Source organism: Dermacentor variabilis, chromosome 1, assembly GCF_050947875.1.
Source record: "Dermacentor variabilis isolate Ectoservices chromosome 1, ASM5094787v1, whole genome shotgun sequence".
Classification (NCBI taxonomy): Eukaryota; Metazoa; Arthropoda; class Arachnida; order Ixodida; family Ixodidae; genus Dermacentor; species Dermacentor variabilis.
The window spans coordinates 23938671-24010759 of NC_134568.1; the positions used below are offsets into that span (position 1 = coordinate 23938671).

The 72089-nt window shown below is 46.0% G+C and overlaps 3 protein-coding genes across 4 annotated transcripts; all 3 read right to left on the reverse strand.

The window, feature by feature from the left end:
* Positions 1-10280: 10280 nt before the first annotated feature.
* On the reverse strand, positions 10281-38277 carry LOC142570377 (uncharacterized). Of its 2 annotated transcripts, none has more exons than XM_075678768.1 (3): positions 37689-38277; positions 34468-34710; positions 10281-10805 (listed from the first exon to the last, which is right to left on the reverse strand). In XM_075678768.1, the coding sequence occupies exons 1-3, from the start codon at positions 38108-38110 to the stop codon at positions 10652-10654; spliced, it is 819 nt and encodes a 272-aa protein (XP_075534883.1). In that variant the 5' UTR covers positions 38111-38277; the 3' UTR covers positions 10281-10651. The 2 variants fall into 2 exon arrangements, with proteins under 2 accessions (XP_075534883.1, XP_075534890.1); XM_075678775.1 differs by lacking the exon at positions 10281-10805 and adding an exon at positions 29907-30431 and having other exon boundaries at positions 37689-38254.
* A 7059-nt stretch (positions 38278-45336) lies between these two features.
* Positions 45337-57284, reverse strand: LOC142564982 (uncharacterized). The gene is made up of 3 exons (XM_075676264.1): positions 57134-57284; positions 49928-50469; positions 45337-45351 (listed from the first exon to the last, which is right to left on the reverse strand). The coding sequence occupies exons 1-3, from the start codon at positions 57282-57284 to the stop codon at positions 45337-45339; spliced, it is 708 nt and encodes a 235-aa protein (XP_075532379.1).
* Positions 57041-65583, reverse strand: LOC142575849 (uncharacterized). The gene is made up of 3 exons (XM_075685552.1): positions 64859-65583; positions 61599-61841; positions 57041-57555 (listed from the first exon to the last, which is right to left on the reverse strand). Exons 1-3 carry the CDS (start codon positions 65278-65280, stop codon positions 57402-57404), a joined length of 819 nt encoding a protein of 272 aa, XP_075541667.1. The 5' UTR covers positions 65281-65583; the 3' UTR covers positions 57041-57401.
* Positions 65584-72089: the final 6506 nt, after the last annotated feature.

Below are 72089 nucleotides of genomic sequence, written 5' to 3' on the forward strand. Positions count from 1 at the left end.
CAACATATTATTCAAGACCGTTCGGGTCAGTCCTGATTATAAAAGATTTTGAATACTCTTCCTGTACTGCAGAGAAGGAATGATATGATCTTCTGGTATTTAGAGCGTATCCACATAGAGCACAGACGATTATCCTAAATGAATGCGGAACACACGCACCTAGCATTTTGCGTGATGCTTTCCCCGATTATAGGGAATACAACACTTCTTAGGCATGCCGATGGTAATATAACGTCATTAATAAAATGCGGACCTCTTTCAAACCATATGGGAGGATGGGCAATGACGCGATTTTGGAGAGCACGAGAAATTGCAAACTTCATCCAAGAAACGAATCGATTACACTGACGCGGGAAGGCGGCTACACACACATTTCAACGCGCACACCATTTAAAAGTATAGATACACGATTGCGATGGCAAGCAAACACAATGTTCCCGTGCTCGGGCGCACGATTTGACAAGCGTGACGGCCAAGGTGAGGTTCGTTATTTGGATCGGCTCCATTCGATGACGTAGAGCCGCAGACACCAGGCAGTGAGTGCTTCGACGTTAACTTCATCCAGGTGGTATTGGTAAAACCGATGCAGTCGTGAAACGGGTGAATGACAGCTTTGACACTTTTCACTCGCGGTACCCCTATAAATATATATATATATATATATATATATAATTTATGTAATGTGTGAGGGGCTGGAGAGGGACAAGGCGAAGTGAGAAGTCGAGGAAGCGCTACTACTACACACGACAACAGTTGCGGGCAAACTGGTAAGTTTACGTTCAAGGTCCGGTACGGTTTCTCCAATTTGTGAAAAATAAATACCATGCAAATATGTCGAGCGGACAAATAATACACGGCATACTGAGTGTGAGTGAGTGAGTGAGTGAGTGAGTGAGTGAGTGAGTGAGTGAGTGAGTGAGTGAGTGAGTGAGTGAGTGAGTGAGTGAGTGAGTGAGTGAGTGAGTGAGTGAGTGAGTGAGAGTGAGTGAGTGAGTGAGTGAGTGAGTGAGTGAGTGAGTGAGTGAGTGAGTGAGTGAGTGAGTGAGTGAGTGAGTGAGTGAGTGAGTGAGTGAGTGAGTGAGTGAGTGAGTGAGTGAGTGAGTGAGCGAGCGAGTGAGCGAGTGGGTGAGTGAGTGAGTGAATAAAGTTTTGTCCAGCAAAGCGCGGTAAAACGCGCACCCAGCTAATCCCACGACGGGACTGACAGATCTAGTCTGCCGGCCCGATCGAGGGCGCGCTGGAGGGCCAGGATTTGGTCCTCAAAGACGGGATTTCGCACGGCATACTGACACAAAAGCCGTAATGAAGTACTCTGGCGTCAGTGCGAAACTACGGAAACGGTCGCACGCGAAATCAACACTTCTGTGCCCGCCTCCTCAGTTGTGCGCCTATGGCATTCAGCAACATCGCGGGTTCCATTCCGACCGCGGCATCCGCAGTTCCACGCAGGTGCTATACAAATACGCTCGCACACCAGTGTTTAAGGGCATATTAAAGATTCTAGGGGTTCAGAATTACTTCATAGTTTGCCACTAATCTGATCATGCATGGCAAACTCAAAATTATCCGAATATGGTTTTGGCACGTACACAGCTCTCTAATTCAAACACAGTTTAATACTTCAGCCACGATGCTTTTCTGTGTGAGCAATGACAAGGCTAACCTTCTCGGAGCTTATGAAGAATGGCGCACAACAGCGGCTCAAGCAAACTACTCTCCATGCGTGTTATGTGAACTACGCAGACAAACAGCATTGGTCCCGCAAGGTAACGTTTAACATCAACTCATCCATCTCGTGTTAGACTAAACGTCGAAGAAATTACGCTTAACCGTAAACATTACCGCTAATTATCGTCAATCAAAGCATCCAGCACAGAAAGCTGGATTCGCTTACATCGATTCCCACAGTGCGTGCGAACTGCACAATTTTTTAAACTTGTGTTTGAAAATGTGCCAGCAGGTGTGCTCGATATCGTATCTTCCCTTTACCTAACCCTGTGCTTAGCTCGGAGCATGCGTACATGATTTATTTCAGTCGTAATTCATGACATGCAAGGGTACACAAGAACGCGCTATAGTTTCAGGCACACACTTTTGGGTATGCTCCTCATTTCGATAAGGAGGGCTCTTAATCCACCTATAAATGTCTTGCACTTGCGCTTATTGCTCTCGCGTAAGTGCGGCTTATTCTGCATTCACGTCGTCGTGGCGCTGGTGGGAGGGGAGGGGGGGCTGAAATCTACTGTTTTTTTTTCTTTTTTGAAGGAAAGGCGCAGAGGGATAGAAGGGGGAGGCTGCTACGCATGGTAGTCTCTCGCAGCCTTCTCAACGAGCCCACGATGTCGCGCCTGGAGCATCGCAAGGCAGCCTCCTCCTGCTCTTCGCTGCCTATTAATTTACGGAGGAACAAGGGTTGGAGGTTCTTCGGGTATCCCGACATGATGTGATTAAAATTGGCTTTGGTTGTCGAGCAAAATTTACAGCTGGATCAGGGGTAGAGAGAGGAGTCGATGAGCTGAAGGAGAGGGCAAAGTGTGAGCGGCGCTGTCGCCAGAGCACCTCGCACCTGCGCGAGGATTTGTTTATTAGCTGCGGGAAGATTAAATGTTCTAGGCGGTAGCAGCTACAGATGTCGTGAAAAGCTGGAAGGCGATACCGCGCAGTCTGACTCATCTAATGCCTGCGCCCGGACCGTAAATCATCGGGCGCAGGGGTGAAGTACTTCGTTTCTGGCAAGACCAGCGTGCGCGGCTGTCCATATTGTTATATTCGCATTCACAGTAACGAAGTGCGGGAATGCAGCCGTATACACTGTAATCTGTGTGATCGGACTGGTTGGAGTGATGATAAAGCAATTGGAAAGTTTGTCACGTCAAGGGAACTTGTCATTTTGTTCGTCATGTAAAATATCACAAATTCACTGCATCGAAGGGAAGGTAACCAACGCCCTCACAGTAGCTTAACGAAGGGCTCAGCATAAATTATTGATCAACAAAGACATCACTGCACTTTTCGTAGTATCAACTGTCTCTCTTTTATCATCGAAGCCTGCTGCCTTTTGTGCGCATTAGTATCGCCTACGGGACATTTGTACAACGGGTGAAAATTTTCAGTATTGCAGCTTTTTTCACAAACTTAACAACTTCAAGTATCTCTTCCATAAGAAAACTTGGGATAAAACGATGTAGCAGAACATCAACGGCAAATAAACACGTGCGATGCTTTGAGGAATTCCAGATCAAGCTACAGAACAGGTATTCAGCTTTAACTCAGGAAGGGGACGTTAGTGTTGAAGCAATGAACGACAATCTTGTGGGCATCATTAAGGAGTGTGCAATGGAAGTCGGTGGTAACTCCGTTAGGCAGGATACCAGCAAACTATCGCAGGAGACGAAAGATATGATCAAGAAACGCCAATGTATGAAAGCATCTAACCCTACAGCTAGAATAGAACTGGCAGAACTTTCGAAGTTAATCAACAAGCGTAAGACAGCTGACATAAGGAAGTATAATATGGATAGAATTGAACATGCTCTCAGGAGCGGAGGAAGCCTAAAAACAGTGAAGAAGAAACTAGGTATTGGCAAGAATCAGATGTATGCGTTAAGAGACAAAGCCGGCAATATCATTACTAATATGGATGAGATAGTTCAAGTGGCTGAGGAGTTCTATAGAGATTTATACAGTACCAGTGGCACCCACGACGATAATGGAAGAGAAAATAGTCTAGAGGAATTCGAAATCCCGAAGGTAACGCCGGAAGAAGTAAAGAAAGCCTTAGGAGATATGCAAAGGGGGAAGGCAGCTGGGGAGGATCAGGTAACAGCAGATTTGTTGAAGGATGGTGGACAGATTGTTCTAGAGAAACTGGCCACCCTGTATACGCGATGCCTCATGACCTCGAGCGTACCGGAATCTTGGAAGAACGCTAACATAATCCTAATCCATAAGAAAGGGGACGCCAAAGACTTGAAAAATTATAGACCGATCAGCTTACTGTCCGTTGCCTACAAAGTATTTACTAAGGTAATTGCAAATAGAATCAGGAACACCTTAGACTTCTGTCAACCAAAGGACCAGGCAGGATTCCGTAAAGGCTACTCAACAATAGACCATATTCACACTATCAATCAAGTGATAGAGAAATGTGCAGAATATAACCAACCCTTATACATAGCTTTCATTGATTACGAGAAAGCGTTTGATTCAGTCGAAACCTCAGCAGTCATGGAGGCATTACGGAATCAGGGTGTAGATGAGCCATATGTAAAAATACTGGAAGATATCTATAGCGGCTCCACAGCCACCGTAGTCCTCCATAAAGCAAGCAACAAAATCTCAATAAAGAAAGGCGTCAGGCAGGGAGATACGATATCTCCAATGCTATTCACAGCGTGTTTACAGGAGGTATTCAGAGACCTGGATTGGGAAGAATTGGGGATAAAAGTTAATGGAGAATACCTTAGTAACTTGCGATTCGCTGATGATATTGCCTTGCTTAGTAACTCAGGGAACCAATTGCAATGCATGCTCACTGACCTGGAGAGGCAAAGCAGAAGAGTGGGTCTAAAAATTAATATGCAGAAAACTAAAGTAATGCTTAACAGTCTCGGGACAGAACAGCAATTTACAATAGGCAGCGAGGCACTTGAAGTCGTAAGGGAATACATCTACTTAGGGCAGGTAGTGACGGCGGATCCGGATCATGAGACGGAAATAATCAGAAGAATAAGAATGGGCTGGAGTGCGTTTGGCAGGCATTCCCAAATCAAGAACAGCAGGTTGCCGTTATCCCTCAAGAGAAAAGTATATAATAGCTGTGTCTTACCAGTACTCACCTACGGGGCAGAAACCTGGAGGCTTACGAAAAGGGTTCTACTCAAATTGAGGACGACACAAAGAGCTATGGAAAGAAGAATGATAGGTGTAACGTTAAGGGATAAGAAAAGAGCAGATTGGGTGAGGGAACAAACGCGAGTTAATGACATCTTAGTTGAAATCAAGAAAAAGAAATGGGCATGGGCAGGACATGTAATGAGGAGGGAAGATAACCGATGGTCATTAAGGGTTACGGACTGGATCCCAAGGGAAGGGAAGCGTAGCAGGGGGCGGCAGAAAGTTAGGTGGGCGGATGAGATTAAGAAGTTTGCAGGGACGGCATGGCCACAATTAGTACATGACCGGGGTTGTTGGAGAAGTATGGGAGAGGCCTTTGCCCTGCAGTGGGCGTAACCAGGCTGATGATGATGATGATGATGATGCTTTGAGCATCGGGTCATATAAGCAGCATGGGATATTTTGGTATGGAATATTTTTCTACCTCAAGCAAATTTCTTCAAGTGTCCAAAATAAAGAGAATTGTGGCGTAGTGAAAGGGAGGCACAGCGCGATTTCTTTTATGTCCAGCATTTATACCTTGTGGTCATTTTCTGCCCCCCAGCTCATGCATCCTGCCATTCTGCAGCTTGGACCTCGCCAATATTGAAGCTACAGCGTTAAATGCCTTCTTTTTTCTACAGCGCTGCCAGCGTACCTGTTTTGCGCAATAAACCGGTTACATTCTACCTTGTGATTTATTTACCATTGTAGTTTAGGTCAGCAAAATTCAGCCCATCCCACCACTTAATGTTGCACTGAAGCTATTGAAAGAATTTCCAGCAGCGTTTTCATGTGCCGATGGGGAAAGGTGACGGAGTCCGGGGGCGTGCTGTGTACCAAATGTCAAATACGAAATGAAACAATTTACGATAACGCAAAGGGAAGGTCATTACTTTTCGGGGCGTGATCAGGATGCCTTAGAACACACACCTATAAAGCGAGATATAAGAAGGAACAATTAGCGTGTGCTTGGCTGCTGTAAAGCTAGGGAAATGATCGGGCTTGTTTTATTAGAATGTGAAAAAGTTTGCCCAGAGGTGGATTTAGGCACCACTGGCCTCCTTGAAGCCCTAGGGTTCAGCGAGAGCAGGGGCAAAGTAAACATGTTCACAATAAAGATTGGTAAGGGGCGATAGGAAGATTGGTGGAAGAAACGTAGGGAAACGACAAAAAACGGAGACGTACAAAAACAAAGTTCGCAATAGGGGGTCAGAAAATAAGGTTGTGGAAGTTCAAAGAGTTTTTTTTTCTTTTTTTTCTTCTTTAAGTTGATTAGGATATTAGGCAGTATAATTGCAAGAGCTGGGTGGCGCAAGCCACCGCCCCGTTCCAAAGTGGACGCTCATAACATCCATCCACATCCATCCATCCGTCCATCCATCCATCCATCCATCCATCCATCCATCCATCCATCCATCGTCCATCAAAGAACCCTCAGCGGCGCAACATGCGTCGTAGTCAAGGCTTTTTTCTTTGCAACGTTATCGTCATCAGTGATTATATAATAGGAACGAGCTTTCCTCTGTGGAGTAAAAAAAAAAGAACTTCGTTGAGCGGCCTTTTTAGCCAGTAATGCGTGATCTCGCTTCTTAGGTGGCGTATCCCAGACCTCACGTTGGAAGCATTTATTCCCGCGTTCAGGATCTTTCACACAAGAGAAGACCGACCCGCCGTGGTTGCTTAGTGGCTATGGTGTTGGTGTGCTAAGCACGAGGTCGCAGTATCGAATCACGGCCACGGCGGCCACGGCGGCCACGGCAACCAAAGCCAATTTTAATCACATAATGTCGGTATACCCGAAGAAGCCCCAACCCTTGTTCCTCCATAAATTAATAGGCAGCGAAGAGCAGGAGGACGCTGCCTTGCGATGCTCCAGGCGCGACATCGTGGGCTCGTTGAGAAGGCTGCGAGAGACTACCATGCGTAGCAGCCTCCCCTTCTATCACTCTGCGCCTTTCCTTCAAAAAAGAAACAAAGTATCTTTCACCCCCCCCTCCCATCCCTCCACCGCCACAAGTACGTGAATGCAGAATAAGCAGCACTTACGCGAGAGCAATAAGCGCGAGTGCAAGACATTTATAGGTGGATTAAGAGCCCTCCTTATCGAAATGAGGAGCATACCCAAAAGTGTGTGCCTGAAACTATAGCGCGTTCTTGTGTTCCCTTGCATGTCATGAATTACGACTGAAAGAAATCATGGATGCATGCTCCGACCTAAGCACAGGGTTAGGTAAGGGGAAGATACGATATCGAGCACACCTGCCGCCAAAGTTTAAACACAAGTTTAAAAAATTGTGCAGGTCGCACGCACTGTGGGAATCGATGTAAGCGAATCCAGCTTTCTGTGCTGGATGCTTTGATTGACGATAATTAGCGGTAATCTATACGGTTAAGCGTGATTTCTTCGACGTTTAGTCTAACACGAGATGGATCAGTTGATGTTAAACGTTACCTTGCGGGACCAATGCTGTTTGTCTGCGTAGTTCACATAACACGCATGGAGAGTAGTTTGCTTGAGCCGTTGTTGTGCGCCATTCTTCATAAGCTCCGAGAAGGTTAGCCTTGTCATTGCTCACACAGAAAAGCATCGTGGCTGAAGTATTAAACTGTGTTTGAATTAGAGAGCTGTGTACGTGCCAAAAGCATATTCGGATAATTTTGAGTTTGCCATGATCGGATTAGTGGCAAACTATGAAGTAATTCTGAACCCTTAGAATCTTTAATGTGCCCTTAAACACTGGTGTGCGAGCGTATTTGTATAGCACCTACGTGGAACTGCGGATGCCGCGGTCGGAATGGAACCCGCGATGTTGCTGAATGCCATAGGCGCACAACTGAGGAGGCGGGCACAGAAGTGTTGATTTCGCGTGCGACCGTTTCCGTAGTTTCGCACTGACGCCAGAGTACTTCATTACGGCTTTTGTGTCAGTATGCCGTGCGAAATCCCGTCTTTGAGGTCCAAATCCTGGCCCTCCAGCGCGCCCGCGATCGGGCCGACAGACTAGATCTGTCAGTCCCGTCTTGGGATTAGCTGGGTGCGCGTTTTACCGCGCTTTGCTGGACAAAACTTTATTCACTCACTCACTCACCCACTCGCTCACTCGCTCACTCACTCACTCACTCACTCACTCACTCACTCACTCACTCACTCACTCACTCACTCACTCACTCACTCTCACTCACTCACTCACACTCACACTCAGTATGCCGTGTATTATTTGTCCGCTCGACATATTTGCATGGTATTTATTTTTCACAAATTGGAGAAACCGTACCGGACCTTGAACGTAAACTTACCAGTTTGCCCGCAACTGTTGTCGTGTGTAGTAGTAGCGCTTCGTCTTCTCAGTTCGCCTTTTCCCTCACCCGCCCCTCACACATTATATATATATATATATATATATATATATATATATATATATATATATATATATATATATATATATATATATATATATATATATATATATATATATATTTATAGGGGTACCGCGAGTGAAGAGTGGCAAGGCTGTCATTCACCCGTTTCACGACTGCATCGGTTCTACCAATACCACCTGGATGAAGTTAACGTCGAAGCACTCACTGCCTGGTGTCTGCGGCTCTACGTCATCGAATGGAGCCGATCCAAGTAAAGCACCTCACCTTGGCCGTCACGCTTGTCAAACCGTGCGCCCTGGCACGGGAACATTGTGTTTGCTTGCCATCGCAATCGTGTATCTATATTTTTAAATGGTGTGCGCGTTGAAATGTGTGTGTAGCCGCCTTCCCGCGTCAGTGTAATCGATTCGTTTCTTGGATGAAGTCTGCAATTTCTCGTGCTCTCCAAAATCGCGTCATTGCCCATCCTCCCATATGATTTGAAAGAGGTCCGCATTTTATTAATGACGTTATATTACCATCCGCATGCCTAAGAAGTGTTGTATTCCCTATAATCGGAGAAAGCATTACGCAAAATGCTAGGTGCGTGCGTTCCGCATTCATTTAGGATAATCGTCTGTGCTCTATGTGGATACGCTCTAAATACCAGAAGATCATATCATTCCTTCTCTGCAGTACAGGAAGAGTATTCAAAATCTTTTATATTCAGGACTGACCCGAACGGTCTTGAATAATATGTTGTTCGCAGAGTATTTATCCGGTACCAAAGAATGACGCATAGCGAAAGTATTATCGTGTGTCGAGCAGAAATATGTTACTTACATCCAGGTAACATCCTTTACACAGGCACCCACGGTACCACAGTGAGAATGAAGGTTACTTGATGTATATAGAAGAACATTTAGACCAAATACAGAAAAGACATGTTTTGCAAAGGCACCAGCAGTGTTCGAGACATCGCCATTTTCCTCATCAATACTTACATCTTGGGCGCTCTTTTTTAACAGAGAGAGCGCAGAAATATTTTGATTTCCCTCTCTTGCGGCATTGAACGCGTTCGATGTCGATTAAATTGCAAAGGTAATGAAAGCGCCTAAATTCAAGTTTCTAGATATCTAGGCTTGTTTGCCGCGCTTTTCTGTGTGCGCGGTCTTTTAGATTTATTGTCGTTTTTAGTACTTTACAAAGCCAGTCAGGAATTTTGAGCCGTTTTGTAGGTACGAATATGCGCAAGGCAACTATCGTAACCTTCGTAATCCAATTGAATCAACGTCAGCTGTCACATCTACGTACGACCAATAAATGTTTTCAAGATAGTGTACAAGCCTTCGTATAGTCGCCGACGGAAAAGTTCACGCTGCGCTTCGTATTGTATTCGGAACGGATACTGCGTTTGTGATCAACCAGAGTTAAAGGAACACTTAAGCAAGGCTCGAACTTGCAATAATAATAATAATAATAATAATAATAATAATAATAATAATAATAATAATAATAATAATAATAATAATAATAATAATAATAATAATAATAATAACAATAATAACAATAATAATAATAATCCGGGTAACCATTTCCTTGAGCTTCTACTTCGTCCTCATAACCATTAAGGCGTCCGAATTTAGTCCGAAAGTCCCTCTTAGATGTGAGTGATGCGAACACATTATTGCATATTTGACTGCTCGAATTTGCAGCTGTCTCCCTAACAATCGTTAAAATGAAGGATGAATCCTCGCAGCTTTACAAGGACTTGATTTCGAGCAACGCGGTGTCCAATTCCAGCAAGCCCTATTCCGTTAATTAGATTACATTGCAGGATACTACAGCAGAGCACACGAACAGAATCATTTGTCCGGGCTGTCCACATTGTCGCGAGACATGGTTGTCGAGATGACGTCGTAGCTTTTGAACGGCATGCTTATAAATAAAAAAAAAACAGAATTGCAGTGCAGAGCTCCTTCAATTTCGCCCATTACCATCACCCCCAAATAACATGCTCAAGGAATCAACATAGCAACATATTTCGATCGCGAAAAACTGTATTTTAAACACATATTACAACACTACTTTCGCAGAAATACACTGAAAGAAATATAAAACGTTACAAAAGAAAAGTGCACCCACTCCTGGCAAGCGGTGCCACAGTTTTGTTGCACCATCGTCGCGGGATAGCCACATGGCGACTAGCTCGCAGCGGTTGCTGAGGGCGTCCTCGCCAAGTCTTGCGCAAGGTGGCCATCCCGTGAACGCGGTGCAGCCGGCGGTGCGCTGCCATACGCCTAGTGTGGCCATCGCGCCAGCGAACCGAGTGCACTTTGATGTCGCTGGTCACGTGGTCAGCAGAGAACGCACGGCCAGCGACTCAGCTTGGATAAGCACAGCTGACGTGGCGCTAAGGCCGCCTGCAGAGCTTGGGGCTGTTGTGCCGCTGCAGCTGTGACGAGGTGCAGCCGAGCAGACGGCAGCCACACGTGCGGAGACGCACGAGACGACGGGCGACTCCTGTCGTGATTGTCGAACTGCCGTCTGCTCTGTTCTGGGCGAACCTGATGGAATAAGGAAAAAGATACAATTGTGTGTCACTCTGCCACGAGGAGAGTCAATGTCCTCTTAGCAAACGAAAAATTTAAAGAGTTGCTACAGCACGTGAACGAATACTCTATCGAGGTAAACAACATTTTGATAGTTTGAGCTTGTGGGAAGCTGCTAATGATGTGTTCTGCGCAATTAATCGAATATACTTCAAGGAAGCTACAATCCTTTCATTGTCTTCAGAACGAGCAAAGGACAGATTTACCTTTTACACATCTAAAAAAGAAGGTTTGTTTGTATGAAGGAGCTCTGCCAAAGGAATAGGTATGTGCTGAAGAAGCTTTATAGAGCGTAACTGTAGAAGACGAGACAGGGTTTGCAAAGCACAACAGCAGCATACGCGAACATGGATGAGTACCTATACTATTCGAATTACTTCAACCACTCTGTCCCCTAACCGTAAACGGTGAAATCAAAAGCTATGTCTATTGCTTTCTGAGATATGTATAACGTATTTGCTGTGGAAGTGAAATAGGCGTTGTAGAGCTTTGCGGACATGGAAACTCATTTGTCGGAAGCACGCAAGGTGGAGGAAGGCTCATGAAGGAGAAAATTGTCATCCAGCCGAAAATCTTGTTTTTACGGTTTCTTTGAAGGTCAACTGTAGTATGACGCTTTAAAGGAGACCCTTCACCGTTTTTCAAAAACAAAACTTCTCAGCTTATGAAAAAATCGCCCTCCTCTTGAGAGATCGATCTCGTGAACAACACCTTTCATTGACGGTCTTTGTACCACCTAAGTTAACCAGGAAGTTAGCAGATCGCAGCAGGAAGGTGAATTAATCGACATCTCCAAGCACGTGGTCACTGAACATCGGAAATCAGTTCTACTGAAGCGCGCAAGGTGGAGGAAGGTTCAGAAAAGGGAAAAGTGTCATCCACCCGAACATATGTGTTTCGATTTGTCGATGGATTAGCCTTCATGGTGCGTGCTTTTAAACTGGACTCCTGGTTATCTCAGATGGTGGCAAGACCACAACGGAAAGGCGTCGGTACTGGCGTTAATCCGCGAACCTGGACCAATTTTTCTTGAATTGCGAAACTTTCTTTTATAGGCAGCACATCTGGTCACGTAACAGCTAGCGTCCCAAGCAGCCGCTGGGCGAAGCTTGCGCGTTTTCGTTAGAACGAGCAGGTTTTTCATGGATACCTGAAGGTACAGGGTGAATATTGGAAAAAGGAGGTGACAGGGACGTTCTACAAAACAAGCCAAATGAGACAAATGCAGTGATTTGCCTGTGGAAAGCTGGAATTTTGTTCCCACAGGGGTTACAGACCCAACTTTGGAAGCATATGGAAATGACGAAATGTTCGGCTCGACTTTCTAGGCAAAAACTGTCACTGTAATAAAACTAGGGCAGCAGTCGATATAGTCGGGAAATTGTCATCATCATCATCATCATAATCGCTATCATTTTCATCATCAGCCTTTTTATATTCACTGCAAGACGAAAGCCTCTCCCTGCGATCTCCATTACCCCTTTCCTGCGCCAACCGATTCCAATTAGCGCCGGCGAATTTCCCAATTTCACACATTTGACCAATAGCGGTCGGCTGATGGTGAAAAAGGCCCAGAATCTGATATGGGTATTTTTCTTTTGTTCAGTCTAATCAATCATAATACGTCATATGGGTTGACAAGCGAAGGGGGGGGGGGGGTGGCCCGAAAAAATTCTGACCAAACGTGGAGGCCTCATTACTGAAATTGAATAGAACAATTTGGAATAGTTATGCGTTATTGCGCATCCGCATGTTTCGGCAGGTCAAGGCCAAATGAAACAAAGGCAAGCAAAATGTAAAAAAATAACAAATTAGTGCTAGGCATTCTTTTCACAGAAGGATTAATCGGATTTGTAAGAAAGATCCCTGCCTCTTAGACGAACTATACAATATTGTACTTTAACGACCTAATAATCTGCCATTTCATTCGAAGAACAACCGCATCAAAACTTCGGACCGTAAAAATAAACTAGTTTGAAAAAGCGCGGTTAAGAGCAACCTTCGTTCAAAATATTACATTTAAATTACAAGCAGGCCTAATTGTGTCAAGAAAAATAGGCCTTTTCGACACCGACACCGACAAAAACGCCTCTCGCACGTTGAAATGGCGCAGACTGCAAATCACTGAGAACGAGCTTGCTTGACCCTTTGCCAAAATATGAGAGATTAGGCATCACCTGGGCCCACGCGAATTTCCACAGGCCGTGGTTTGGGATTTGCTACACGCACCGTCTGATTAAACGCCACTAGCGGGCTCTAATAAAATAAGACGCAGACAATTACCGGCCAATCTTTGCCAACACTGCTGTGATAGCCTGGTGCTACTCATTTCGAATCAATGTAGCCAAGATGAAACTTCGTTCCGGCTGGACTTTAAACGGGACATAGCGTGTCATGTGGTTTTGAATACTTCAGTTTCGAAGCGACCTCGACGGTTCGGGCGGTACGGTGTGCGAGTCAGGGCTCAGTTTTCCATCGGCATCCAGTTTTCCGGATGAAAGGGAAAATCAGTTACACAATATTTGGTATGCCTTCTAAGAGAACCAAATAACTCTTTGTGTGGCGTTCTCCTGGGTGGCGTGTTTTCTGCCGCTTTCTGCTGTCTTGAGGGCGCCCACATGATTCGCTGTGCATGTGGCTGTTGACATCGGGAACCCGATGTCAGCCAAGGCACATCGCCTAGGCTGAGAAACACGTTTGGGGTTCCTTTATCGCTTCGTTCTACAGCCGAGTGGCTAACAACTTTGCTTTTCTTTCGCTCCTTTAAGGACACAATGACAGTGACTCGTAGCTTGCACAAAGCGGTATATTTTCGGTAAGACCATGCTTGTCGACCATATGGTCTAGCGAATGGTCTCACGGAACACTACAGATGGCGAGGCAAAAGTGGCTACAGCGACTTTGGCTTTTTGCTTATTATATCCACGGCGGACCGACAACGCCCTGCAACACTTTCTCCATCGCTTCATTGTTAAGTTGGCGCGCTTGTTCGTTTCATTTCGAAATATTTACATATCTGTTGTATGCTTATGGTATTTCTAAAATAAAAATAAATTATGGGGTGCTAGCTGCCAAAACAACGATCGTATTATGAGGCACGCCCTAGTGGAGCACTCCGGAAATTTGGACCGCGTGGGTTTCTTTCACGTGCACCTAAAAATCTAAGTTCACGGCTGTTTTCGCATTCCGCCCCCGTCGAAATGCGTCCGCCGTGGGCGGGATTCGATCCCGCAACCTCATGCTTAGCTGTCCGACACCTTAGCCACTAAGCAATTACGGCGAGGGTGTCGTACTTCTTTTTCTCATCCTGCACGCTCATCCTGCATCCTGCAAGCGACAGAGAAATTGGCCTTGTGAGTCGTCTTGGGTGCGCCGTTTGAGCTCGCTACACGTATACATCGCGTAATGCCTTAGTTTAGATCACCCTAAGAATACTGGGGCTAATTTCTTTTCACCGTCGCTTATGGTTGCAAGTACACTCAACGTTAGACTCTCACTGCATAGCATGCACAAAATGCCAAATCGCTTTTATGTTGTCGCACTTGCGTTGAGATGCTAAACTTCGTCTAAATAACCATTCATGTCAACCGGGCATCGTGGTGAAGTGGTTAGAGTGGCTTACTTGTGTACGAGAAGACGTGGGTTCGAGGCCTACCTTGGAGTACACTTTCTTGCTTTTTTTATATTAGGGTATAAATGCCTAATTTCATCAGTTCCACCTTAGCGTAGAATCGGAATGAATTACCGTTACTCCCTTGAGGAGCATCGGAAAAGGGCAACTGTTGGTCCTCGAAGGAGTAAGCGCATGCGGACTAACAGTTCATCACATGTTAGTTAGTCCCAAAAATGACTAATGGTTGTGGCAAATCAGTCAGTCCCCAAAAGGTCTAACCTCCCTACCACTTTTAGTCCTTTTTTTCATGGAGTGTATAATTGCTTTCTCAATGAAGCGATGAGAGCTCCCGAGCTAAAGCTTAGGCATGCCACACATACATGCATACATTGGTGCGAAATCATCAGGGCAGTCAAGCAATGGAAGATGTCAACTTGAATGCCTCTCGGACGATCTGCAGACTGCGCTAAGCGCCTGCGACCTACACCTTCGTAGGCGTATCACCTCTTTCTAGTGACTTGTATTGTTCTATCGTTCTCGTATTGTTTACTTCTATCATTCCTTGTCCAGAAGGCAAGAAGTGCCCACGCGGAACTACGCACACATCGTTGTGCAGGAGAGCACGCCGTCTGCTTAACATCATCATCATCATGATCATCATCCAAAACATTTATTCGTTTCTATTTACAGGGTTTTTGCGGCAATCTGACATGGTCTTTTTTGACACTTTTTACTGCGTTTAGCAGGGGCGGGACCCTTTGTCCAGGGCTCCAGCGGTTTCAGCTGCCCTGCGTGCTCGCTGCACGAGATCAGTTTCGCCCTATAGCAGCGGTCGCCAGCCTGCAGTGCCTGCCATTTCTCCCCACTTGGATTTATGATTTTGGGGACTGTTGTCATATGTTGGCATTCCAGTGAGATCTGATACATTTTGGGCTCCGGGTATTTAGCTGCGCATCTGGCGGGGTGCACGTTTTACTGATAGACTTAAATTGGGCAAGGTCCCTGTGTGGCGATGTCTCGAATCGGTGACCACCGGCCTCGTGAGCAATTTGTACGGGGGAGCATATCGTATACTGGTACCCCTGCAGTAGTGTGCCAACAAATCCGAGTTTTCACTTCGAACAGGAGATACACTTTCGAGTGCATATCCTTCGGGTACTCGGATTGTATACCGTTGAGCCACCCTGTCCGTCTCTTCATTCCCCGCTATTCCTGCATATCCCGGCACCCACAAGATATTGTCTTGGATCGGCTGTGGCTGTGTTGTGTGGAGTGTTTCGCCGCCTCTCATCTCGAGGAGTACACGGAGTGCGCGGTGGCCTATTCTGCTGTTCAGGAAATGTCGGCACGCGTCTTGTGAATCAGTAGGAATTTTTAGTGATTTGCTGGTTCTGACGACCTCCTCCGCAGCTAGGGCGTCGGCTCGACAGCTTGAGTCACGCTTCTTCAGCTTATTGAGCCGCTGGTACTTTCGGAAAGGCTTGCGTTGATCACCATGGCCAGTCCGCATCCTCGTTCGGGATTTTGTGCGGCTGCGTGCGCGTACACTACGTCATAACCTAGGACTACGACTGGCAAGTGGTGCTTATAGAACATCACCTGCCCAGAGCTTATACGTTTACTGTAATGAACCTCCTTTACAGCAACGCAAAGAGCTGCTTTTTCCTCCATACGCAGAATGGAGTCCTCACCACTGTGCATATGCTACGACATCGTCACACAGCGCAACTCACGCTTACACTACACAAATAAACTGAACATGATTAGACCCCTTCTTCTGCGATAGGAAGAATACTGTCGTGTTTATCACATTCCTCATGTGCTCCTTAAGGTTGCTAAAGGACCCCGACGACTACCCCCATGGTGCGAATTCTTACATTTAATTGATTGGGCATTCGTACCTCGAAAGAAAAATGACAGCCCGCTAGAACACAAAAGTTCCGCGCTCATCTGGACAAAGGTCAAAATTACATTAAATTTTACACTGATGCCTCTAAAACAAGAGAACACGTGGGTGTGGGTGCCGTAACGGAAAATTTGGACACAAGTATTCGAGTACAACAGCATGCCTCTGTCTACACAGCCGGAGTCTACGCAATATCTTCTGTAGTTAAAAAGATCGTCGCTGACAAAAACGAAAACACAGTCATATACACTAAATCATTAAGCACACTGAAGACTCTACACGTGAAATCGGAATGTTAACCCCTGCTAGGGGATATTTCAAACATAGTGACTACAAACAAATACGGCAGATCAATTAGGTTTTGCTGAGTACTAAGCCATGTTGGGATACAGGGTAATGGAGCAGCGGATAAATGCGCATCAATGGCAGCGTAAAAAGGCATAACAAACACAACGCTTCCATCTATAGATAGTATCACTGCGCAACAAGCAACAAGCTACATCTTACTAAACCCGTATTTGCGAGTGGAAGTCGTGCAGTCACCAGCAGTGGTTCTATCACGTGATCTGGTGTCGACTTTGGATTGGACACACACACACATCTTACACACAATGTTCTCCTTCGAAAAGAAAACCCTCGGATACACATCCTTATGACATGTCCTTACTTTGAAACACAGAGACGGAAACTTTTACACAACCTATATAATCTACATATATCCTTACACCCTGCACTATTACTGGCAGAAGAGCCGCTACTGCCATTTACTAACTTTTTTTACTTTTTTGAGACTACTGCTTATTTACCTAAATGAATAATATAAGGCTGGTTTATCTGCTTTATCGTCGCGTTTTCTATTGTGTTGTGACTGGCAAAGCATGACCTGAGTAGTCTCAGCTCCTTTAAACCCCAACGAACTAACTAACTAACTAACTAACTGACTGACTGACTGACTGACTGACTGACTGACTGACTGACTGACTGACTGACTGACTGACTGACTGACTGACTGACTGACTGACTGACTGACTGACTGACTGACTGACTGACTGACTCATTTTGTGCCTTCTGCAGTCTGCATACTTCACGTGCCCGTAGAAAAGTGAACAGTTAAGAAGCCTGCACCTGTTTCCTTTCCTTTGCGCCTCCGTATTTAGGACAAATTTCCGAAGTTGCTGTCCCTATTTTATGACACGATATATAGGTAGGTTATGGAAATGTGTCGTTTGTAGTATATTACTCAGTACATCTTTTACATCTTTTTCCGCCGACGTCCCCGTTGCCGTTACCGCGATGTTCGGTATGAAGTCCAAGGGCAGTAACACCGTCGCCGCGCGTCGTGTGCTGTATGTGTGAGTGAAAGCACGCGACGGAAGTCGCCGGTGGCTTCTCAACAAGGCTCGCACGAAGGCAGAAAGCGGAGAGCAAACGCGCTGTCTTCGTCGCGTGAAAGGCCGTGAGGGGGTGGGCGGGAGGGAGGGAGGGGGGCGGGCGGCGTTGTGCTCCGACCGCGCGTGAGCACTTCGCGTCAGCGCGCAAGGGCACGATTGACGATCGCGGCTCAATCTCGCGCGCCATTTATGGAGGAAAGTGGGGAGGCAAGCGAGGGAGGGAGGGCATGTGCTACATACCCTCAGGTGAACTACAGCTGTAAACAATGCAAACCGGCCAGTGAACTGCTAAAGTCAATGTAAACACAGTTTTCTTTCTTTGTGAATGCGCGCACGGAGTGCTTGGGTGCTTTTCTTTTTGGTTCATTCCAAGCTGCATAAGAGTTCCTCAAACACGTCTTTTCTTGAAATAAGTGTAGAAGCATAGAATATGTCGTGGTAATATATTCATATGTTTTCGCGCTAGCAAGGAGAATGAACTTCAGAGATCACGTTATCTCTATTTATTAATTTCACACTTGGTATGTAACGGGGGAAGCGAAGTGTAGAAGCACGTTCGTATTGGATGAAATTAGTCAGCTGGTCTTGTGCCAGATACATGAAGGAGTCATAAAAAGAATACAATGACAACAGCAAAGTGAGGAAAACGAGTAGACCTGAACGAAAAAGAAACCGCTGTGATCGCCTTAGTTGCGGTGGCAGTCTTGCAGGAAACCTCTTTCGGAATTCCTCGTCCCCCTCCCCCCCCCCCCCCGCTAGAAATGCGCACTGAACTTTCCCTAATCCTTCATAATTACGATTGCAAGCAACATGTCATTCTCTTTCAGAATAAAGCAACCGAGTTGTTTTTCAACAAGAACCTGCAATTACAGAGGAACAACAGGAATACTGAAAACGAAGTTACTGAAAGAATGACAGCACAAAAAGAAAACAAGGAACCGAAAAGGTTTTTCATATTCGCAGCTCTACCAAATAAACGCAAGTAAATTTAGTATTCGATAGTTTAGATCATTCTCCCAGAAGTACTAGAAAGCATGGAATACCTAGCACTGTACCCTGTCGTATTTTGCCACCGAAATCCACGGACATTTTGTTTTCTTCGTCTACCGATTACACACAGGCTTATCGGTGAGAAGTTCAATAGGGAATAGATTTCAATGAAGACCATGGAAAGCAGTGCTTCAACAACTAAACCCCCAAAATTACATTAAAAATATTTTGAAGTCATCATTTGAATAATTCAAGCCGTTTGGCGGCCAATAGCTGAGACGTAGCCAATCTCTTCGCTCCCGTTATTCGTAATTAAACGATGAGGACGAAAACAGCGTTCGAAAGCGCTGCTTTATCTATTCTTTAACGCTTATATTGCTTTCACATGATCTTATTTTATTATAAATGTATCATCTGCTTATTGACCAATCCCCCGTGGTGGGCATGTGCGATATTAATGAAATGATCGTCATCATGGTCATAATTGATTGAACTACGTCACGTCGTGAAACGGCGCTGTCGCGGACGTCATTCCTCTGCCCGCACTCGATCACGGGTGCCGTTTAAGTTGTCAACTTGATCACGCCTCGCTGCCACCACGACTTAGAAGCTGTATGGATCCAAAACTTTCTATCCGTGCCTTGGGAGACGGACCCCTGTTGCCAGCGGCCATTCGCCTTCGCCAGCGTGGACGCTGCCGCTCTGCAGCAGATTGCCGTTCAGCAGAACGCGAACGGGAGCCACAACTGTTGCTAGGTGCGCGTCTTGCTAGAAGGCTATACAAACGTGGCGAGTAACATCGCCTCCCGTATTGACTATCATTTGCATCCAGTGACGTCGTCATCGCCAACGAGCGACCTGGGTGTCCTCGTATGTGAGCGCTGGCCGATGGCTGCGGGGTTTGGCAGCTTTTTGTTCTCCATCGCACCGACACGGCACTTGCCTAAGCAGCTGAAGGACAACCTCCTCGGCACCGTGGTGCAGGCGTCGGTACTGCACCCTCCTGCTCAAGAAGGAACACTTAAGATACTCAAGGCGGATGGTTAACATACTTTGTCGCGCACAAGCGTAAACAGTACACTTAGTGAAGCGTTAGTTTTGTTCGCTGCCGGAGTGGTTTGACTTAACATGAGCGACCGTCTTTGCAGCCGGCACTGAACACCTGCGAGGCCACTTGAGTTTGGAACTGCAGCACATTCGCGGTCCTTGGCAACGCCCTAGATGCGGGTTACGTGCCATGCAAGCGCTGCTGGTCTGCTGGCGGCGCACATGCCTTCACAAAACGCTGTGCATATCTTTATTGAATATGCGTTGGTGTTTGGGACTGTATGTTCTGCTTGTTTGTATATGTGATCACCGTGTACATCGTAATCATCATCCTGCACCTGGAGAAGCATGCCAGATGATAGGCCAGACTATCATCTCCTCCATGTGGTTAATATTTGTACATCCCCCTTTCTCTAATAATTCGTACAAATTCAAGTAAATGTTTGCTTAATAACTAAGCAAGCATGGCGTCACTCGCCCACCGAAACATGGAGATCACATTCGATGAGATCCGTTTACATTTGCCGCAAAGACGCTCGTGTCCTCAGAACTAGGAGCACGTTAAAGAACTTTGGGAGATGAAAATAATCTGAACTCCCCACTGCGGTGTGCTGCATAATAAGATCGCCGTATAAACATGTAAAACCCAATAATTTTTGTTGGGAATTTTATCCACAAGAAGGTTCGGAGTGTTAGGTGATGTCAACCCATTCTCGCACTTGGGATGTCAACTCCCGAAAGCAGAAGAACAACGACAACCTGCTACTGATTTTGTACTGAACATTGACGACAGCGGGGCTGATGAGTGACAGTGGCAGTCATGGCCGATGTTCCTTTTGCAGCACACACACTACCAACGTAAACAGCATATTCCCAAATGAATGACCCAGTGCTTGGATGTTTTTATTGGACACTTGGACGTGCTTGCCTGACAGATGAATGTATTTTCATTCCTTCAATTTGTGTAGCGATTTGGTTTTCTATAATCGTTGCACCGACGTAATATAAATAAAGGCAGTCGTGCCCGAGCGGTGAACGTGATGGACTAGAAACCCATTGGGGTCTCCCGTAGACGTTCAAATACGTTTGACTGCGTGATTTTTATCTTCGACCCTGCGTTCTATCTTGAGCAGTTTTGAAGGTGAAGCGGGTCTTGTCCATTTAGTTGTACTTTGCACTTTAAATATTGCTCATGAAATGCCGCAGTGTAGGCGAAGCATCGCTTGCGATATAAAAAATATAATCCCACGAATAAAAGTTCCTAGTTTTATAGACAATATAAGCTACATGAATCATTTTCTAACTTTCCAAACAGTCATGGTGGGACGCCCAAAGGGACAAAGATAAGCCGACGATTGTGACGCTCCTAAACACGCCAGCGTAGTCGCAGCACACACTGCCAAAACGACGGCGTGGTAAGGTGCGCCGGTAGTGGCGAGCGAACGCTTCCTACGGCCTCTGGCTTCACCCCGTCTCGGAAACCTGGAGTAGGCGACCTCCAACGCTAGAATAATTTCGCCTCGCCCTTAAATTTGGAACTTCCCGCTGTAATCACTTGTAACATGCAGCGCGCCAGGACGCCTATTCGATAAATAGAGAAGAAGCCCACGCGGACTGGTCTCCTCACTTTTGCGCCCTGTCACGTGACTTCAAAATATAGCGCGCAGGAAGACGGCGCACATCAAGACACCATCCTTCTCACCTCACATTCGCGAACTTGCCCTCACACCCCCAGCCATGCCCTCGCCGCATATCTCGCCGCACCCGCACTGTTACCGCACACTCTTGACGCACATGGACTTTATACAGAACATCAAGGCGGAGTTGAAATGCGACAGGAGTGTCCATATATAATTCCTATCGCAACAATAAAAAGTGCTGACTCCCTATTCCGGCCCTGCGCAAGTGGAAATACAGCTAAGCGCTTGAAACGGCCACCAATGCATGTGCTGAGGAGGGTACGGAATGCTTTATTGCTCAGTTCATCCTGCGGCGCGTTATTCAGCCACAGGGGCAATATAGGAAATGCGGCAGCAGGCCGCCGTTGGTCGCATTGGCATTTCTTTTCCCTTTGGAGCTCCGCGTGTTCACGTTGCTCATCCTGAGTCCTAACTATCCATTGCCTACCCAAATCGGTTGTGCCACAACAATGAAATAAGTTGCAAGGCCTGCTCTTTTGTATATACAAGGATAGTGACGTCACACCCCACGTCGCAAGCTACCGTCGCGGCGGCAGCTTCGCAAGAGTACGCTTTAACGGGAAACGAATGCGGGGAGCGCTACGTGTTTCGCATTGTAAGTAGGAGCGCCTCATCATCAATTCCGTGGTCTGGATTCTTCTTTTCTGCTTGTTCTGTTCCGAAAAGAATGCCGTGCTGTATGTAGTATGCGTGATATTAAAGCTTGTATTCACTTCTCGATTCAATCGCTGAAGGTTTCTTTAGAGCGCAGCTCTTAGGTGCCTGTTGCTGCGTTGGGTGTCGGCGTGCTGGGTGTAACTGCAGCAGGGGGATAAAAGACGGCGATAGCGCATAGAGCGCAAGGAGGAAAGCAGAGGACGAGGTGCAGCCGAGCCATGAAGCGGAAAGAGGTGGAGGAGGGTATGGCAAAAGCGTGAGAAGAAACTCGTAGTGCGGCACACGACAAGCTCTGCTGAGACGACCGCCACGTTATCGCGACAGAGTAGCGCGCCGTTGACGACTCAGCGATCACGTCATCGAGAAGGCATACGTTGAGCGCGTCCACAGATACTATATATTGAAGCAAAGCGCTGCATGAGCGGAGGTCCGTCTGCGGGGACTGCTGTGATTGGTACCCACGCGTCACATACGCGCTGCCTCGTGGTCTCCCGATTAGTGTGGCAGTCTTGCCATACTTTGATCTGTTTGCAAAGTGCCGCACGATACATATGGTCCGCGATAGCCACGCTACCCACAGCGTTATCTCGCTAATATGATCGCTGTACCTATATAATTATAATAGAGAAGTGGTTCTTGTGGGGAATGAGGAAAGGCTAGCACTATCTTCTGCAACCCATGCGCCAGCACGGCTCAGCGCCAGCAGGGTCGGTGAGGTGGGATTAAAAGAGAGAGTAGGTACGAGGGAAAAAGGTAGTGGGTCGTCCCAGCAGCATCAGAGGGCCGTGCGTTCGACCTGTGGAGCAGGCTGTAGGTAGACCGTATAGGAGGTGGTCGGATAGACGTTAGGCTATCCGTCTTTGTAGAAATTTCCTATAGTTTCGCCGAGAGCCCCGACGAGTCGAAGTAGTCGACGACACTTAGGAAGGCTGGTTACTCATTACGACCAGGGAAGAGGATATCTTCCCGTCGTGAACATGGGAGCCCCAGGCGGTGGAACTCCTGCAGAAGTCGGCCGCGGTGCTGCAGGTGTGCAGGGCAGGGCAGCAGGAGGTGCTCCAGAGTCCCTGGTTCACCACAGGAGGCACAGGCTGGCGAGGTGGCTTTCCCAAAGCGGTGCCGGCGGGCTGCCATCCAGTAGCAGCCCAGTCGCAGTCGGAGCAGCAACGAGGCATCCCTTCGTGGGAGGCCGTGCTGTGGAAGAGGCCGTGGAGGCCGGCCCAGGGATACCCGTTTGTCCGTGTGGCAGGCGATCATGTGCCGGCGCTGCCTGTGTCTCGAGAAGTCTACGGCTGTTACAGCAGGGCTGTGGGGGACGCTTGTGTGGTGGGCACTTTTTGCACGAGTGTCCGCCTCTTTGTTGCCCAGGATCCCTACGTGTGCCGGTAGCCAATGCAGGGATAGCGAGCATCCTGCGTCCCGAAGGGCCGTCAGTCTTGAATATAGCAGCGTAACCCCAAGGCTAGCCCTGTCAGGGTTCTGCAGGCAGAGCAGCGCGGCCTTGGAGTCGCAGAAGATGGCTGCCGTGGTCGCTGGGAGCTCCTCTGCCAGTAGGTCAACAGCAAGGTGGAGTCCTGCTAGCTCTGCTGCGGTAGATAATTATGATACAAAATATTCACAAGCCTACTTCTTTCATGTATAGAGCCGTGCCTAAATTTCGCATTAGGGAGTAGGGTAATCATCGGTATAATTTTTTTTTCTTGTGAGGACACTGTCGCCAAAAATCCCGAAGAACTAGAGGATAATGCCATCGGCGTAAAAAAAAAAGATACATATATATCAGCTGCCGATTTTTCTCGCACCCTACCCAAGATAGCGCATCGCCCAAGATAGCGAACGCCGATTGCTCGTGGTGCGAAATTAAGAGAGTGTGTTGAGGAGTGTGCGGTCTTCAGTCCACGACTCCGGCGGCACCGCCTTCTCCCGCGCCCGCCACACGAGCTCACTTTGGTCACGTGGGTGCCACTATACAAGAATGGAGTTTGTGATGCGGGAAGAAAGCGGGTGAGGGGGCCGAGTGAATGTGTGCGTTAGAAATCCACGGTTGTGTGCTGAAATGATTGGGTAAGCGTCATAATGTGGACATTTGTAGGAGTGCAGCGTGGGAGGTATTGTGGGAAAGAGGATTACATAGGGAAAGGTGTTTGTATATGTCGCCAAGGGACGATCTCTTATTTTAGAAAATTATTATAATATGGGGTTTTACGTGGCAGACCCACTTTCTGATTATGAGGCTGGCCATAGTGGGGCATTCCAGAAATTTTGACCACCTGAGGTTCTTTACCGTTCATCTAAATCTAAGTACACGGGTGTTTTCGCATTTCGACTCCATCTAAATGCGGCCGCCGTGGCCGTGATTCGATACTGCGACCTCGTGCTTAGCACACCAACACCATAGCCACTAAGCAACCACGGTGGGTCGATCTTCTCTTGTGTGAAAGATCCTGAACGCGGGAATAAACACTTCCAACGTGAGGTCTAGGATACGTCACCTAAGAAGCGAGATCACGCATTACTGGCTAAAAAAACCGCTCAACGAAGTTATTTTTTTTTACTCCAAAGAGGAAAGCTTGTCCCTATTTTATAATCACTGATGATAATAACGTTGCAAAGAAAAAAGCCTTGACTACGACGCATCTTGCGCCGCTGACGGTTCTTTGATGGACGATGGATGGATGGATGGATGGATGGATGGATGGGATGGATGTGGATGGATGTTATGAGCGTCCACGTTGGAACGGGGCGGTGGCTTGCGCCACCCAGCTCTTGCAATTATACTGCCTAATATCCTAACCAACTTAAAAAAGAAAGAAAAGAAAAAAAAAACCTCTTTGAACTTCCACAACCACATTTTCTGACCCCCTATTGCGAACTTTGTTTTTGTACGTCTCCTTTTTTTGTCGTTTCCCTACTTTTCTTCCACCAATCTTTCTATCGCCCCTTACCAATCTTTATTGTGAACATGTTTACTTTGCCCCTGCTCTCGCTGAACCCTAGGGCTTCAAGGAGGCCAGTGGTGCCTAAATCCACCTCTGGGCAAACTTATTCACATTCAAATAAAACAAGCCCGATCATTTCCCTAGCTTTACAGCAGCCAAGCACACGCTTATTGTACCTTCTTAAATCTAGCGTTATGGGTGTTTGTTCTAAGGCATCCTGATCTCGCCGCGAGAAGTAATGACCTTCCCTTTGGGCTATCGTAAATTGTTTCATTTCGTATTTGACATTTGGTACCCAGCACGCCCCCTGACTCCGTCACCTTTCCCCATCGGCACACGAAAACGCTGCTGGAAATTCTTTTAATAGCTTCAGTGCAACATTAAGTGGTGAGATGGGCTGAATTTTGCTGACTGAAACTACGATAGTAAATAAATCACAAGGTCGAATGTAACCGGTTTATTGCACAAAACACGTACGCTGGCAGCGCAGTAGAAAAAAACAGACATTTAACGCTGTAGCTTCAATATTGGCGAGGTCCAAGCTGCAGAATGGCAGGATGCATGAGCTGGGGGGCAGAAAATGACCACAAGGTATAAATGCTGGACATAAAAGAAATCGCGCTGTGCCTCCCTTTCACTACGCCACAATTCTCTTTATTTTGGACACTTGAAGAAATTTGCTTGAGGTAGAAAAATATTCCATACCAAAATATCCCATGCTGCTTATATGACCCGATGCTCAAAGCATCGCACGTGTTTATTTGCCGTTGATGTTCTGCTACATCGTTTTATCCCAAGTTTTCTTATGGAAGAGATACTTGAAGTTCTTCAGTTTGTGAAAGAAGCTGCAATACTGAAAATGTTCACCTGTTGCAGAAATGTCCCGTAGGCGATACTAATGCGCACAAAAGGCAGCAGGCTTCGATGATAAAAGAGAGACAGTTCATACTACGAAAAGTGCAGTGACGTCTTTGTTGATCAATAATTTATGCTGAACCCTTGGTTAAGCTACTGTGAGGGCGTTGGTTTCCTTCCCTTCGATGCAGTGAATTTGTTATATTTTACAGGACGAACAAAATGACAAGTTCCCTTCACGTGACAAACTTTCCAATTGCTTTATCATCACCCCAACCAATCCGATCACACAGATTACAGTGTATACGGCTGCATTGCCGCACTTCGTTACTGTGAATGGGAATATAACAATATTGACAGGCGCGCACGCTGGTCTTGCCAGAAACGAAGTGTTTCACCTCTGCGCCCGATGATTTACGGTCCGGGCGGAAGCATTAGATGAGCCAGACTGAGCGTTATCGCCTGCCAGCTTTTCATGACATCTGTAGCTGCTACCGCCTAGAGCGTTTAATCTTCCCGCAGCTAATAAACAAATCCTCGCGCAGATGCAAGATGCTCTGGCGACAGCGCCACTCACACCTTGCCCTCTCCTTCAGCTCATCGACTCCTATCTCTACACCTCATCCAGCTGTAAATTTTGCTCGACAACCAAAGCCAATTTTAATCACATCATGTCGGGATACGCGGAGAACCCCCCACCCTTGTTCCTCCGTAAATTAATAGGCAGCGAAGAGCAGGAGGAGGCTGCCTTGCGGTGTTCCAGGCGCGATATCGTGGGCTCGTTGAGAGTGTTGCGACGGACTACCATGCGTAGCAGCCTTCCCCTGTTTTGTGCGACCTGCACAAAAAATTGTGCAGGTCGCACGCACTGTGGGAATCGATGTAAGCGAATTCAGGTTTCTGTGCTGGATACTTTGATTGACGATAATTAGCGGTAATCGTTACGGTTAAGCGTAATTTCTTCACCGTTTAGTCTAACGCGAGATGGATGAGTTGATGTTAAACGTTACCTTGAGCACACCAGTGCTGTTTGTCTGCGTAGTGCACAGAACATGCATGGAGAGGTGTTTGCTTCAGCCGTTGTTGTGCGCCATTCTTCATTAGCTCCGAGAAGGTTAGCATTGTCATTGCTCACACACAAAATAGCATCGTGGCTGAAGTATTAAACTGTGTTTGAATTAGAGAGCTGTGTACGTGCCAAAACCATAATCGCATAATTTTGAGTTTGCTATTATTTGGATTATCGGAGTTTGCCATGATCGGATTAGTGGCAAACAATGAAGTAATTCTGAACCCCTAGAATCCTTAATGTGCCCTTAAACATTGGTGTGCGAGCGTATTTGTATATCACCTGCGTGGAAATGCGGATGCCGCGGTTGGATTGGAACCCGCGATGTTGCTGAATGCCATAGGCGCACAACTGAGGAGGCGGGCACAGAAGTGTTGATTTCGCGTGCGACCGTTTCCGTAGTTTCGCACTGACGCCAGAGTACTTCATTACGGCTTTTGTGTCAGTATGCCGTGCGAAGTCCCGTCTTTGAGCTCCAAATCCTGGCCCTCCAGCGCACCCGCGATCGGGCCGGCAGACTAGATCTGTCAGTCCCGTCGTGGGATTAGCTGGGTGCGCGTTTTATCGCGCTTTGCTGGACAAAAGTTTATTCACTCACTCACTCACTCACTCAGTCACTCAGTATACCGTGTATCATTTGTCCGCTTGACATATTTGCATGGTGTTTATTTTGCAGAAATTGGAGAAACCGTACCGGACCATGAACCTAAACTTACCTGTTTGCGCGCAACTGCGCAACTGTTGTCGTGTGTAGTAGTAGCGCTTCCTAGTCTTCTCACTTCGCCTTTTCCCTCTCCCGCCCCTCACACATTTTATATATATATATATATATATATATATATATATATATATATATATACTGGTATATACATATTTACCCGTTCACGACGATGCAGCCGTGAAACGGGTAAATGACAGCTTTGCCACTCTTCGCTCGCGGTACCCCTATATATATATATATATATATATATATATATATATATATATATATATATATATATAGGGGTACCGCGAGCGAAGAGTGGCAAAGCTGTCATTCACCTGTTTCACGACTGCATCGGTTCTACCAATACCACCTGGATGAAGTTAACGTCGAAGCACTCACTGCCTGGTGTCTGCGGCTCTACGTCATCGAATGGAGCCGATCCAAATAACGAACCTCACCTTGGCCGTCACGCTTGTCAAACCGTGCGCCCTGGCACGGAAACATTGTGTTTGCTTGCCATCGCAATCGTGTATCTATATTTTTAAATGGTGTGCGCGTTGAAATGTGTGTGTAGCCGCCTTCCCGCGTCAGTGTAATCGATTCGTTTCTTGGATGAAGTCTGCAATTTCTCGTGCTCTCCAAAATCGCGTCATTGCCCATCCCCCCATATGGTTTCAAAGATGTCCGCATTTTATTAATGACGTTATATTACCATCGGCATGCCTAAGAAGTTTTGTATTCCCTATAATCGGGGAAAGCATCACGCAAAATGCTAGGTGCGTGCGTTCCGCATTCATTTAGGATAATCGTCTGTGCTCTAAGTGGATACGCTCTAAATACCACGAGATCATATCATTCCTTCTCTGCAATACAGGAAGAGTATTGTCAAAATCTTTTTTCATCATGATTGGCCCGAACGGTCCTGAATAATATGTTGTTCGCAGAGTATTTAACCGGTACCAAAGAATTACGCCTAGCGAAAGTATTATCGTGTCTCGAGCAGAAATATGTTACTTACATCCATGTAACATCCTTTACACAAGCACCCACGGTACCATAGTGAGAATGAAGGTTACTTGATGTAGAAGCACATTTAGACCAAATACAGAAAAGACATGTTTTGCAAAGGCACCAGCAGTGTTCGAGACATCGCCATTTTCCTCATCAATACTTACACCTTGGGCGCTCTTTTTTAACAGTGAGAGCGCACGTAGCTCCAGAAATATTTTGATTTACCTCTCTTGCGGGATTGAACGCGTTCGATGTCGATTAAATTGCAAAGGTAATGAAAGCGCCTAAATTCAAGTTTCTAGATATCTAGGCTTGTTTGCCGTGCTTTTCTGTGTGCGCGGTCTTTTAGATTTATTGTCGTTTTTAGTACTTTACAAAGCCAGTCAGGAATTTTGAGCTGCTTTGTAGGTACGAATATGCGCAAGGCAACTTTCGTAACCTTCGTAATCCAATTGAATCAACGTCAGCTGTCACATCTACGAACGACCAATAAATGTTTTCAAGATAGTGTACAAGCCTTCGTATAGTCGCCGAGGGAAAAGTTCACGCTGCGCTTCGTATTGTAATCGGAACGGATACTGCGTTTGTGATCTACCAGAGTTAAAGGAACACTTAAGTAAGGCTCGAACTTGCAATAATAATAATAATAATAATAATAATAATAATAATAATAATAATAATAATAATAATAATAATAATAATAATAATAATCCGGGTAATCATTTCCTTGAGCTTCTACTTCGTCCTCACAACCATTAAGGCGTCCGAATTTAGTCCGAAAGTCCCTCTTAGATGTGAGTGATGCGAACACATTTTCCCATATTTGACTGTCTGCTCGAATTTGCAGCTGTCCCCCTAACAATCGTTAAAAAGGAAGGATGAATCCTGGCAGCTTTACTAGGACTTGATTTCGAGCAACGCGGTGTCCAATTCCAGCAATCTCAATTCCCTGGATTAGATTACATTGCAGGATACTACAGCAGAGCACACGAACAGAATCATTTGTCCGGGCTGTCCACATTGTCGCGAGACATGGTTGTCGAGATGACGTCGTAGCTTTTGAACGGCATACTTACAAATCAAAAAACAGAATTACAGTGCAGAGCTCCTTCAATTTCGCCTATTACCATCACCCCCAAATAACATGATCAAGGAATCAACATAGCAACATATTTCGATCGCGAAAAACTGTATTTCAAACACATATGACAACACTACTTTCGCAGAAATACACTGAAAGAAATATAAAACGTTACAAAAGAAAAGTGCACCCATTCCTGGCAAGCGGCGCCACAGTTTTGTTGCACCATCGTCGCGGGATAGCCACATGGCGACTAGCTCGCAGCGGTTGCTGAGGGCGTCCTCGCCAAGCCTTGCGCAAGGTGGCCATCCCGTGAACGCGGTGCAGCCGGCGGTGCGCTGCCATACGCCCAGTGTGGCCATCGCGCCAGCGAACCGAGTGCACTTTGATGTCGCTGGTCACGTGGTCAGCAGAGAACGCACGGCCAGCGACTCAGCTTGGATATGCACAGCTGACGTGGCAGTAAGGCCGCCAGCAGAGCTTGGGGCTGTTGTGCCGCTGCAGCTGTGACGAGGTGCAGCCGAGCAGACGGCAGCCACACGTGCGGAGACGCACGAGACGACGGGCGACTCCTGTCGTGATTGTCGCACTGCCGTCTGCTCTGTTCTGGGCGAACCTGATGGAATAAGGAAAAAGATGCAATTGTGTGTCACTCTGCCACGAGGAGAGTCAATGTCCTTTTAGCAAACGAAAAATTTAAAGAGTTGTTACAGCACGTGAACGAATACTCTATCGAGGTAAACAACATTTTGATGGTTTGAGCTCGTGTGAAGCTGCTAATGATGTGTTCTGCGCAATTAATCGAATATACTTCAAAGAAGCTACAATCCTTTCATTGTCTTCAGAACGAGCAAAGGACAGATTTACCTTTTACACATCTAAAAAAGAAGGTTTGTCTATATGAAGGAGCTCTGCCAAAGGAATAGGTATGTGCTGAAGAAGCTTTATAGAGCGTAACTGTAGAAGACGAGACAGGGTTTGCAAAGCACAACAGCAGCATACGCGAACATGGATGAGTACCTATACTATTCGAATTACTTCAACCACTCTGTCCCCTAACCGTAAACGGTGAAATCAAAAGCTATGTCTATTGCTTTCTGAGATATGTATAACGTATTTGCAGTGGAAGTGAAATAGGCGTTGTAGAGCTTTGCGGACATGGAAACTCGTTTGTCGGAAGCACGCAAGGTGGAGGAAGGCTCATGAAGGAGAAAATTGTCATCCAGCCGAAAATCTTGTTTTTACTGTTTCTTTGAAGGTCAACAGTAGTATGACGCTTTAAAGGAGAGCCTTCACCGTTTTTCAGAAACAAGACTTCTCAGCTTATGAAAAAATCGCCCTCCTCTTGAGAGATCGATCTCGTGATCAACACCTTTCATTAGCGGTCTTTCTACCACCTTAGTTAACGAGGAAGTTAGCAGATCGCAGCAGGTACGTGAATTAATCGACATCTCCAAGCACGTGGTCACTGAACATCGGAAATCAGTTCTACTGAAGCGCGCAAGGTGGAGGAAGGTTCTGGAAAGGGAAAAGTGTCATCCACCCGAACATATGTGTTTCGATTTGTCGATGGATTAGCCTTCATACTGCGTGCTCTTAAACTGGACTCCTGGTTATCTCAGCTGGTGGAAAGACCACAACGGAAAGGCGTGGGTACTGGCTTTAATCCGTGAACCTGGACGAATTTTTCTTGAATTGCGAAACTTTCTTTTATAGGCAGCACATCTGGTCACGTAACAGCTAGCGTCCCAAGCAGCCGCTGGGCGAAGCTTCCGCGTTTTCGTTAGAACGAGCAGGTTTTTCATGGAGACCGGAAGTTGAAGGGTGAATATTGGAAAAGGCAGGTGACAGAGGAGTTCTATAGAAAACAAGGCAAATGAGACAAATGCAGTGATTTGCCTGTGTAAAGGTGAAATTTTGTTAACACAAGGGTTAAAGATCTAACTTTTGGAGCATATGGAAATGACGAAATGTTTGGCTCGATTTTCCAGGCAAAAACTGTCACTGTAATAAAGCTAGGGCAGCAGTCGATATAGTCGGTAAATTGTCGTCATCATCATCATCATCATGATCGCAATCATCTTCATCATCAGCCTTTTTATATTCATTGCAAGACGAAGGCCTCTCCCTGCGATCTCCATTACCCCTTTTCTGCCCCAACCAATTCCAATTAGCGCCGGCAAATTTCCCAATTTCACAAATTTGACCAATAGCGGTCGGCTGATGGTGAAAAAGGCCCAGAATCTGATATGGGTATTTTTGTTTTGTTCAGTCTAATCGATCATAATACGTCATATGGGTTGACAAGCGATGTGGGGGGGGGGGCCTAAAAAATTCTGACCAAACGTGGAGGCCTCATTACTGAAATTGAAAAGAACAATTTGGAATAGTTATGCATTATTGCGCATCCGCTTGTTTCGGCAGGTCAAGGCCAAATGAAACAAAGGCAAGCAAAATGTAAAAAAATAAGAAATTAGTGCTAGGCATTCTTTTCACAGAAGGATTAATCGGATTTGTAAGAAAGATCCCTGCCTTTTAGACGAACCATACATTATTGTACCTTAACGACCTAATAATCTGCCATTTCATTCGAAGAACAACTGCATCAAAACTTCGGACCGTAAAAATAAACTAGTTTGAAAAAGCGCGGTTAAGAGCAACCTTCGTTCAAAATATTACAGTTGAATTACAAGCAGGCCTGTTTGTGTCAAGAAAAATAGGCCTTTTCGACACCGACACCGACAAAAACGCCTCTCGCACGTTGAAATGGCGCAGACCGCAAATCACTGAGAACGAGCTTGCTTGACCCTTTGCCAAAATATGAGAGATTAGGCACCACCTGGGCCCACGCGAATTTCCACAGGCCGTGGTTTGGGATTTGCTACTCACACCGTCTGATTAAACGCCACTAGCGGGCTCTAATAAAAAAAGACGCAGACAATTACCGGCCAATCTTTGCCAACACTGCTGTGATAGCCTGGTGCTACTCATTTCGAATCAATGTAGCCAAGATGAAACTTCGTTGCGGCTGGACTTTAAACGGGACATAGCGTGTCATGTGGTTTTGAATACTTCAATTTCGAAGCGACCTCGACGGTTCGGGCGGTATACGGTGTGCGAGTCAGGGCTCAGTTTTCCATCGGCATCCAGTTTTCCGAATGAAAGGGAAAATCAGTTACACAATATTTGGTATGCCTTCTAAGAGAACCAAATAACTCTTTGTGTGGCGTTCTCCTGGGTGGCGTGTTTTCTGCCGCTTTCTGCTGTCTTGAGTGCGCCCACATGATTCGCTGTGCATGTGGCTGTTGACATCGGGAACCCGATGTCAGCCAAGGCACATCGCCTAGGCTGAGAAACACGTTTGGGGTTCCTTTATCGCTTCGTTCTACAGCCGAGTGGCTAACAACTTTGCTTTTCTTTCGCTCCTCTGAGGACACAATGACAGTGACACGTAGCTTGCACAAGGCGGTATATTTTCGGTAAGACCATGCTTGACGACGATATGGTCTAGCGAACGGTCTCACGGAACACTACAGATTGCGAGGCAAAAGTGGCTACAGCGACTTTGGCTTTTTGCTTATTATATCCACGGCGGACCGACAACGCCCTGCAACACTTTCTCCATCGCTTCATTGTTAAGTTGGCGCGCTTGTTCGTTTTAATTTCGAAATATTTACACATCTGTTGTAAGCTTAGGGTATTTCTAAAATAAAAATAAATTATGTGGTGCTAGCTGCCAAAACAACGATCTTATTATGAGGTACGCTCTAGTGGAGCACTCCGGAAATTTGGACCGCGTGGGTTTCTTTCACGTGCACCTAAAAATCTAAGTTCACGGGTGTTTTCGCACTTCGCCCCCGTCGAAATGCGTCCGCCGTGGGCGGGATTCGATCCCGCAACCTCATGCTTAGCATTCCGACACCTTAGCAACTAAGCAATTACGGCGAGGGTGTCGTACTTCTTTTTCTCATCTTGCACGCTTTTATCTATAACACGTAGTTTCGTACGAACTTTCGCGCATCTGTTACTCCTGTTATATTGTGCCTTTTTCATGGTAGGTGTATATGGGTCAGGTGCCCATAGAGAAGCCACACAAGAATTCACCAAAAGTTAGCAATGGTGATGTCCGCTTTATGACTGAATACATGCAGCCTTTAGGAATATATCGTCTGTATATCATTTAAGTGGTAGACTTGGTGCAGCTTTTTTTTCTTGTATCTTCTTTTTCTGAGATATCAATTTTTATGTCAGTGAAAGAAAAGGCTGATTATCCGAACGAGAAATCTGCTCTTCACATTCCGTATATTTATACATTATCTCTCTATCTCCTAACAGCTTTGACTGTAAGGCCAAATTTCCCAGAAATTGGTACTAACGAAAAGGCTACATGCCCCTCTACAAGCTCCGACATCGGTATTTGACGAAACTGCTACAACCCCCTGTGTACGTATATTTAACATTGAAAGATTACGCTTCATGATTACCTCAAACAGGCCTAGGCAGTAGTTGATCGTGACACCTTGACTTACACGAGCATATATGTGACCTACGATCACGGTGTCTCTTACGAGATAAGATGGCGTAAATGGAATACTAATAAAAGAGGCCGCACATTGACTGCGGTGTTCTAGCTGGACTGTTGTTTGGCTTACCTCGCGTGCAGCCTCCAAATGCACCTGCTCGGTGTAGCCCCGCCGTACGTGTCGCCGTAGCGCTCAGCCTTGGAGACGTTCAGCATCGTCGACGCGCACGGCAGCGTGTCACGTGGGTGGATGCGTAGGCTGCAGCCCCTGACATCGAGGCGGTACTCGACAGAAGGCACGTGGTCGCACTCGACGAACCGGCCACTCATGGTCGCGGCAGCTTCTGCTCCACGCGTGCTCGCATCTCGCGCACTGCGTTGACAATACATGACAACAATGAACACTGCTGTTGAACTGCACTTCTTCAAGCAAGTCCTCGAGGCACGCTGCAGCTCGTCTCAAGAAACGTGTCCTGCTTTATACTAAGTAAACAGCGCCTCCCGAATCGAAACACTAACGATGTGATCACCCATCCGGTTAGCAAGAAACATTGTACTGATACACATAGTAATGTTGGTTATGGAAATCCAACTGCCATGTATTAAGATACACCGTAATTTATTATAACTCATCCTAACCATACTGAAAAGGTTTTATGGATTCCGAAAGCGTTATTCTGTGAGTTCCAGCAATTGTTATTTTCCCTTGTGTTTAAAACTTGCTTTTAAGGCCCGACTGAAAAGTGCTCAAGGAGCGGCACTCAAGGTTAGCGTTTTTGTATTCCACTATTTATTCAGGCACGACTTCATTCCAACCAATAAAGAAATGTACAAAAAATAAATAAAGTGTCCCAACACAATACTTCCCAGGTGCATTGGGATCACTACCTCATGCGCGACTCGCTTTAGTGTCAGTTTTTCCTGCCGTAGTTTCAAGCACTCTTGTTGTGTTCAATTTTGGCATTCTCTGCATAAACGGGCAAAAACCACAACTTCATACTTTGATACCCCGGTTTTCTCTATATGACTCAGTGTGGTGTCGGAAGAGCTACCGCTTGTGACAGAAAAAGTCTCAATTGACGTTTCTTAATTATTTATTTCCCGTTTTGATTCTTAAGCAATTGGTATGGTAGCAGACATCGGCATTGTATATAAAGAGGAGCTTCAATTTAGCACGTAACCATAAATGTTGTTGCATATGTTGTTCTCATGGCCATTATTATTATTACTATTATTATTATTATTATTATTATTATTATTATTATTATTATTATTATTATTATTATTATTATTATTATTATTATTATTATTATTATTATTATTATTGTGTGCAACCGTGCTTATTTCTTGACCCATAGGCTGGAACCCTTCCTGAAGCAATACTATCCGACGAAGTGATGTCATCTAGCTGTGAAGAGAGTTGAAATCAGCTGGGAAAGCAAACCTACGAAGGAACGAATGGATAAATAAAAATGATAGACGATATATGCACGCGTATATGATAAGAACCTCCCAATCTGCGGGGGGGTTCTCTTTGGCACATATCGTGTTCTCTTTTTCTCCAGGGCTTTTGTGAAAAAAATAGCAATAATTTGCCTTTCGGCGGGTTTTGTCTTCCTTCTGCCAGTCTAGTGCCGATGCGCAACATTGCCGAATTCACACGAGTCCATTCGATGCCCTGAATCGTAACTCCTTCCTTGGCCTTGCGACGTGAGGGTTCAGCGATGAAATTTGCTGTATTTACGGCATATAGCGGAATACGACCGTCTCAGTGGGCCCACATGTTCATTTGAAGCGTAAACGACTTTCAAAACTATTTCAAATGCGTTCATAAAAATGTTTAGCACAAAATTTAAGATTTCTTGACTGCAGGAAAAAAATGTCTCCCTTTTTGTGTATGCTGTTCCTGTTATCACGGGTACCTGAAACGGATAAATGTGCCCTGTGAATTTATAGCTTAGGTTGTTCCAGTATTTACGATTATTTTGCATTAGTCCAGCTCACAAATTAGCGGTGTTTTAGAGAGCGGTTTATGAAAGATAATCTTTATCCGCTTTATGTTTATCAGCGTTCACGTAACTTTAACGAACTGCGATATCGTTTTTTATTCTTCTTTTTTTGGAGGGGGGGGGTTAGAGTTGTAATTGATTTTCCTGAATTTAACATTGACTGCTTAATTGAGGAATCCTCCTCATAGAGTCCGGAGATTCTAAAGTTTTTCATTAAAATGCACCAAAAATTAAATTCCCGATATATTGCATGCAAAGCAAGAAATACTCTCCGTTCCAATGAAGGATTTCTGCAGGGACAATAGCGTAGACACCTCGAATTATATAAAGCCAGGTAACATGAAGCAGCTACGCATCGTCGTGAAGTTTGCGAGGCATATGACGTTTTGCCAGCGGCAATGCTTCGAGAATAAATGAAATTCTGTGCTTTCACGGGCCATAATTCCGATCTGATTATAAGGCAGGCCACAGTGCGAAAAACTACAGATCTACAGATTAATTCTACAGCCTACGGATTAATTTCAACCACCTCAAGATCTTTGCCGAGCGCGGAATGCTTGGTACATGGGCGCTTTTGCATTTCGCCCCCATTGAAATTCTGCCACCGCGTCCGGGATTTGATTCCATTACCTCGTGCTTAGAAGCACAAGGCCAAAGTCACTAAGCAACCACGGCTGGTGTAAGCGCAGCGGAAAGGACGCACGTCAAAGTTACGGTTAATAAGCAATACACGTGTCAAAGCCACACAATTCGTGGAAGTTGCATGCTCTTCCTCGGAAACTGATGACGATCACAGCATAGTTGCAGATGCTGAATAACCGCACATAGTTCTTCCGGCTTATCATGCTAGAAAATAATTTAAAGTGGCATATAATGAATTGGCCTAATAATCCTCTGGGTATTAAAACATTGCGTTCCGCTGGAATATGAACGCAAGTGTGCAATGTGTGCGGCTGCCGACGCATTTCATTCATTTAAATATCGTAAATGTTCTAATATTAAGCGTAATGTCATGAAAGTGAATTTATTCCTACCATACAAAAACCGCCTGTTAGCTTAACGTGTTACAACGTGCACAATCCCGCCCATCGATCGCGTTATTACGCAATACCAGCTGAATAATGCGCTTCATGGCCAATTGCTATATGACAGGTATTCCTGATTTGTACTACTATCTACTACTCAACAAGTTACGCGCTGTCTTTGTTTTCTTTGCGAGGCAAAACAACCCGTCAATGGGATTTTGACAACAGTATAGAAATAAAATAAAATTTGTCTGTCCACTGAGAATGTTCGCGGTGGTCCTGATATATGATATAGAAAACACCGAAGTGATCGATACCTGCGTATTAGTAGGCGCACGGTGAACCTCAAGGCTACCACCGTCTGGTTCCAGGCTCCTTGCATGGTCCCTGATACTTGTATGATGTTACACTGAGCCACGGTGTCCTCGACGCCCATGTCAACGAGTGGGTACCAGTCGGCCCTCGGGAACAGCCTACTGTGATGTTCTGAGTGGCTGCCGCGAGTGGGTTCATCGACCTTGGACCACGGCTTGAGCACAAGTTCCCGATTGTCTGGGAGGACGTCCTCGATGGCCAAGTTACTGAACGGGTAAGACACGTCATCCTTGGCCGCATCTGGAATTGCAGCGAGTGCAATCGAGGAAGGCGTCTTGCGGGATGGCGTCTCTCCCGAGATGGTTGACAGGCAGCCTTGGAGGAGACGGTCAGTTTCGAGGCCGCCAGGTACAGCGATCCCCATGAAAGGTAGTAGGACGATGCCGTTGCTTTCTGCGATCGTTCTAAGTGCGTCCGCCACGATTAGCTGCGTGTTCGAAAGCGCGAGAGAGATTCTCCTTTGTCGCGTGGGCCTCGCGTGCCAGCGCGCGAGGGCGTGGCCTTCGTGTCGTTCTTCTTTTTCCTCTTTTCCATTTCTAACCCTTGTTTAGCGAGTCATGGCGCTTTGCTAATAGGCTCTATTTTGGCCCACTCGCGAGCTCTAGCGGTGAGTGAAATTAGCTGAAAGAAGAGTATGTGAAACGGGCAGCCAGTAAACAATATATGTAGGGGGGAGGGGGGTGACACAATTGCGCGCTTGCTGGCTATTCGGGTTTCCGTACTGAAAGACATGTAAAACGCTTAAATACAATAATGAGACAACCGCTGTACAGATTTGGGCAAAAGTTGTTGTATTTAATACATGAAATTATAGCCTATCTTGTTCGGGAAGCACAATATCAAATTATGGCTGTGCATATTTCTAAAAATGATTGATAAGAACGGGTGTGTCCAAAAATTATACACCCGCAAATTTTACACATCAATGATTCTCCAGCAAGAACAGACAACGCACTTCAATCAAGTGCATTTCTTAGAGCACCTAAAGCGGGCAAACGTGATATATGAAAACAGAGTCTACGTGAAATTATTTCAATGTTTAGAAGTGTCTTGTGAAATTCATAATAAATATAGTGGTGTAGTTCAGAAAGGTGTGTCGGATATCACGTTTATCTGCTCTATGCGTATTATTAGGTGTAGTTTAGTGATTGGTAATATTGTTTTTCAATACTGAATTACAGAGTTGTAAACATGGCGGTTGGCTTTCTTGTATTTTGAAAATATTGAACATTAAAATTTATCTGTTTATTTATTTATTCATACTGTCGACCCTCTGCTGAGGATTCTTACAGGGAGGGTTTTAAATACAATCAGACCATGTATACAGGTGCATCAAGCGGCAGCGGAATCACAAAAATACATGTTTCACAATTTTTTAAATTGACAAACATCATTGGCTTTAGCCACAAAGCTTAGTGTCGCGTCCCAAAGTTCAATCACGGTAGGGAAAAAAGGGAAGTGGGCGTAGTATGGGCGTAAAACATATTGGTGATTAACACAACTGCTTCGTTTTGCTGATAGTTGTACATACTCGTATTTGTTGATTTTAAATGTCCATGAAGTATACTAAAAACACTTTGAGACGATTTTTTTTTGTCTTCGTACTTGTAGCGTTTCACGTTCACAAGACTGCAACATGAGTGTGGCGGATTCTAAACGGCGGAACTTTGAGCATATGAAGCGCGCGGCACGACGTTGAACTTTTTCTACCTTGTAGTCATTTCTTTCTGATGAGGGCTCCAGATGACTGAGGCATATTCAAGTAAAGGTTATAAGAACATTTTAAGAACACTGGCGGAGTAAGTATTTGCTGCACTTGATATTGAGTTTTTATTTGAAATGCAACAAACCGCATCGAAATTACTCTTGTGGTTGCCGAGTAAAAAGAAATCTGGCAGTTTCACACGAGCGAAGCATCGATATCGATTGCAAATTATTAGGCTGCTATACGGAGGGAAGAGTGTAGTTTTATCGGCCGTAAACTTGTAAACATTCGCCTATTGACTAAATTCACAAGCATGGCTTTATGCGCGCACAGGGAAACACGAACACACGTCACTCGATGACCACGGACACTCGCTGTCAAAATGTTGGCGTCACGAATAGCGGCATATGCAGCGAGCGAATTGACTCTAGTGCTGTCTCTCACTTCAACGAGTACTAAGCATGGCAATCACCATGCACAAGAAACTATCAGCCAACGGCGCACCTACGACTATGTACCGACCGCCTGTCGCCTTCATGATAGGGCCTGCGCGACCGCGCTAAGCCGTGCCATACGAAGACGCCGCGAGAGGAGAACGTGCCTTCTCCTCCATTCACCTCTCTCCCGGTGCCTTGCGCACGATGGAAGACGGCGGGCTTTCTCCCCACCTTCCACCCTTGAACGATCTAGATCCAGCGACCATCTTTGGCTCATCTTCGCACGCTCTCACTCGCACCTATAGCATGCAGCTCGCGGCCACGCTGTTATCGCACCTTGAATCTATACGGAATATCATGGCGACGGTGACGGCGGAAATGTGCCTGGAAGTGTCTGTACACCCTAAGAAAAATCCCGTAGAAAACGGGATTAACGGGGCCGTTAGTCCTAAAAAGGGCGCTTTCGTCCCTCAAAGGACTAACTGCATGGATATGCGTGCCGTGTGCAAATTTCGGAGAGTAAGTGTTTAGTCCCTGCTCGGAAAGAGAGCAACGGGAGGACGAACGTCAACAGTTACTCCCCATGGACTTCGCTGTTTTCGTCCGTGTTATGGAGCGATGCGGCGAAAACGGTATTGTCTATAAATTGTGAATAGTTCGAAGTTCGTGCACTGTCTATTCAACTACATGCATAGCAGCAGCTTGCCTCTTCGTGAGAAAATTGCGTGGAACTTAAAAGCTGCAATGTGAAGATCCGTGTCCTTCGTGCGTACACTATAAGTGAGCGATACATATTAAACGCGGAAGTCATTGATAGACAGCTAGATTTTCTTGGTCAATACTAGCTAAGTTCCTTCCGTTCCAAGGAGGTTTCGAACTCAAGCGATGTATAGCTCACACGGGACACGCTAAGCGACAGAGAAATTGACCTTCTCTGTCGTCTTGGGGTGCGCCGTTTGAGCTCGCTACACGTATACATCGCGTAATGCCTTAGTTTAGATCACCCTAAGAATACTGGGTCTAATTTCTTTTCGCCGTCGCTTATGGTTCCAAGTACACTCAACGTTAGACTCTCACTGCATAGCATGCACAAAATGCCAAATCGCTTTTATGTCGCCGCACTTGCGTTCAGATGCTAAACTTCGTCTAAATACCCATTCATGTCAACCGGGCATCGTGGTGAAGTGGTTAGAGTGGCTTACTTGTGTACGAGAAGAGGGGGGTTCGAGTCCTACCTTGGAGTACACTCTTCTTCTTTTTTTTATTAGGGTATAAATGCCTAATTTCATCAGTTCCACCTTAGCGGAGAATCGGAATGAATTACCGTTACTCCCTTGAGAAGCATCGGAAAAGGGCAACTGTTGGTCCTCGAAGGAGTAAGCGCATGCGGAGTAACAGTTCATCACATGTTAGTTAGTCCCAAAAATGACTAATGGTTGTGGCAAATCAGTCAGTCCCCAAAAGGTCTAACCTCCCTACCACTTTTAGTCCTTTTTTTCATGGAATGTATAATTGCTTTCTCAATGAAACGATGAGAGCTCGCGAGCTAAAGCGTAGACATACCACACATACATACATACATACATACATACATACATACATACATACATACATACATACATACATACATACATACATACATACATACATACATACATACATACATACATACATACATACATACATACATACATACATACATACATACATGCATTAGAGGTAGAGCGCGTTCAAAGGTTCGAAATCATCAGGGCAGTCAAGCAATGCAATATGTCAACTTGAATGCCTCTCGGACTATCTGCAGACTGCGCTAAGCGCCTGCAGTCTGCACCTTCACAGGCGTATCACCTCTTTCTAGTGGCTTGTATTGTTGTATCGTTCTCGTATTGTTTACTTATATCATTCCTTGTCCAGAAGGGAAGATGTGCCCACGCGGGCACTACGCACAGATCGTTGTGCAGGAGAGCACGCCGTCTGTTTATCATCATCATCATGATGATCACCAACCAAAACATTTATTGGTTTCTATTTACAGGGTCTTTTGCGGCAATCTGACATTGTCTTTTTTGACACTCTTTACTGGGTTTAGCAGGGGCGGGACGCTTTGTCCAGGGGTCCAGCGGTTTGAGCTGCCCTTCATGCTCGCTGCACGAGACCAATTTGGCCCTCTAGCAGCGGTTGCCAGCCAGCAGTGCCTGCCATTGCTCCCCACTTGGATTTATGATTTTGCGGACTGTTATATGTTGGCATTCCCGTGAGATCTGATACATTTTGGGCTCCCGGTATTTAGCTGCGCATCTGGCGGGGCGCACGTTTTACTGAGTAGACTTAAGTTGGGCAACGTCCCTGTGTGGCGCTGTCTGGAATCGGTGACCACCGGCCTCGTGAGTGATTTGTGCGGGGGAGCATATCGTATCCTGGTACCCCTGCAGTAGTGTGCCAACAAATCCGAGTTTTCACTTGGAACAGGAGGTACTCTTACGAGCGCATATCTTCGGGTACTCGGATTGTATACCGTTGAGCCACCCTGTCCCTCTCTTCATTCACCCCTATTCCTGCATATCCCCGCACCCACAGGATATTGTGTTGGATCGGCTGTGGCTGTGTTGTGTGGAGTGTTACGCCGACTCTCATCTCGAGGAGTAGACGGAGTGCACGGTGGTCTATTCTGCTGTTCAGGAAATGTCGGCACGCGTCTTGTGAATCAGTTGGAATGGTTAGTAATTTGCCGGTTCTGACGACCTCCGCCGCAGCTAGAGCGTCGGCTATACAGCTTGAGTCACGCTTCTTCAGCTTATTGAGCCGCTGGCACTTTCGGAAAGGCTTGCGTTGATGACCATGGCCATTCCGCATCCTCGTTCGGGATTTTGTGCGGCTGCGTCCACGTACACTACGTCATAACCTAGGACTACGACTGGCAAGTGATGCTTATAGAACATCACCTGCCCCGAGCTTATACGTTTACTGTAATGAACTTCTTTACAGCAACGCAAAGAGCTGCCTTTTCCTCCATGCGCAGAATGCAGTCCTCACCACTATGCAAATGCTACAACATCGTCACACAGTGATACTCACCCTTACACTACACAAATAAACTGAACACGATTAGACCCCTTCTTCTGCGATAGGGAGAATACTATCGTGTTTATCACATTCCTCATGTGCTCCTTAAGGTTGCTAAAGGACCCCGACGACTACCCCCATGGTGCGAATTCTTACATTTAAATGATTGGGCATTCGTACCTCTATAGAAAAATGACACCCAGCAAGAACACATCATACAAAATTTCCGCGCTCATCAAGACAAAGGTCAAAATTACGTGGAATTTTACAATGATGCCTCTAAAACAAAAGAACACGTAGGTATGGGTGCCGTAACGGAAAATTGGAACACAAGTATTTGAGTACAACAGCATGCCTCTGTCTACACAGCCGAAGTCTACGTAATATCTTCTGTAGTTAAAAAGATCATCGCTGACAAACACGAAAACACAGTCATATATAATTCGTTAAGCACACTGAAGACTCTACACGTGAAATCGGAATGTCGACCCCTGTTAGGGGATATTTCAAACATAGTGACTACAAACAAATACGGCAGATCAATTAGGTTTTGCTGAGTACTAAGCCATGTTGGGATACAGGGTAATGGAGCAGCGGATAGATGCGCAGCAATGGCAGCGTAAAAAGGCATAACAAACACAACGCTTCCATCTATAGATAGTATCACTGCGCAACAAGCAACAAGCCAGATCTTACTAAACCCGTATTTGCGAGTGGAAGTCGTGCAGTCACCAGCAGTGGTTCCATCACCTGATCTTGTGTGGACTTTGCATTGGACACACACATCTTACACACAATTTTCTCCTTCGAAAAGAAAACGCGCGGATGCACATCCTTATGACATGTCTCTAATTTGAAACACAGAGACGGAAACTTTTACACAACCTATATAACCTACATATATCCTTACACCCTGCACTACTGGCAGAAGAGCCGCTACTGCCATTTACTAACTTTTTTGACTTTTTAGAGACTACTGCTTATTTAACTAAATGAAGAATATAAGCCTGGTTTTTCTGCTTTATCGTCGCGTTTTCTATTGTGTTGGGACTGGCAAAGCATGACCTGAGTAGTCTTAGCGCCATTAAACGCCAACTAACTAACTAACTAACTAACTAACTAACTAACTAACTAACTAACTGACTGACTGACTGACTGACTGACTGACTGACTGACTGACTGACGGACTGACTGACTCCTTTTGTGTCTTCTCCAGTCTGCATACTTCACGTGCCCGTAGAAAAGTGAACAGTTATGGAGTCTGCACCTGTTTCCTTTCCTTTGCGCCTCCGTATTTAGGACAAATTTTCGAAGTTGCTGACCCTATTTTATGACCCGATATATAAGTAGGCTATAGAAATGTGTCGTTTGTAGTATATTACTCAGTACATCTTTTACATCTTTTTCCGCCGACGTCCCCGTTGCCGTTACCGCGATGTTCGGTATGAAGTCCAAGGGCAGTAACACCGTCGCCGCGCGTCGTGTGCTGTATGTGTGAGTGAAAGCACGCGACGGAAGTCGCCGGTGGCTTCTCAACAAGGCTCGCGCGCGGGCAGAAAGCGGAGAACAAACGCGCTGTCTTCCGTCGCGTGAAAGACCGTGAGGGGATGGGAGTGAGGGAGGGAGGGAGGGAGGGAGGGGGGCGGGTGGCGTTGTGCTCCGACAGCGCGTGAGAATTTCGCGACAGCGCGCAAGGGCACAACTGACGATCGCGGCTCAATCTCGCGCGCCATTTATGGAGGAAAGTGGGGAGGCAAGCGAGGGAGGGAGGGCATGTGCTACATACCCTCAGATGAACAACAGCTGGAAACAATGCAAAGCGGCCAGTGAACTGCTAAAGTCAATGTAAACACAGTTTTCTTTGTTTGTGAATACGCGCACGGAGTGCCTAGGTCCTTTCTTTTTGGTTCATTCCAAGCTGCATAAGAGTTCCTCAAACACGTCTTTTCTTGAAATAAGTGTAGAAGCATTGAATATGTCGTGGTAATATATGCATATGTTTTCGCGCTAGCAAGGACAATGAACTTCAGAGATCACGTTATTTCTATTTATTAATTTCACACTTGGTATGTAACGGGGGAAGCGAAATGTAGAAGCACGTTGGTATTGGATGAAATTAGTCAGCTGGTCTTGTGCCAGATACATGAAGGAGTCATAAAAAGAATACAATGACAACAGCAAAGTGAGGAAAACGAGTAGACCTGAACGAAAATGAAACCGCTGTTATCGCCCTAATTGTGGTGGCAGTCTTGCAGGAAACCTCTTTCGGAATTCCTCGTCCCCCTCCCCCCCCCGCTAGAAATGCGCACTGAACTTGCCCTAATCCTTCAAAATTATGATAGCAAGCAACATGTCATTCTCTTTCAGAATAAAGCAACCGAGTTGTTATTCAATGAGAACCTGCAATTAGAGAGGAACAACAGCAATACTGAAAACGAAGTTACTGAAAGAATGACAGGACAAAAAAAAGAAAAAAACCAAGGAACCTAAAAGGTTTTTCATATTCGCAGCTCTACCAAATAAACGCAAGTAAATTTAGTATTCGATAATTTAGATCATTCTCCCAGAAGTACTAGAAAGCATGGAATACCTAGCACTGTACCCTGTCGTATTTTGCCACCGAAATCCACGGACATTTTGTTTTCTTCATCTGCCGATTACACACAGGCTTATCGGCGAGAAGTTCAATAGGGAATAGATTTCAATGAAGACCATGGAAAGCAGTGCTTTAACAACTAAACCCCTATAATTACATTAAAGATATCTTGAAGTCATCATTTGAATAATTCAAGCCGTTTGGTGGCCAATAGCTGAGACGTAGCCAATCTATTCGCTCCCGCTATTCGTAATTAAACGATGAGGACGAAAAGAACGTTCCAAAGCGCTGCTCTATCTATTCTTTAACGCTTATATTGCTTTGACATGATCTTATTTTATCATAAATGTATCATCCGCTTATTGACCACTCCCCCGTGGTGGGCATGTGCGATATTAATGAAATGATCGTCATCATGGTCATCATTGATTGAACTACGCCACGTCCGGAAACGGCGCTGTCGCGGACGTCATTCTTCTGCCCGCAATCGATCACGGGTGCCGTTTAAGTTGTCAACTTGATCACGCCTCGCTGCCACCACGACTTAGAAGCTGTATGGATCGAAAACTTTCTATCCGGGCCTTGGGAGACGGACCACTGGTGCCAACAGCCATTCGCCTACGCCAGCGTGGACGCTGCCGCTCTGCAGCAGATCGCCGTTCAGCAGAACGCAAACTGGAGCCACAACTGCTGCTAGGTGCGCGTCTTGCTAGAAGGCTATACAAACGTGGCGAGTAACATGGCCTTCCGTATTGACTATCATTTGCATCCAGTGACGTTGTCATCGCCAACGAGCGACCTGGGTGTCCTCGTAAGTGACCGCTGGCCGATGGCTGCGGGGTTTCGCAACTTTTTGTTCGCCATCGCACCGACATGGCACTTGCCTAAGCAGCTGAAGGACAGCCTCGTTGGCACCGTGGTGCAGGCGTCGGTACTGCACCCTCCTGCTCAACACGGAACACTTAAGATACTCAAGGAGGATGGTTAACATACTTTGTCGCGCACAAGCGTAAACAGTGCACTTAGCGAAGCGTTAGTCTTGTTCGCTGCCGGAGTGGTATGACTTAACAGAGCGACCGCATTGAAGGCGGCACTGCACGCCTGCGAGGCCACTTGAGTTTGGAACTGCAGCACATTCGCGGTCCTTGGCAGCGCCCTAGATGCGGGTTACGCGCCATGCAAGCGCTGCTGGTCTGCTGGCGGCGCGCAAGCCTTCACAAAACCCTGTGCATATCTTTATTGAATATGCGTCGGTGTTTGGGTCTGTATGTTCTGCTTGTTTGTATATGTGATCACCGTGTACATCGTAATTATCATCCTGCACCTGGAGAAGCATGCCAGATGATAGGCCAGACTATCGTCTCCTCCATGTGGTAAATATTTGTACGCCCCCATTTCTCTAATAATTCGTACAAATTCAAGTAAATATTTGCTTAATAACTAAGCAATCAAGGCGTCAATCACCCACCGGAAACATGGAGAGCACATTCGATGAGATCCGTTTACATTTGCCGCAAAGACAATCGTGTCCTCAGAACTAGGTGCACGCTAAAGAACTTCATACGATGAAAATTAATCTGAACTCACCCACTGCGGTGTGCTTCATAATAAGATCGCCATATAAACATGTAAAACCCAATAATTTCTTTTGCGAATTTTATCCACAGGAAGGTTTGGAGTATAAGGTGATGTCAACCCATGATCGCACTTGTGATGTCAACTCGCGAAAGCAAAAGAACAACGACAACCTGCTACTGATTTTGTACTGAACATTGACGACAGCGGGGCTGATGACTGACAGTGGCAGTCATGGCCGATGTTCTTTTTAAAGCACACACACTGCCAACGTAAACAGCATATTCCCGAATGAATGACCGAGGGCTTGGATGTTTTTATTGGACACTTGGACGTGCTTGCCTGACAGCTGAATGTATTTTCATTCCTTCAATTTCTGTAGCGATTTGGTTTTCTGTAGTCGTTGCACCCACGTAATATAAATAAAGGCAGTCGTGCCCGAGCGGTGAACGTGATGGACTAGAAATCCATTGGGGTCTCCCGTAGACGTTCAAATCCGTTTGACTGCGTGATTTTTATCTTCGACCCTGCGTTCTATCTTGAGCAGTTTTGAAGGTGAAGCGGGTCTTGTCCATTTAGTTGTACTTTGCACTTGAAATATTGCTCATGAAATGCCGCAGTTTAGGCGAAGCATCGCTTGCGACATAAAAACAATAATCCCACGAATAAAGGTTCCTAGTTTTATAGACAATATAAAGTACATGAATCATTTTCTAACTTTCCAAACAGTCATGGTGGGACGCCCATAGGGACAAAGATAAGCCGTCGATAGTGACTCTCCTAAGCTCGACAGCGTAGTCGCAGCACACACTGCCACAACCACGGCGTGATAAGCGGTGAGCGAACGCTTCCTACGGCCTCTGACTTCACCCCGTCTCGGAAACCTGGACTAGGCGACCTCCAACGCTAGAACAATTTCGCCTCGCCCTTAACATTGGAACTCCCCGCTGTAATCACTTGTAACATGCAGCGCGCCAGGACGCCTATTCGCTAAATAGAGAAGAAGACCACGCGGACTGGTCTCCTCCCTTTTTGCGCGCTGTCACGTGACTTCAAAATATGGCGCGCAGGAAGACGGCGAACATCAAGACACCATCCTTCTCACCTCACATTCGCGAACTTGCCCTCACACTCCCAGCCATGCCATCGCAGCATATCTCGCCGCACCCGCACTGTTACAGCTCATTCTTGCCGCACATGGACTTTATATAGAACATCAAGGCGGAGTTGAAATGTGACAGGAGTGTCCATATATAATTCCTATCGCAACAATAAAAAGTATTGACTCGCTATTCCGGCCCTGCGCAAGTGGAAATACAGCTAAGCTCTTAGAAACGGCCACCAATGCATGTGCTGAGGAGGGTATGGAATGGTTTATTGCTCAGTTCATCCTGCGGCGCATTATTGAACCACAGGGGCAATATAGGAAATGCGGCAGCAGGGCGCCGTTGGTCGCATTGGCATTTCTTTTCCCTTTGGAGCTCCGCGTATTCACACTGCTCATCGGGAGTCCTAACTATCCATTGCCTACCCAAATCGATTGTGCGACAACAATGAAATAAGTTGGAAGGCCTGTTCTTTTGTATATACAAGGATAGTGACGTCACACCCTACGTCGCAAGCCACCGTCGCGGCGGCAGCTTCGCAAGAGTACGCTTTAACGGGAAACGAATGCGGGGAGCGCTACGTGTTTCGCATTGTAAGTAGGAGCGCGTCATCATCAATTACGTGGTTTTGATTCTTCTTTTGTGCTTGTTCCTTTCCGAAAAGAATGCTGTGTTGTACGTCGTATGCGTGATAATAAAGCTTGTATCCACTTCTCGATTCAATCGCTGAAGGTTTCTTTAGAGCGTAGCTCTAAGGTGCCTGTTGCTCCGTTGGGTGTCGGCGTGCTGGGCGTAACTGCAGCGGGGGGATAAAAGACAGCGATAGCGCATAGAGCGCACGGAGGAAAGCAGAGGACGAGGTGCAGCCGAGCCATGAAGCGGAAAGAGGTGGAGGATGGTATGGCGAAAGCGTGATAAGAAAATCTTAGTGCCGCACACGACAAGCTCTGCTGAGACGACCGCCACGTTATCGCGCCAGAGTAGCGCGCCGTTGACGGTTCACCGATCACGTCATCGAGAAGGCATACGTCGAGCGCGTCCACAGATACTATATATGGCAGCAATGCGCTGCATGAGCGGAGGTCCGTCTGCGGCGACTGCTGTTATTCGCACCCACACGTCATCCACGCGCTGCCTCGTGGACTCCCGATTAGCGTGGCAGCCTTGCCATACTTTGATCTGTTTGCAATGTGCCGCACGATATATATCTTCCGCGATAGCCACGCTACCCAAAGCGTTATTTTGCTAATATGATCGCTGTACCTATATAATTATAATAGAGAAGTGGTTCTTGTGGGGAAGGAGGAAAGGCTAGCATTATCTTCTGCAACCCATGCGGGAGCACGGCTCAGCGCCAGCAGAATGGGGGTGTTGGGAATTAAAGAGAGAGTGGGTACGAGCAAAAACGGTAGAGGGTCGTCCCAGCAGCATCAGAGGGCCGTGGGTTCGACCGGAGGAGCAGGCTGTAGGTAGACCGTATAGGAGGTGGTCGGATGGCCGTTAGGCTATCCGTCTTTGTAGAAATTTCCTATAGTCTCGCCGAGAGCCCCGACGAGTCGAAGTAGTCGACGACACTTAGGAAGGCTGGTTGCTGATTACGACAGGGGAAGAGGATATCTTCCCGTCGTGAACATGGGAGCCCCAGGCGGTGGAACTCCTGCAGAAGTCGGCCGCGGTGCTGCAGGTGAGCAGGGCAGGCCAGCAGGAGGTGCTCCAGAATCTCTGCTTCACCACAGAAGGCACAGGCTGGCGAGGTGGCTTTCCCAAAGGGGTGCCGGCGGGCTGCCATCCAGTAGCAGCCCACTCGCAGTCGGAGCAGCAACGAGGCATCCCTTCGTGGGAGGCCGTGCTGTGGAAGAGGCCGTGGAGGCCGGCCCAGGGATACCCGTTTGTCCGGGTGGCAGGCAATGATGTGCCGGCGCCGCCTGTGTCTCGAGAAGTCTACGGCCGTTACAGCAGGGCTGTGGGGGACGCTTGTGTGGTGGGCACTTTTTGCACGAGTGTCCGCCTCTTTATTGCCCAGGATCCCTACGTGTGCCGGTAGCCAATGCAGCGATAGTGTGCATCCTCCGTCCCGAAGGGCCGTCAGTCTTGAATAGAGCAGCGTAACCCCAAGGCTAGCCCTGTCAGGGTTCTGCAGGCAGAGCAGCGCGGCCTTGGAGTCGCAGAAGCTGGCTGCCGGGGTGGCTGGGAGCTCCTCTGCCTGTAGGTCCACAGCAAGGTGGAGTCCTGCTAGCTCTGCTGCGGTAGATAATTATGATACAAAATATTCACAAGCATACTTCTTTCATGTATAAAGCTGCGCTTAAATTTCGCATTAGGGAGTATGTTAATCATCAGTATAATTTTTTTTCTTATGGGGACACTGTCGCCAAAAATCCCGAAGAACTAGAGGGTAATGCCTTCGGCGTAAAAAAAAAAGATACATATATATCAGCTGCCGCTTTTTCTGGCACGCTACCCAAGATAGCGCATCGCCCAAGATAGAGCGAAATTGAGATAGAGCACTATCGCCCAAGATAGAGCGATAGTGCGAAATTAAGAGCGTGTGTTGAGGAGTGTGCGGTCTTCAGTCCACGGCTCCCGCGGCACCGCCTTCTCCCGCGCCCGCCACACGAGCTCACTTTGGTCACGTGGGTGCCACTATACGAGAATGGAGTTTGTGATGCGGGAAGAAAGCGGGTGAGGGGGCCGAGTGAATGTGGGCGTAAGAAATCCACGGTTGCGTGCTGAAATGATTGGGTAAGCGTCAAAATGTGGACATTTGTAGGAGTGCAGTGTGGGAGCTATTGTGGGAAAGAGGATTACACAGGGAAAGGTGTTTGTATATGTCGCCAAGGGACGATCTCTTATATAAAAAAATTATTGTATTATGGGGTTTTACGTGGCAGACCCACTTTCTGATTATGAGGCTGGCCATAGTGGGGCATCCCAGAAATTTCGACCACCTGAGGTTCTTTACCTTTCATCTAAATCTAAGTACACGGGTGTTTTCGCATTTCGACTCCATCTAAATGCGGCCGCCGTGGCCGTGATTCGATACTGCCACCTCGTGCTTAGCACACCAACACCATAGCCACGAAGCAACCACGGCGGGTCGGTCTTCTCTTGTGTGAAAGATCCTGAACGCGGGAATAAATACTTCCAACGTGAGGTCTAGGATACGTCACCTAAGAAGCGAGATCACGCATTACTGGCTAAAAAGACCCCTCAACGAAGTTCTTTTTTTTTTACTCAAGAGAGGAAAGCTAGTTCCTATTTTATAATCACTGATGGTAATAACGTTGCAAAGAAAAAAAGCCTTGACTACGACGCATGTTGGGCCGCTGACGGTTCTTTGATGGGCGATGGATGGATGGATGGATGGATGGATGGATGGATGGATGGATGGATGGATGGATGGATGGATGGATGGATGGATGGATGGATGGATGGATGGATGGATGGATGGATGGAGGGATGTGGATGGATGTTATGAGCGTCCACTTTGGAACGTGGCGTTGGCTTGCACCACCAAGCTTTTGCTATTATAATTCCTAATATCATAACCAAGTTAAAGAAAGAGAACCTCTATAAACTTCCACAACCACATTTTCTGACCCCCCATTGCGAACTTTGTTTTTGTACGTCTCCGTTTTTTGTCGTTTCCCTACTTTTCTTCCACCAATCTTTCAATCACCTCTTACTAATCTTTATTGTGGACATGTTTACTTTTCCGCTGCTCTCGCTGAACCGAAGGGCTTCAAGGAGGCCAGTGGTGCCTAAATCCACCTCTGGGCAAACTTATTCACATATTTATAAAACAAGCCCGATCTTTTCGCTAGCTTTACCGCAGCCAAGCACATGCTTATTGTTCCTTCTTATATCTCGCTTTATAGGTGTGTGTTCTAAGGCATTCTGATCTCGCCGCGAAAAGTAATGACCTTCCTTTTGAGTTATCATAAATTGTTTCATTTCGTATTTCACATTTGGTACCCAGCACGCCCCCTGAATCCGTCTCCTTCCCCCATCGGCACATGAAAACGCTGCTGGAAATTCTTTCAATAGCTTCAGTGCAACATTAAGTGGTGGGATGGGCTGAATTTTGCTGACTTAAACTACGCTGGTAAATAAATGACAAGGTAGAGTGTAACCGGTTTATTGCACAAAACACGTTCGCTGGCAGCGCTGTAGAAAAAAGACGGCATTTAACGCTGTAGTTTCAATATTGGCGAGGTCCAAGCTGCAGAATGGCAGGATGCATGAGCTGGGGGGCAGGAAATGACCACAAGGTATAAATGCTGGGCAGAAAGAAATCATGCTGTGTCTCCCTTTCACTACGCCATGCAAATTTCTAATTTCTAAGCAAATTTCTTCAAGTGTCCAAAATAAAGAGAATTCTCTTTATTTTCGACACATGAAGAAATTCGCTTGAGGTAGAGAAATATTCCATACCAAAGTATCCCGTGCTTTTTATATGACCCGATGCTCAAAGCTTCGCGCGTGTTTATTTGCCGTCAATTTTCTGCTACATCGTTTTATCACAAGTTGTCCTATGGAAGAGATACTTGAAGTTGTTAAGTTTGTGAAAAAAGCTGCAATACTGAAAATTTTCACCTGTTGTACAAATGTCCCGTAGGCGATACTAATGCGCACAAAAGGCAGCAGGCTTCGATGATAAAAGAGAGACAGTTGATACTACGAAAACTGCAGTGACGTCTTTGTTGATCAATAATTTATGCTGAACCCTTCGTTAAGCTACTGTGAGGGCGTTGGTTACCTTCCCTTCGATGCAGTGAATTTGTGATATTTTACATGACGAACAAAATGACAAGTTCCCTTGACGTGACAAACTTTCCAATTGCTTTATCGTCCTTCCAACCAGTCCGATCACACAGATTACTGTGTATACGGCTGCATTCCCGCACTTCGTTACTGTGAATGCGAATATAACAATATGGACAGCCGCGCAAGCTGGTCTTGCCAGAAACGAAGTGGTTCACCCCTGCGCCCGATAATTTACGGTCCGGGCGCAGGCATTAGATGAGTCAGACTGCGCGGTATCGCCTTCCAGCTTTTCACGACATCTGTAGCTGCTACCGCCTAAAACGTTTAATCTTCCCGCAGCTAATAAACAAATCCTCGCGCAGGTGCGAGGTGCTCCGGCGACAGCGCCGCTCACACCTTGCCCTCTCCTTCACCTCATCGACTCCTCTCTCTACCCCTCATCCAGCTGTAAATTTTGCTCGACAACCAAAGCCAATTTTAATCACATAATGTCGGGATACCCGAAGAACCCCCAACCCTTGTTCCTCCGTAAATTAATAGGCAGCGAAGAGCAGGAGGAGGCTGCCTTGCGATGCTCCAGGCGCGACATCGTGGGCTCGTTGAGAAGGTTGAGAGAGACTACCATGCGTAGCAGCCTCCCCCTTCTATCACTCTGCGCCTTTCCTTCAAAAAAGAAAAAAAAAACAGTAGATTTCAGCCCCCCCTCCCCTCCCACCACCGCCACGACGACGTGAATGCAGAATAAGCCGCACTTACGCGAGAGCAATAAGCGCAAGTGCAAGACATTTATAGGTGGATTAAGAGCCCTCCTTATCGAAATGAGGAGCATACCCAAAAGTGTGTGCCTGAAACTATAGCGCGTTCTTGTGTTCCCTTGCATGTCATGAATTACGACTGAAAGAAATCATGGATGCATGCTCCGACCTAAGCACAGGGTTAGGTAAAGGGAAGGTACGATATCGAGCACACCTGCTGCCACAGTTTAAACACAAGTTTAAAACATTGTGCAGGTCGCACGCACTGTGGGAATCGATGTAAGCGAATCCAGCTTTCTGTGCTGGATGCTCTGATTGACGATAATTAGCGGTAATGTTTACGGTTAAGCGTAATTTCTTCGACGTTTAGTCTAACACGAGATGGATGAGTTGATGTTAAACGTTACCTTGCGGGACCAATGCTGTTTGTCTGCGTAGTTCACATAACACGCATGGAGAGTAGTTTGCTTGAGCCGTTGTTGTGCGCCATTCTTCATAAGCTCCGAGAAGGTTAGCATTGGCATTTCTCAAACGGAAAATAGCATCGTGGCTGAAGTATTAAACTGTGTTTGAATTAGAGAGCTGTGTACGTGCCAAAACCATATTCGGATAATTTTGAGTTTGCCATGATCGGATTAGTGGCAAACTATGAAGTAATTCTGAACCCCTAGAATCTTTAATGTACCCTTAAACACTGGTGTGCGAGCGTATTTGTATAGCACCTGCGTGGAACTGCGGATGCCGCGGTCGGAATGGAACCCGCGATGTTGCTGAATGCCATAGGCGCACAACTGAGGAGGCGGGCACAGAAGTGTTGATTTCGCGTGCGACCGTTACGGCTTTTGTGTCAGTATGCCGTGCGAAATCCCGTCTTTGAGGACCAAATCCTGGACCTCCAGCGCGCCCGCGATCGGGCCGACAGACTAGATCTGTCAGTACCGTCGTGGGATTAGCTGGGTGCGCGTTTTATCGCGCTTTGCTGGACAAAACTTTATTCACTCACTCACTCACCCACTCGCTCACTCACTCACTCACTCACTCACTCACTCACTCACTCACTCTCACTCACTCACTCATTCACCCACTCACTCACTCACTCACTCACACTCAGTATGCCGTGTATTATTTGTCCGCTCGCCATATTTGCATGGTATTTATTTTTCACATATTGGAGAAACCGTACCGGACCTTGAACGTAAACTTACCAGTTTGCCGGCAACTGTTGTCGTGTGTAGTAGTAGCGCTTCCTCGTCTTCTCACTTCGCCTTGTCCCTCTCCAGCCCCTCACACATTATATATATATATATATATATATATATATAGGGGTGCCGCGAGCACCCCTATAGCACCCCTATGCACCCCTATGCAAGAGTGGCAACGCTGTCATTTACCCGTTTCACGACTGCATCGGTTCTACCAATACCACCTCGATGAAGTTAACGTCGAAGCACTCACTGCCTGGCGTCTGCGGCTCTACGTCATCGAATGGAGCCGATCCAAATAACGCACCTCACCTTGGCCGTCAGGCGTCTCAAACCGCGCGCTCTGGCACGGGAAAATTGTGTTTGCTTGCCATCGCAATCGTGTATCTATTGTCGTGGCTCGTCAAACAGTGCGCCCAGTAGATTTTGTTAAATGGTGTGCGCGTTGAAATGTGTGTGTAGCCGCCTTCCCGCGTCAGTGCAGTCGATTCGTTTCTTGGATGAAATCTGCAATTCCTCGTGCTCTCCAAAATGGCGTCATTGCCCATCCCCCCATATGGTTTGAAAGAGGTCCGCATTTTATTATTGGCGTTATATTACCATCGGCATGCCTAAGAAGTATTGTATTCCCTATAATTCGGGAAAGCGTCACGCAAAATGCTAGGTGCGTGCGTTCCGCATTCATTTATAGTAATCGTCTGTGCTCTAAGTGGATACGCTCTAACTACCAGGAGATCCTATCATTCCTTCTCGGCAGTACAGGAAGATTACTCAAAATCTTTTATAATCAGGATTGACCCGAACGGTCCTGAATAATATGTTGTTCGCAGAGTATTTATCCGGTACCAAAGAATGACGCCTAGCGAAAGTATTATCGTGTGTCGAGCAGAAATATGTTACTTACATCCAGGTAACATCCTTAACACAGGCACCCACGGTACCACAGTGAGAATGAAGGTTACTTGATGTATATAGAAGCACATTTAGACCAAATACAGAAAAGACATGTTTTGCAAAGGCACCAGCAGTGTTCGAGACATCGCCATTTTCCTCATCAATACTTACATCTTGGGCGCTCTTTTTTAACAGAGAGAGCGCACGTAGCTCCAGAAATATTTTGATTTCCCTCTCTTGCGGGATTGAACGCGTTCGATGTCGATTAAATTGCAAAGGTAATGAAAGCGCCTAAATTCAAGTTTCTAGATATCTAGGCTTGTTTGCCGTGCTTTTCTGTGTGCGCGGTCTTTTAGATTTATTGTCGTCTTTAGTACTTTACAAAGCCAGTCAGGAATTTTGAGCCGTTTTGTAGGTACCAATATGCGCAAGGCAACTTTCGTAACCTTCGTAATCCAATTGAATCAACGTCAGCTGTCACATCTACGAACGACCAATAAATTTTTTCAAGATAGTGTACAAGCCTTCGTATAGTCGCCGAGGGAAAAGTTCACGCTGCGCTTCGTATTGTAATCGGAACGGATACTGCGTTTGTGATCAACCAGAGTTAAAGGAACACTTAAGCAAGGCTCGAACTTGCAATAATAATAATAATAATAATAATAATAATAATAATAATAATAATAATAATAATAATAATAATAGTAATAATAATAATAATAATCCGGGTAATCATTTCCTTGAGCTTCTACTTCGTCCTCATAACCATTAAGGCGTCCGAATTTAGTCCGAAAGTCCCTCTTAGATGTGAGTGATGCGAACACATTTTTGCATATTTGACTGTCTGCTCGAATTTGCAGCTGTCTCCCTAACAATCGTTAAAATGAAGGATGAATCCTCGCAGCTTTACAAGGACTTGATTTCGAGCAACGCGGTGTCAAATTCCAGCAAGCCCATTCCCGTTGATTAGATTACATTGCAGGATACTACAGCAGAGCACACGAACAGAATCATTTGTCCGGGCTGTCCACATTGTCGCGAGACATGGTTGTCGAGATGACGTCGTAGCTTTTGAACGGCATACTTATAAATGAAAAAACAGAATTACAGTGCAGAGCTCCTTCAATTTCGCCCATTACCATCACCCCCAAATAACATGCTCAAGGAATCAACATAGCAACATATTTCGATCGCGAAAAACTGTATTTTAAACACATTTGACAATACTATTTTCGCACAAAAACACTGAAAAAAATATAAAACGTTACAAAAGAAAAGTGCACCCACTCCTGGCAAGCGGCGCCACAGTTTTGTTGCACCATCGTCGCGGGATAGCCACATGGCGACTAGCTCGCAGCGGTTGCTGAGGGCGTCCTCGCCGAGCCTTGCGCAAGGTGGCCATCCCGTGAACGCGGTGCAGCCGGCGGTGCGCTGCCATACGCCCAGTGTGGCCATCGCGCCAGCGAACCGAGTGCACTTTGATGTCGCTGGTCACGTGGTCAGCAGAGAACGCACGGCCAGCGACTCAGCTTGGATAAGCACAGCTGACGTGGCACTAAGGCCGCCTGCAGAGCTTGGGGCTGTTGTGCCGCTGCAGCTGTGACGAGGTGCAGCCGAGCAGACGGCAGCCACACGTGCGGAGACGCACGAGACGACGGGCGACTCCTGTCGTGATCGTCGAACTGCCGTCTGCTCTGTTCTGGGCGAACCTGATGGAATAAGGAAAAAGATACAATTGTGTGTCACTCTGCCACGAGGAGAGTCAATGTCCTCTTAGCAAACGAAAAATTTAAAGAGTTTTTACAGCACGTGAACGAATACTCTATCGAGGTAAACATTTTGATGGTTTGAGCTTGTGTGAAGCTGCTAATGATGTGTTCTGCGCAATTAATCGAATATACTTCAAAGAAGCTACAATCCTTTCATTGTCGTCAGAACGAGCAAAGGACAGATTTACCTTTTACACATCTAAAAAAGAAGGTTTGTCTATATGAAGGAGCTCTGCCAAAGGAATAGGTATGTGCTGAAGAAGCTTTATAGAGCGTAACTGTAGAAGACGAGACAGGGTTTGCAAAGCACAACAGCAGCATACGAGAACATGGATGAGTACCTATACTATTCGAATTACTTCAACCACTCTGTCCCCTAACCGTAAACGGTGAAATCAAAAGCTATGTCTATTGCTTTCTGAGATATGTATAACGTATTTGCAGTGGAAGTGAAATAGGCGTTGTAGAGCTTTGCGGACATGGAAACTCATTTGTCGGAAGCACGCAAGGTGGAGGAAGGCTCATGAAGGAGAAAATTGTCATCCAGCCGAAAATCTTGTTTTTACTGTTTCTTTGAAGGTCAACTGTAGTATGACGCTTTAAAGGAGACCCTTCACCATTTTTCAAAAACAAAACTTCTCAGCTTATGAAAAAATCGCCCTCCTCTTGAGAGATCGATCTCGTGAACAACACCTTTCATTGACGGTCTTTGTACCACCTAAGTTAACCAGGAAGTTAGCAGATCGCAGCAGGAAGGTGAATTAATCGACATCTCCAAGCACGTGATCACTGAACATCGGAAATCAGTTCTACTGAAGCGCGCAAGGTGGAGGAAGGTTCAGAAAAGGGAAAAGTGTCATCCACCCGAACATATGTGTTCCGATTTGTCGATGGATTAGCCTTCATGCTGCGTGCTCTTAAACTGGACTCCTGGTTATCTCAGATGGTGGCAAGACCACAACGGAAAGGCGTCGGTACTGGCGTTAATCCGCGAACCTGGACCAATTTTTCTTGAATTGCGAAACTTTCTTTTATAGGCAGCACATCTGGTCACGTAACAGCTAGCGTCCCAAGCAGCCGCTGGGCGAAGCTTGCGCGTTTTCGTTAGAACGAGCAGGTTTTTCATGGATACCTGAAGGTACAGGGTGAATATTGGAAAAAGGAGGTGACAGGGACGTTCTAGAAAACAAGCCAAATGAGACAAATGCAGTGATTTGCCTGTGGAAAGCTGGAATTTTGTTCCCACAGGGGTTAAAGACCCAACTTTGGAAGCATATGGAAATGACGAAATGTTCGGCTCAATTTTCTAGGCAAAAACTGTCCATTGTAATAAAAACTAGGGCAGCAGTCGATATAGTCGGGAAATTGCCATCATCATCATCATCATAATCGCTATCATTTTCATCATCAGCCTTTTTATATTCACTGCAAGACGAAGGCCTCTCCCTGCGATCTCCATTACCCCTTTCCTGCGCCAACCGATTCCAATTAGCGCCGGCGGAATTTCCCAATTTCACACATTTGACCAATAGCGGTCGGCTGATGGTGAAAAAAGGCCCAGAATCTGATATGGGTATTTTTCTTTTGTTCAGTCTAATCAATCATAATACGTCATATGGGTTGGACAAGCGATGTGGGGGGGGGGGGGGGGGGTGGCCCTAAAAAATTCTGACCAAACGTGGAGGCCTCATTACTGAAATTGAAAAGAACGATTTGGAATAGTTATGCGTTATTGCGCATCCGCTTGTTTCGGGCAGGTCAAGGCCAAATGAAACAAAGGCAAGCAAAAATGTAAAAAAATAACAAATTAGTGCTAGGCATTCTTTTCACAGAAGGATTAATCGGATTTGTAAGAAAGATCCCTGCCTCTTAGACGAACCATACATTATTGTACCTTAACGACCTAATAATCTGCATTTCATTCGAAGAACAACTGCATCAAAACGTCGGGACCGTAAAAATAAACTAGTTTGAAAAAGCGCGGTTAAGAGCAACCTTCGTTCAAAATATTACAGTTGAATTACAAGCAGGCCTGTTTGTGTAAAAAAAAATAGGCCTTTTCGACACCGACACCGACAAAAAACGCCTCTCGCACGTTGAAATGGCGCAGACCGAAAATCACTGAGAACCAGCTTCCTTGACCCTTTGCCAAAATATGAGAGATTAGGCGTCACCTGGGCCCACGCGAATTTCCACAGGCCGTGGTTTGGGATTTGCTACACGCACCGTCTGATTAAACGCCACTAGCGGGCTCTAATAAAAAAAGACGCAGACAATTACCGGCCAATCTTTGCCAACACTGCTGTGATAGCCTGGTGCTACTAATTTCGAATCAATGTAGCCAAGATGAAACTTCGTTGCGGCTGGACTTTAAACGGGACATAGCGTTGTCCATGTGGTTTTGAATACTTCAGTCTCGAAGCTACCTCGACGCTTCGGGCGGTACGGTGTGTGTCAGGGCTCAGTTTTCCATCGCATCCAATTTTCCGAATGAAAGGGAAAATCAGTTACACAATATTTGGTATGCCTTCTAAGAGAAACCAAATAACTCTTTGTGTGGCGTTCTCCTGGATGGCGTGTTTTCTGCCGCTTTCTGCTGTCTTGAGGGCGCCCACATGATTCGCTGTGCATGTGGCTGTTGACATCGGGAACCCGATGTCAGCCAAGGCACATCGCCTAGGGTGAGAAACACGTTTGAGGTTCCTTTATCGCTTCGTTCTACAGCCGAGCGGCTAACAACTTTGCTTTTCTTTCGCTCCTTTGTGGACACAATGACAGTGACTCGTAGCTTGCACAAGGCGGTATATTTTCGGTAAGACCATGCTTGACGACCATATGGTCTAGCGAATGGTCTCACGGAACACTACAGATTGCGAGGCAAAAGTGGCTACAGCGACTTTGGCTTTTTGCTTATTATATCCACGGCGGACCGACAACGCCCTGCAACACTTTCTCCATCGCTTCATTGTTAAGTTGGCGCGCTTGTTCGTTTTAATTTCGAAATATTTACATATCTGTTGTATGCTTATGGTATATCTAAAATAAAGATAAATTAGGGGGTGCTAGCTGCCACAACAACGATCGTATTATGAGTCACGCCCTAGTGGAGCACTCCGGAAATTTGGACCGCGTGGTTTTCTTTAACGTGCACCTAAATCTAAGTACACGGGTGTTTTTCCCATTTCGCCCCGTCGAAATTCGTCCGCCGTGGCAGGGATTCCATCCCGCAACCTCATGCTTAGCAGTATGACACCTTAGCCACTAAGGAATTACGGCGAGGGTGTCGTACTTCTTTTTCTCATCCTGCACGCTTTTATCTATAACACGTAATTTCGTACGAACTTTCGCGCATCTATTACTCCTGTTATACTGTGCCTTTCTCATGGTAGGTGTATATGGGTCAGGTGCCCATAGAGAAGCCACTTAAGAATTCACGAAAAGTTAGCAATGGTGCTGTACGCATTATGACTGAATACATGCAGCCTTTAGAAATATAACGTCTGTATATCATTTAAGTTGTAGAATTGGTGCAGCTTTTTTTTCATGTATCTTCTTTTTCTAAGATATCTAGTTTTATCTGAGTGAAAGAAAAGGCTCATTATGCGAACATGAAAACTGCTCTTCACATTCCGTATATTTATACATTATCTCTATATCTACTAACAGCTTTGACTGTAAGGCGATATTTCCCAGAACTGGGTACTAACGGAAAGGCTACAAGCCCATCTACAAGCCCCGACATCGCTATTTGACGAAACTGCCACAACCCCCTGTGTACGTATATTTAACGTTGAAAGATTACGCTTCATGATTACCTCAAACAGGCCTAGGGAGTAGTTGATCGTGACACCTTGACTTACACGAGCATATATGTGACCTACGATCACGGTGTCTCTTACGAGATAAGATGGCGTAAATGGAATACTAATAGAAGAGGCCGCACATTGACTGCGGTGTTCTAGCTGGACTGTTGTTTGGCTTACCTCGCGTGCAGCCTCCAAAGGCAGCTGCTCGGTCTAGCCCCGCCGTACGTGTCGCCGTAGCGCTCATCCTTGGAGACGTTCAGCATCGTCGACGCCCACGGCAGCGTGTCACGTGGGTGGATGCGTAGCCTGCAGCCCCAGACATCGAGGCGGTACTCGACAGAAGGCACGTGGTCGCAAACGACGAACGGGCCACTCATGGTCGCGGCAGCTTCTGCTCCACGCGTGCTCGCATCTCGCGCACTGCGTTGACAATACATGACAACAATGAACACTGCTGTTGAACTGCACGGTCGTCAAGCAAGTCCTCGAGGAACGCTGCAGCTCGTCTCAAGAAACGTGTGCCGCTTTATACTCAGTAAACAGCGCCTACCGAATCGAAAGATTAACGATGTGATCACCCATCCGGTTAGCAAGAAACATTGTGCTGAATACACATAGTAATGTTGGTTATGGAAATCCAACTGCCACGTATTAAGATACACCGTAATTTATTATAACTCATCCTAACCATACTGAAAACGTTTTATGTATTGCGAAAACGTTATTCTGTGAGTTCCAGCAATTGTTATTTTCCCTTGTGTTTAAAACTTGCTTTTAAGGCACCACCGAAAAGTGCTCAGGGAGCGGTACTCAAGGTTAAAGGTTAGCGTTTTTCTATTCCACTTTATTTATTCAGGCACGACTTCATTCCAACCAATTAAGGAATGTACAAAAAATAAATAAAGTGTCCCAACACAATACTTCCCAGGTGCACTGCGATCACTACCTCATGCACAACTCGCTTTAGAGTCACTTTTTCCTGCCGTAGTTTCAAGGACACCTGTTGTGTTCAATTTTGGCATTCTCTTCATAAACGGACGAAAACCACAACTTCTTACTTTGATACCCTGCTTTTCTCTATATGACTCAGTGTGGTGTCGGAAGAGCTACCCCTTGTGACAAAAAACGTCTCAATGCACGTTTCTTAATTATTTATTTGCCGTTTTGATTCTTAAGCAATTGGTATGGTAGCAGACAGCGGCATTGTATATAAAGAGGAGCTTCAATTTAGCACGTACCCAAAAATGTTGTTGTATATGTTGTTCTCGTGGCTATTATTATTATTATTATTATTATTATTATTATTATTATTATTATTATTATTATTGTTGTTGTTGTTGTTGTTGTTGCTGTTGCTGTTGCTGTTGCTGTTGTTGTTGTTGTTGTTGTTGTATGCAACCGTGCCAATTTCTTGGCCCATAGGCTGGAACCCTTCCTGAAGCAATACTATCCGACGCAGTGATGTCATCTAGCTGTGAGGAGAGTTGAAATCAGCTGGGAAAGTAAACCTACGAAGGAAAGAATGGTTAAATGAACATGATAGCCGATATATTCACGAGTATATGATAAGAACCTCCCACTTTGCGGAGGGGTTCTCTTTGGCACATATCGTTTTCTCTCCTTCTCCAGGCCTTTTGTAAAAGAATAGCAATAATTGGCCTTTCGGCGGGTTTTGTCTTCCTTCTGCCAGTGTTGTGCCGATGCGCAACATTGCCGAATTCGCACGAGTCCATTCAATGCCCTGAATCGTAACTCCTTGTTTGGCCTTGGGACGTGAGGATTAAGTGATGAAATTGGATGTATTGACGGCATATAGCGGAATACGACCGACTTAGTGCGCCCACATGTTCATTTGAAGCGTAAACGACTTTCAAAACTATTTCAAATGCGTTCATAAAAATGTTTAGCACAAAATTTACGATTTCTTGACTGCAGGAAAAAAATGTCTCCCTCTTTGTGTATGCTGTTCCTGTTAGCACGGGTACCTGAAACGGATAAATGTGCCCTGTCAGTTTATAGCTTAAGTTGTTCCAGTATTTACGATTATTTCGCATCAGTCCAGCTCACAAATTGGCGGTGTTTTAGAGAGCGGTTTATAAAAGATAATCTTTATCCGCTTTATCTTTATCAGCGTTTACGTAATTTTAACGATTGGCGATGTCGTTTTTTATTCTTTTTTTGGCGGGGGAGTTAGAGTTGTAATTGATTTTCCTGTATTTAACATTGACTACTTAATTCAGGAATCCTCATCAGAGAGTCCGGAGATTCTAATGTTTTTCATTAAAATGCAACAAAAATCCAATTCCCGATATATTGCATGCAAAGCAACAAATACTCTCCGTTCCAATGAATTTAGATACGATCTCTCGAATTACGAAATGAAGGATTACTGCAGGGACAATAGCGTAGACACCTCGAATTATATAAAGCAAGGTAACATGAAGCAGCTACGCATCGTCGTGAAGTTTGCGAGGCATATGACGTTTTGCCAGCGGCCATGCATCGAGAATAAATGAAATTCTGTGGTTTCACGTGCCATAATACTGATCTGATTATAAGGCAGGCCGCAGTGCGAAAAACTACAGATCTACAGATTAATTCTACAGCCTACGGAATCATTTCAACCACCTGAAGATCTTTGCCGGGCCCCCAATGCATGGTACATGGGCGCTTTTGCATTTCCCCCCATTGAAATTCTGCCACCGCGTCCGGGACTTGATTCCACTACCTCGTGCTTAGAAGCACAATGCCAAAGTCAATAAGCAACCACGGTTGGTGTAAACGCAGCTGATAGGACGCACGTAAAAGTTACGGTTAATAAGCAATGAACGTGTCAAAGCCACACAATTTGTGGAAGTTGCATACTCTTCCTCGGAAACTGATAACGATCAACGCATAATTGCAGATGCTGAATAACCACACATAGTTCTTCCGGCTAATCATGCTAGAGAATAATTGAAAGTGGCATAAAATGAATTTGCTTAATAATCATCTGGGCATTTAAACATTGCGCTCCAGTGGAAGATAAACGCAAGTATGCAATGTGTGCGGCTGCCGACGCATTTCGTTCATTTAAATATCGTAAATGTTCTAATATTAGGCGTACTGTTATGAAAGGGAATTCGTTCCAACCATTCAAGAACCGTCTGTTAGCTTAACGTGTTACAACGTGTACAATCTCGCCAATCGATCGTGTTATTACGCAATACCAGCTGAATAATGCGCTTCATGGCCAATTTCTATATGACAGGTATTCCTGATTTGTACTACTCTCTACTACTCAACAAGTTACAGGCTGTCGTTTTCTTTGAGAGGCAAAACAAGCCGTCACTGGGATTTAGACAACAGTATAGAAATAAAATAAAATTTGTTGGTCCACTGAGAATGTTCGCGGTGGTCCTGATACATGATATAGAAATCACCGAATTGATCGTTACCTGTGTATTAGTAGGCGCACGGTGAACCTCGAGGCTGCCACCGTCTGGTGCCAGGCTCCTTGCATGGTCCCTGATACTTGCATGGTCTTACACTGAGCCACGGTGCCCTTGACGCCCATGTCAACGAGCGGGTACCACTCGGCCCCCGGGAACAGCCTGCTGGGATGCCCTGTGTTGCTGCCGCAAGTGCGTTCGTCGACCTTGGACCACGGCTTGACCACAAGGTCCCGATTGTCTGGGAGGACGTCCTCGATGGCCAAGTTGCTGGACGCGTAGGACACGTCATCCTTGGCCCCATATGGAATTGCAGCGAGTGCAATAGGGGAAGGCGTCTTGCGGGATGGCGTCTCTGCCGAGATGGTTGACAGGCAGCCTTGGAGGAGACGGTGAATTTCGATGGAGCCAGGCACACCGATCCCCATGACTGGTAGTAGGACGACGCCGTTCCTTCCTGCGATGGTGCTAAGTGCGTCAGCCACGATTAGCTGCGTGTTCGAAAGTGCGAGAGAGATTCTCCTGTGTCGCGTGGGCCTCGCGTGCCAGCGCGCGAGGGCGTGGCCTTCGTGTCGTTCTTCTTTTTCCTCTATTCCATTTCAGAATGCTGCTTAGCGAGTCGTGGCGCTTTGCTGATAGATTCTATTTTGGCCCACTCGCGAGCTCTAGCCGTGAGTGAAATAAGCTAAAATAAGAGTCTATAAAACCGGCAGTCAGTAACAAAACAAAAAAAGAAAGTGGTGGTGGGGGGGGGGGGGGGTCGACACAACACATGTTGACTATTCGGATTTCCGTATTGAAAGGCATGTCAAACGCTGAAATACTTTTATGAGACAACCGCTGTTTAGATTTGGGCAATATTTGTTCTATTTAATAGATGAAGTTACAGGCTATCTTGTTCGGGAAGCACAATATCAAATTATGGCAACATCAAATTATGGCAATATCAATTATGGCTGCGCATATTTCTAAAAATGATTGATAAGAACGGGTGTGTCCAAAAGATATATACACGCGAATTTTACACATCTATAAATCTCCAGCAAGAACAGACAACACATTTCTAACAAGTGCATTTGCGGGCAAACGTGATATATGAAAACAGAGCCTACGTGAAATTATTACAATGTTTACAAGTGTCTTGCGAAATTCATAATAAAAGATAGTGGTATAGTTCAGAAAGGTGTGTCACATATCACGTTTATCTTCTCTATGCGTATTATTAGGTGTAGTTTAATGATTGGTAATATTGTTTATCTATACTGAATTGCAGAGTTGAAAACATGGCGCTTCGCTTTCTGGTATTTTGAAATATAGAACATTATTATTTACCTAATTATTTATTTCTTCATCATGTCAACCCTCTGCTGAGGGTTCTTACAGGGAGAGCTTTAAATACGGGCAGGCCATATATACAGGTGCATCAAGCGGCAGCGGAATCACAAAAATACATGTTTCACAATTCTTCAAATTGACAAACATCATTGGCATTAGCCACAAAGCTTAGTATTGCGTCCCAAAGTTCAATCACCGCAGGGAAAGAAGGGAAGCGGGCGTAGTATGGGCGTAAAACAACATAGTATGGGCGTAAAACATATTGATGATTAACACAACTGCTTCGTTTTCCTGGAAGTTGCGCATACACATCTTTGTTTATTTCTAAATGTCCATGTAGTATACTAAACACACTTTGAGACGAATTGTTTGTCTTCGCACTTCTAGTATTTCCAATTCACAAGACGGCAACATCAGTATGACGGAATCTAAACGGTGGTTTCGGCTGCTGTACGGAGGGAAGATAGTAGTTTAAGATAAACTTTATAACTTAAAGTACTTTAAGATAGTACTTTAAGATAAGAAGATAGATAAACTTGTAAACATTCGCCTATAAACTAAATTAACAAGGATGGTTTTATGCGCGCACAGGTAAACATGGACACATCTCACTAGATGACCGCGGACACTCGCTGTCAAAATGTTGGCGTCACGAATAGCGGCATATGCAGCGAGCGAATCGACTTTCGCGCTGTCTCTCACTTCAACGCGTACTACGCAGGGCAAGCACCGCGTACACGAAACCATCAGCCAATGGCACACCTACGACTACGTACCGACCGCCTGTCGCCTTCACGATAGGGCCGGCGCGGCCGCGCTAAGCCGTGCCATACGAAGACGCCGCCAGAGGAGAATGTGTGTTCTCCTCCATTCGCCTCTCTCCCGGTGCCTTACGCACTATGGAAGACGGCGCGCTTTCTCCCCACCTTCCGCCCTTGAACGAGTGAAATCGAGCAACCATCTTCGGCTAATCCTCGCACGCTCTCCCTCGCATCTATAGAATGCAGCTCGCGGCCACGCCGGTATGGAACTTGCACTCTATACGGAATATCATGGCGAGGGTGACGGCGGAAATGTGCCTGGATGTGTCTATATAATGCCTTTGCAATGACACGATGAGGGCTCCCGAGCTAAAACTAACGCATGCCACAAATACTGTTATACCGAGGTACAGCGCGTTCAAAGGGGCGAAATCGTCAGGGCAGTCAATTAATGCAAGATGTCAACGTGAATTCCACCCTGTCTATCTGCAGACTCCGCGTAGCGCCTGCAGCCTGCACCAACGAAGGCGTATCACCTCTTTCTAGTGACTTGTATTGTTGTGTTATTCTCGTATTGTTCAATTGCATCATTCCCCGTCCAGAAGGCAAGAAGTGCCCACGCGGGCACTACGCACACATCGTTCTGCAGGAGAGCCCGCCGTCTGCTTCATCATGATCATCATCATGATCATCAACCAAAACATTTATTGGTTTCTATTTGCAGGGTCTTTTGTGGCAGTCTGTCAGGGTCTTTTTTGACGCTCTTTACTGGGTTTAGCAGGGGTGAGACCCTTTGTCCAGTGCTCCAGCGGTTTCGGCAGTCCTGCGCGCTCGCTGCACAAGACAAATTTGGCCCTGGGAGCAGTCGCCGGCCAACAGAGCCTGCTATTGCTCCCCACTTGGATTTATGATTTTAGGGTCTGTTGTCATATGTTGGCATTCCCGTGAGATCTGATACATCTTGTGTTCCGGGTATTTAGCTGCGCATCTGGCGTGGTACACGTTTTACTGGGTAGACTTATGTTGGGCAAGGTTCCTGCCTGTAGCTGTCTCGGATCAGTGACCTCCGCCCTCCTGAGTGATTTAGGGGGGGGGGGGGGATGTCGCATCTTGGTTCTCCTGCAGTAGTGTGCCAACAAATCCGACTATTCATTTGGAACAGAAGGTCCACTTTCGAGTGTATATCTTTCGGGTGCTCGGATTGTATACCGTTGAGCCACCGATCCGTCTCTTCATTCCCCGCTATTCCTGCATGCCCCCGCACCCACAGGATGTTGTGTTGGATCGGCTGTGGTTGTGTTGTGTGGAGTGTTACGCCACCCCATAGCTCGAGGAGCACACGGAGTGCGCGGTGGCCTATTCTGCCGTTCAGGAAATGTCGGCACGCGTCTTGTGAATCAGTTGGAATATTTAGGGATTTGCTGGTTCTGACGACCTCCGCCGCAGCTAGAGCGATAGCTCCTCAGCTTGAGTCGCGCTTGTTCAGTTTATATAGCCACTTGTAATTTCCGAAATGCTTCCGTTGATGACCATGGCCATTATGCATTCTCGTTCGGAATATTGTGGGGCTGCGTCCGCGTGTACTACGTCGTTTTTGGTTGAGAACGTGCGTTTGATGTCAGTGCGTTGGATGTCTTCAGCTGATGTCGCGTCCGTTGGGTTCCCTTTCTTCAAGTATCTTTGCGAAACCTTCGCAGAGCTTGTAATAGAACTTACAAAGCATATTTCTTGTTGATAATTTTTGCACGACATATGCACTCCGTGCAACGATAAAGATATGAAAGAAGGCTCCCCACGATTTGACCACGTGAGTCTGTCTTCTTTGCCGTCCGCCGATGAGGTGACGTGGAAGGGATGTTAGCCAATAAAACTAGATGCGTCCCTGGGGTTAAATCTCATGTGTCCACATGACTAGTTCATTTATGAGACGGGGTCGGCAGAGCTCACGGAGAGTAAAAGCTTGACCGAACTCCAGGCATTCCTTCATAGCACCTCTGCTCTTTGAAGTCTTATCGTGCCTTATTCTAGCTCTTTGAAGCTACCGCACCCCATATTTAATCAACAGATAATCAAACCAAGAAAACATAGGGGAAATATTTCTTGTTTTACTTGGAGGGGAGAATTGATAAGTAAAGGAAAATCAAAGTCGACGAAAAAACACTTAGTACGGTTAGAATGTGTAGTGCGAATATTCAAGCTGTAGGTTGCGGTATGAGGCAGGCGTTTTCGCTCCCTCTTTCGTAATCCCTAAATCGCTTGGGAATTTTGATGGTGTCGCTTATTTCATGATCGTTCAATGTGAAAAAACATGTTTCATAGCGTTCTCGTTTAAACTACGACGCTCATGTTTAAATCTCGAGCACTCAAATGAGTTCTACGGATACTTTGACGCATCCGAAGGCGCTATGTAGACGACGGAATGACCGTGGCATGAGGATTCTGAAATAATGAAGACAGTATAACGAGGGCAGTACGAGAACGACGGCATGATGATAATAGGATGACCAGCGAGCGTATGACGATGTTGCCTTGACGACAAAGACATGGCGATGACGGTATGACGAGAATCGGATGACGAATCGGCTATGACGACAATGGAAGGGCAATGATGTCTTCACTACGACGATATGACAAGGACTGCATGACAATGAATGTATGTTAACGCCGAAATGACGGCGATGGCATAACGCTAGCATGTTCGTGACTGAATGACGACAGCGTCATAGCGATGAAATGAACTAGGAATGACGTCGATTAAACGACTGAAGAGTTGTGACAATAGGATGAGGACCAGTGCACGATGATGTTGGAATCACGACATCTGTATGATGACGATCAAGTGAAGAAAACCGCGTGACGAACCTCGTTCGTCGTCGTTGTAGGACGACGATGGCGTGATGATGACGGCGTGACATGAACTGTACAATTAGATTACGATGATTACGTGATACAGCTCGGCGACGACTTGGTGTGGCGACACCGATATGAAAATGACGGCGTCACAAGCACGGGGAGGCGACCACGGCCCATAACCAGTGGCACACACCCCTGCAAACTGCAGACTGCACAATCTCTGGGTTCAGCGCGCTTGTGCGGACGACGCCAACGACCCAAAACTGAGAAACGAGCTAAGCAAAACTAACACTTAAAATTAACTTGCCGATTGTTATGCCCGAACCCACACCCTCCGCACAAAGCATGGGTACGGCTCATAACGCTCCTACTTACCTTTTTTTTTATCTCACACTGTCTCTTATTACAACGTAGCTGTATTTAACTATGATGCCATAGAATTTTCGTGTCGGCATACAAAACTATCATCATCAATGGCTCATATTCCCGTAAGTATGCAAAAAATGCAATGGCTGATACCGCTATGAGCCAGAGGCTACAAGCACTCAGCAAAGTGAAGCGAACAGTTTTTACATTATTTCTAATCACGCATGCAAGATAAACAATGGCATGTCGAAAACTGTCATTATCAATGACTCATACCCCGGTTGGCAATGGCTCATACGCCCGTTAACAAGCAAGCAAAGTCAATGGCTAGTATCCGCGGAAGGTAAATGGCTACTCAATTGCGTTGGTACTATCTGTGGGGTCGATGTGGATGATTTCAATGTGTATGTTTCGGGACGGAAAAGGGTGTGATTTACCAGTTTCGTGTTTTAGGAACATTGCTTGCGATGCGACAAGGATCCGGCCCAACCGACGAACCAGTGGCGTGCGTACATCGATTTGACATAATCATGGCACGTGCTTGCAGTTGTGAGTATGCAGACCAGTGTACATCACAGTGACTACAAAGCCATTGTGACCGTCGTTACTAGGTGACAATCGGATATTATTCCGGCGCAGTGGGTTCTCATATAGAGTAGCCGTTATTCTAAAATTAGAATATATTTTTAATATTATCGTATACTTTATGTTGTGGACTATTCACTGCTGGAAAAAGTGTTTGCACTAAATGTTAACGAGAAAATCTTGTTATTTGAAGCTAATAAACGATTATTATAGCTTTCGCGGAGAAGTAATGCCGATGTGACGCTGGCGGGGGCCGTATAACGCTGGCGGGGGCCGTATAACAGGGACAAGTTCCCCATAACCACGTTAAATAAGAAAGCTATAACCTAAAGGTTATCGCTCTTTTCTTTTAGTATTCTTCGTATCTATGTCAGCGTACTTCGTTCTTATCTCTTATTCACTCGTATTGCCATTTTTCCCGTTTCACTTTCAAAGAGGACGCTTGGTGTGTCGTCTTCTTTCACGTCCGTGTCGTTTTTATGTCGCGCAATATCATTTAAGCAACCCAGTGTTATCGACGCCGAAGGACAAGCGCTCTCTAAAGCGCGGAAACAGGGACAAGTTCCCCATAACCACGTTAAATAAGAAAGCGATAACCTAAAGGTTATCGCTCTTTTCTTTTAGTCTTCTTCGTATCTATGTCAGCGTACTTCGTTCTTATCTCTTATTCACTCGTATTGCCATTTTTCACGTTTCACTTTCGAAATGGATTTTATTATGCAGGGGAATTTCAGGAGGCTCTTGTGACACTTAGGTGACATCAAGTGGATGTTTTGTACCTTCTATCCTGTGGAATTGTGCTTACAGGAAACAAACCTAAGCGAAAAACAAATTTTTTTAACAGGCTGTACTGTCGTACGGTGCAACCGTACTCAGGTGAACCGCGTTCAGGGTGCTGCAGCCGTTGTTCCGCAGTGTGGTATCGCAGCTAGAGAAGCTGCCATTAACAGTCACATAGAACCCGTTCCTGTCGCCGCTTTAGCAAACAAAACCATCACCATTTGTTCAATATACATTGCACCGCATCCGCAATTTACTGTAATTGATCTAAAGTTAATTTTAAGCCAGCTCCCTGAACCCTTTTTTAAAAGCGGGTGATTTTAACGCGCCTAGCACGTTATGAGGTAGCAAAATAGCCGATACCAGGAGAAAAACAATTGAAGATGTTATCTTAACAAACGACATATGCCTTTTTAACACTGGTGCTGCAGCCTATTGCTTCCTGTGCACGGGTGCTATGAGGTGTCTACACAGTAAGAAAAAAAGGAGTACCTCTTACTCTTTTCAGAGAGTCTGGACTCGCCACGTATACGACACACTTTGTGGGAGACACGCGA

What these genes read in the sequence shown, in the direction of transcription:
- LOC142570377 (XM_075678775.1), bottom strand. Translation starts at nt 38,110, where the DNA reads ATGGGGATCGCTGTACCTGGCGGCCTCGAAACTGACCGTCTCCTCCAA. An exon ending in GTGCGCCTACTAATACGCAG is followed by an intron (nt 34,711 to 37,688) that starts GTATCGATCACT and finishes TTGTCAACGCAG; the next exon opens with TGCGCGAGATGCGAGCACGC. An exon ending in ATTTGGAGGCTGCACGCGAG is followed by an intron (nt 30,432 to 34,467) that starts GTAAGCCAAACA and finishes TTATTCCATCAG; the next exon opens with GTTCGCCCAGAACAGAGCAG.
- LOC142564982 (XM_075676264.1), bottom strand. Translation starts at nt 57,284, where the DNA reads ATGGCAGCGCACCGCCGGCTGCACCGCGTTCACGGGATGGCCACCTTG. An exon ending in TGTGGCGCCGCTTGCCAGGA is followed by an intron (nt 50,470 to 57,133) that starts GTGGGTGCACTT and finishes TATCTACCGCAG; the next exon opens with CAGAGCTAGCAGGACTCCAC.
- LOC142575849 (XM_075685552.1), bottom strand. Translation starts at nt 65,280, where the DNA reads ATGGGGATCGGTGTGCCTGGCTCCATCGAAATTCACCGTCTCCTCCAA. An exon ending in GTGCGCCTACTAATACACAG is followed by an intron (nt 61,842 to 64,858) that starts GTAACGATCAAT and finishes TTGTCAACGCAG; the next exon opens with TGCGCGAGATGCGAGCACGC. An exon ending in CTTTGGAGGCTGCACGCGAG is followed by an intron (nt 57,556 to 61,598) that starts GTAAGCCAAACA and finishes TTATTCCATCAG; the next exon opens with GTTCGCCCAGAACAGAGCAG.